The 71,590-nt window shown below is 50.7% G+C and overlaps 1 protein-coding gene across 1 annotated transcript; it reads right to left on the bottom strand.

Moving 5' to 3' along the window:
• Positions 1-13,646: 13,646 nt before the first annotated feature.
• Positions 13,647-65,821, bottom strand: DYNC2I1 (dynein 2 intermediate chain 1). The gene is made up of 26 exons (XM_068972754.1): positions 65,807-65,821; positions 63,303-63,356; positions 61,847-62,213; positions 61,235-61,267; positions 59,747-59,814; positions 57,835-58,143; positions 54,226-54,281; positions 52,875-52,929; positions 47,642-47,707; positions 46,769-46,846; positions 46,031-46,250; positions 44,874-44,976; positions 43,815-43,944; positions 41,509-41,620; positions 30,416-30,504; positions 29,604-29,733; positions 27,884-28,056; positions 26,709-26,871; positions 23,945-24,058; positions 23,790-23,851; positions 23,377-23,428; positions 21,527-21,587; positions 20,097-20,196; positions 19,803-19,934; positions 16,760-16,983; positions 13,647-14,079 (listed from the first exon to the last, which is right to left on the bottom strand). The coding sequence occupies exons 1-26, from the start codon at positions 65,819-65,821 to the stop codon at positions 13,905-13,907; spliced, it is 3,141 nt and encodes a 1,046-aa protein (XP_068828855.1). The 3' UTR covers positions 13,647-13,904.
• Positions 65,822-71,590: the final 5,769 nt, after the last annotated feature.

Below are 71,590 nucleotides of genomic sequence, written 5' to 3'. Positions count from 1 at the left end.
GCCTCAGGGAGGAGTTGGGGGGCCAGCAGCAGGGGTTCTCTGAGTCTTTACAGAGGACCACGGACCTCACCGTGGGGGCTCCACCCTCCCGACCCCATCACCTCCCGGAGGCCCACCTCTGGACACCATCCCCCGAGGCTTGGTTTCAGCAGGTGAATCTGGGGGCACAGGCCTTCAGCCCTCAGCGTGCAGAGCCGCTGACGTCCAGAGCTGCCCTGTAGGGAGAGGGAAGCGGAGCTCTGCTGTCGTGTGAAGACAGGTCAGTGCACGTGATCATAAAAGGTTGTGGCTGCGAGCCATGAACTGCGCTGGGATTCGTGGCCCCCAGGGGAGAGGAATTCGATCCAGGACCAGAGAGGAGGCTTGATCACTAGGAGGTTTGCATGGCAGAGTTTGATTAAAGTGCAAAAGAGATAGAGAAAGCTTCTGACAGAGACATCAGAAGGAGAGAGAAAGAGTGCCCCCTTGCTAGTTTTTAGCAAGGCGTTTAATACCTGTTGGCAAGCTGCTAGTCAGATAAAAGAAACACCTCAAGACTGAGAGAGTTGCACCAGGCGCCTCTCCCACAACACGCATTTAGGGATAGAATGGCAGAAGGGGAGTCATCTCCGGCCAGAAAACAATTGGCAGGAGTCTTGAAGAAAGGAAGGTTTCCAAGCAAAGACATAGTTTCATTGACATAGCTTAAGAAAATATTTCCATAAGAAAAGCGCACTGGTTAGCTCAAGGTTTGAGATAAAGGTGAGTTCAGGTAGAACCAGGTGTCGTCATGACAACACAGGATTAAAGCTGGCTCCTTTAATTTTGTGCAGGGAAGTAAAAAAGTCTGCCCCTTGGAATTTATTTCCTCCTGCCTCTTGAGGACCTCTGGCCTCCCTGCCGAGCCTGTTAACCTTCTCAGCCGCACAGGGCTGCCGACCTGAGACGGTGAGAGTGGCTTTGCTGGACACAGCCAGACACCCCACCCGGCCGTGAACCCAGTGCCTTCAGGCCCCACCTCCCAAGGCCTTTTCTCCACTCTGCCATCCTAAACCTTCCGTATTTATGAGCCTGAATTACTTTTATAACAGAAAACAGTAAACCATTTTTAAAATAAGTTACAATCGTCAAGAAAAAATCAGCTTCATAAAGTCTAGTTGTATAATCAAATGGTAGGTTTCTTGCCAAAAAAAGCCAGTTTGAGCTTTTGTGCAAGAGATTCCCCTTCCAATGTTAATATTCTGAAATCCCAAAATACTTGATTTCCCATAATCAGAAGACTCCACGATCCTTACAAGACACTACTGTGCAAATTAGGATGATCATTTCTGAGCCATGGAAAAATCAACTGGGGACATCATTTTTTAACATTTGTTGTTAATCTGGGATATAAATGCCTTTAATTTGGGATTTCTCTTCCAGCAGCTAATTTTAGATTAGCTGTTAGAGTGAGTGCTTCCACATGGAGAAAGTTTATGTTTATACCAGCTGACAGGAAGCTTCATCTCAGAGCCAGGAGAGGCCAGAGCTGATGTGAACGTTTGGAGCCATTTTTAACGCAGGGGTGTCTATTATTCTTAACAGAAAGGAGCATACTTCAAATAGTAACACCAAAATCATCAACATGAACACTTTCTCTTCAGGATTCGTGGCATTTGTCTTGGCCTCTAAAGAAGGCCCTGACTTCCTCTTTCAAATTGCATTTCATTTCCCGCCTTTCCCCCGACACCATTAGGTTTTCAGAGTAAACTCTCTAACGTTTCTGGCCACGCAAGTGAAGAAACCAGTGTGACTGACTGGTCGTCCTTGAGAAACGTGTAGACCCCAGCTTCCTGAACGGAGTCCCCAAATGCTGCGTTTCCGAGATGTCAAAGGTGACATGAGGGGGCAGGGACGGGGGTGGGACTGTTAGGGGAAGCACGCTGAGACCACCCACCCTGGCCAGGCACCACAGCAGCCATTTGCAAGAGTTGTTTCATGACAGGAGATCCTGGTAAGGAACACGGAACTAATAAGCCACCACCAACTGGAAGAGTTTGGGAAAGGTAGAAAGGAGACACCACATGTCTGACCACCTCCCAGAATCCTCCCTGGCATCCATCTCGGCTGAACAGGGCGTGCACCACCAGGAAGGACTCTGAGTCAGAATGATTGGCTAAAGACAACCCGAAAACTAATCCCATCACCATAAAACAGAGCAGCTCTCCTGGGTTCCCTTACCCTCCTGCTCTCCCCCTGGGTGCCCTTTGCCAATAAAGTCTCTGACTTTGTCAGCACATGTGTCTCCTTGGGCAATTCATTTCTGAGTGTCAGACAAGAGCCCAGTTTTGGGCCCTGGAAAAGATCCCCTTCCTGCAACAGGGAGGGGTGGGGCAGGTCCTGCGGTTCAAGGAATTTTCCCTTGTTTCTTATTAACGGACCCTTCACACACGTGTCCCACGTGCTGGTGGACATACAGCGACGCGCCGCTTCATTATTTACCCCTTGACTCCCTGCTGGAGACTCACCCTCCACAGTCCCTCTCGGGAAGTCTGCAGTCAACAAGCCATTTGTTTTTAGCCCAGGTTTTTCAAACGCACTGTAATCCGTTGACTCTAAGTAGCCACTGATTGAAAACACAGCACGTTTGTGCACTAAGGAAGCAGGAGAGCAGTAGGGGCTGTTAAGTAGACGACGCCACCACCGCTGTGCGGTACCGGATGTTGCTGTCGTATTGTTCAGTCACCAAGCTGCGTCTGGTTCTTTCCCACCCTACAGCCTTCAGCAGCCCAGCCCTCCCAGTCCTTCACCATCTCCCAGAGTTTGCTCAGATCCCTTGTGGCTCAGCTGCTAAAGAATCTGCCTGCAATGAGGGAGACCTGGGTTCGATCCCCAGGTTGGGAAGATCCCCTGGAGAAGGGAAAGGCTCCCCACACCAGTATTCTGGCCTAGAGAATTCCAGGGACTATACAGTCCCTGGGGTCACAAAGAGTAGGACACGACTGAGCGACTTTCACTGTCTCATGTCCAGGAGACATTGTGACTCTAAACTGTTACGATGCTCTAACGACCATATTAGGGTCTGGTGACCTCTGCTCCCCCTCCAGGCACATCGGTTACCTGCAGCACCGGGCACACCCCAAAAGTCAGTGGTGTGAATGGGCCTCTGTATTTGCTCAGACTCCAGAGTCTGCACTGTGGGCCCGGGGTGGGGGGTTCCCTTGCCCACTCCAGGGCCCTTCTCTGAGCCACCAGCACGAGCGGCCCGTGAATATGGCTGGTCACAGACCGTGCTTCCTCGTGCGTCTGCTGGGCTGCCTGGGGGAGGTGCGCTCAGGGCCCTTCCCAGTGGTCTCAGGGCTCCGAGCCATCAGACGATGGAGGCCTGGGTGTGCCGTGAGAGCCAGAATGAAAGGCGCCATGCCTGAAGGATGTCCGGGGCCACTAGAGGTCAGGGGCCTGGAGGGAGAGCAGCTTGGGGGGGCCCCAGACCTGAGTCTAGCTCCTCAGCCCCTTGGTGACCCCTGAACTGCACTGAACTCCCCTGGAGGAGCCCAAGGGCAGGAGAGGAGGGATCCTGGAGACTGAAGGGCTGAGTGGATGGCCTCTGCCCTGGACCCTGGAGTGTGGTGCCTGAGTCTCTCCAGGCTCAAGGCAGGGGGCTGACTCTCCACTGAGATGCTGGCAGAAACATGACTCACAGCCAAGAGCCAAGGGGAAACTGAAATAGATCCGTCCTAACCGGCAGTGAAGCCAGCCCCCACGAGCTCAAGACCCTCCAGCACACAGCCCAGAACTTCTGAGGGCGTTGCGGGAAGCCAGCTCCAGGAGGTGTCCGTCACAGGCCAGGGACACAAGCAGAAACAGGAACACTGGCTCACAGCTAAAGGTCAGTCAATAGGAGGAGACCCACCAATGAGTCAGAGCCTAATCAGTAAAGGGGCATTAAAATAGCTATGAAACACGTGCTAGAGAGTCCGCAGGTAACAGACACACACAGAGCAGGAACTTTCGGAAGAGATTAAGACACTTTTCTAGAAAGACATTCTAGACATGAAAAATATAGTGTTTAAAGTAAAAAAAGTCACCGATTGGGATCAACGTTAGATTAAACGCATCAAACTAAAATACTTGTGAATTTGAAAGCAGGTCAATAAAAAAAAAGATTTATTAAAAAGTGAAGAAAACCCAAATGACCTGTGGACAATATCACATGGTTTACACATGTGCAGTTAGAGTCCCAGAAAGAGACAGAGCAAGAGAAGGGTGGTACATAAAAATTACTTAAAACAAGTGGTGAAAAAAAGGACGTTTAATGCAACTTGCTGAAGATGGTGAGGGTCTGCCCAGAGGAGCGAACAAGGACCCTCTCCAACGGACAACTCCCCTGCCCAGGAGGCCAGCAGAGGAGCATTTAAAGGGCACCTTTATCTTAGACTTTCCCCATTTCTGGGCCACTCTTTGCTATTCCGCTGCTGTGACAACACCCAAACTCTGGGTTCCTTTAGTCTACTAAGCAGGTCTCTCATGCACAACCCGAGTCAGGACACACCAGTGGACCCCTCTCCCATTTTCCCGCAGTAAGTCACTGTGCTTGGCCATCACTCACCTGTGTTACTCACCTGCCACTCACCCATGGACGCAGCTGTCCTTCCGGACTGACTCAGAACAAGGCTCACATGGATTCAGCTCTTACCCTGTGCCAGGAACTGTGCTAAACATTCCACATGGAAGGTGAATAAATTCATTAAACCTGCCGGCCCTCCATGCATGGGCATCATCACAGCCTCTGTGCCAAGTGGAAGGAGCCCAACCAGGCCAGGAGGGGCCCCTGGTCTAAACACCGTCTAAATCCATCCTTCCTGCAACATCCAAGGGCTGGAGCAAACAGAAAACAGGCTGAAGCAACCGTGCCCCTAACTCCCCCAGGCCTGCTTCCCTTTAGGAAGGTGACAGGAGCGGGTTATACGTCCAGTGGTGTCAGAAAGACAGAAACATGGGACGGGGGCTGGGACCACGGCGTGAGGTGTTCTGTGGGGAGTCATGTGAGACGCCCCATCACAGAGGCACAACTGTGTGCCCCAGCTAGCAGCTGACCTCAGAGAAGACACTTGAGGAGCCCCTCGGGGCCTTCTAGGAACCTGCTCCCCCGGCTTCCCGTCTCTTTTCCATTCCTTCTGCGTTTCAGGCTGTTTCTGAAACTCAAACAAATAAAGAAAACTTCTAGAGTCTGAGAGTGTGAGGAAGGGCTCACCCCTTCTGTGGTGAGTGGGCCTGGGAGACGCCTCCCCTGGGTGACAAAGAGGGCCCTGTGGAAAGCTGCGAAGGGTCAGTGGCTGAAATCAGGAGGAAAGGTGGCTTCAGAGATCAACACGCCTGAGAGGCCGCGGAGGGACAAGCTCGGGACAAGCTCGTGGCAAGTCGGCTCCAATGACCCCCCAGCCCCCTCCCCTCCCGCAACCGCCACCAAGCTCTTCCTCCCACATCCTGGCTTCTGCAGGCGACTGCTCCACCCACAGCCCGCTGGAGCCTCACGGGAAACTCTCTGAGAGATGGCTGCTTTTCCATCCTTTACATAATAGGAGGGGCTGGATTAAAAGTAAAATGGTCGCCCCTTACAGGGCTAAAGCAGGATTTGACATCCCAAACAAGTGTAAGGAAGTCTGGAATAATATCCGCTCATAAACCCCAGATTATTTGCATATGAATAAATGCACAATTAATTCAGAAGAAAAGAGGTTCTAATATTGATAAAGAAAACTTCAGTCATCCAATTATTTAGAACAGAACAGACAAGGTAGAAGGCCCTTTCAGAAGCCGCGGCCGCCGAGTCTGTGATGAGCCTGTGATGAGAGGAGGCTGTCCCATAACACTGAGAAGGGAGGTGAGGCAGACCGGCTCCTGATGGACGGTCATTAATAAAGCCGAGTGACCTCAGAGACCACTCTCCCAGAAAGCTCTCACTGGCACCCAGACTTTGGGGAATTTCCAGGATGGCCCCCCAAGAGCCCATGGAGCCTCTATAAATCCTGCAAGGGAGAGAATGCACTCCCACACACGTTCCTGCAAAACAGCGGGAGAGGCGGCTGCCTTGGGTCCGACTCCCCCCGTCAGTGGCAAGGGCGGCGTTTTCCCTCCCTGCGCCCTTCCCACCCTCAACAGCGCTGGGCGGGAGGGTGAGGTTGTCACATTCCACGCTAAGGACCCTGCAGTCAGTTTGGGACTGCTTTGCACCTAAATTGAGGCAATCTGGGCACAGAAGTTCCCACCTGGCCTTGAGGCTGGTGAATGGGATCTGGGTAGAGCCTGCTGGTCTGGTTTGGCTCTTTGCTGGAGGCGCCCGCCTTTAACTTTTGCTTTTCCTCTGACGCCCTCTTCAGGGTGTTTGTGAAAAGTGCCCCGAGCCTAAGGCCTCTGGGTGAGCCGTGCTCAATCTCTGGGCCATTGACACGGAGCTGGGGCAGCTGCCAGACCTGGGGTGACGGGGGGACGGGCACTGGCCGCCTCAGCCGGCCCAGAGCGGGGTCTCGGGGAACTGTGGCCACCCCAGAGGACAGACAGGTCCTAGTCGGAGCCTGAGTCCCCTGTGCGGTTTGCCTCCGTGGGGCGGGCACCACTGTGGGTGAGCTTGCTGGAGCCCCTCCTTTAAGTTATGGGAAGGAAAGGGGCACCGAGCGTGTGCAGGTCCAGTGAGAGGCCCCTTGTGAGACCCAGAGCACCGTGCTCATACCAGGAGAGGCCTGGCTCCCCGCCTGGTGGGACTGGTCAGTCACTGAGGGGCCCCTGGCCTCTGCCCAGGGCGGCCTGTGGTCCTGCATGCGGAAGCCTGGCTGGATTTCCCTCAGGGGGAAGGGCTGAGCTCGCCTTTCAGCAAGTCTCCCTCAAATTTCCGAGTGTCACACAGCACTCAGCTTGTCCTGGACCCACAGGTGCTGGTCTTGTGAGGCATCTGAACGGTCACAAACACAGGCTTTCAGAGTCAGAAGGGAGCTCGGCCCCTCTGCACTGCATTCAGTGTCTCAGATTTCATATGGGGACAGTCGCTGAAGGCCCGGCCCACAGGACTCAGCAGGAAAGTCTCCGATGACCAGGACCAGCCCAGAGGACGTGGCAGTAGTCCTCAGTGTGGCAAGAGCTGCCACACTTTACACACTTTATGTGTAAACGTTTGTATGCCTACACATTTTATGGGTAAACGTTTGTATGCGTACACACTTTATGGGTAAACGTTTGTATGCGTACACACTTTATGGGTAAACGTTTGTATGCGTACACATTTAAACATTTGTATGCTTACACATTTTATGGGTGAACGTTTGTATGTTTACACATTTTCTGGGTAAATGTTTTTACAAGAGGCGAGGGGACCTGTGGAGCTGGAAGTGGTCACTGAACAGGTTTGGGGGGCTGGGATTTGGATGTGTGTATGTCACCCAGCCCAGATTACCCCAAGCTTTCTGGGCAGGTTGGCCAAGGAGCTGATGGGAGCAGACAAGCCACATGGCTGTGTCTGAGCAATACGATGCTCGGAGCGGGTGCCCTGGCCTTGCTCTCCGGACACCAGCAGCCACTGAAGGCAGGAGCCAGACTCTGACTGGGGGTCCTGGAGCCCCGGTGAGCAGGAAAGAACGGCTGTGTCTGGGTCTCCAGTTGGCAAGGGGTGAGGTGATGCCATTGATCTCTCAGATGACAGGCACAGACGTGCCCCTGAGCTGCGGCGCTTGCTGTGCGCTGACGTTTCTGCAATCAAGGTGCATCTCAGAACCAACACCAGAGGAAATCAAGCAGACACACGCTCACACTCCTAGCCCAGCCCTGTGGCCTGGCGCGGCTCCCTGCCTCTGTCACCACACACCGCGAAGCCATAACTTCAGCTTCGCCCCTAATTATGACTTCAAATAGTTTCAAAGCCCCTTCAGTCTGGAGCATTGAAATAAAAAGTTAGTGGGCATACCACTGACTGTGAGCTGATGGCCGAATGGCAGGGAAGCCCAGAGCCCAGGCCTTCCCAGCCCACCGTCCCCTTCTCACCCCCTTATCTGCCCTGTGTACAAAGGCTAAGGAAGCAGATGGGATGTGCGCTTCTCTCGATGCCGAGAGCCTGACACTGGCTGGGCCGAGGTCCCAGGCGATGCCGGGAGCCTGACACTGGCTGGGCCGAGGTCCCAGGCGATGCCGGGAGCCTGACACTGGCTGGGCTGAGGTCCCAGGTGATGCCGAGAGCCTGACACTGGCTGGGCTGAGGGTCCCAGGTAGGGCTGTGCCTCCCTGCACAGGGACAGGCCATCCCTGACCTGCACCAGGCACACTTCTGGCTTCCTCATGGGCACAGCGCACTTCTGAATGTAAGTGGATTGTAGGGCGTGCCCACCAGTGCAGATGGCACAGATGCTCCTGTGAGAACCAAGGGACGTTGCCCTGCATCTGGACAGATTAGCCAGTTGTTAGTGGCTCTGTTCCTTGGCTACAGACTGAAATCTTAGCAAAGGGCCAGCTGGCCTGCAAAGCACAGGATGGATCAGGGAAAACAGATTTGTGCAACCCACCAGAGCTTCTAAAAAACAGCTCGAAGGGCAGATAGTGCAGAGAACAGGCCAGGAGTTTCTTTTATACATGATAGGCTTGAGCATTATGGGACGGGTCATATTCTTGATTTTATTTAAGAATAATTATGCTTCACTAAGCCTTAAAGCTACCTCTAGATTATCTGATGCTCTATTTCTAATGAAAATAAGAGAAGTGCAATTTCAATATACCCCTTATGTGACTCACTTAAAAACCCAGACGCTTGGAAACATCTTCAGATTTTACTTTGCATCCTCAAGGTTACCTCCTAAAATCACCCCAAAAAACACACCAAGAACTCAGTGTCCACTAGAATGGAGTCCTTGGAGCAGAATGTCCCACTAGAATGGAGTCCTTGGAGCAGAATGTCCCACTAGAATGGGGTCTTTAAGGTAGAATGTCCCACTAGAATGCAACCCTTGGGTAGAATGTCCCACTAGAATGGAGGCCTTGAAGTAAAATGTCCACTAGAATGGAGCCCTTCAGTAGAATGTCCACTAGAATGCAACCCTTGGGTAGAATGTCCCACTAGAATGGAGTCCTTGTCTAGAATCTCCCACTAAAATGAAGTCTTTGGGTAGAATGTTCAAAGGAATGGAGCCCTTGAGTAGAATGTCCCACAAGATAGAGCCCTTGGGTAGAATGTCCCACTAGAATGAAGGCTATGGGGTAGAATGTCCCACTAGAACGGAGCCCTTGGATCAGAATGTCCCACTGGACTGGAGCCCTCAGTTAGGATGTCCCACTAGAATGGAGCCCTTGGTGTAGACTGTCCCACTAGAATGGAGCCCTTGGGTAGAATGTCCCACTAGAATGGAGCCCTTGGGTAGAATGTCCCACTAGAACGGAGTCCTTGGGTACAATGTCCCACTAGAGTGGAGCCCTTCAGTAGAATGTCCCACTGGAATGAACCCTTGGGTAGAATGCCCTATTAGAATGGAGGCCTTTGTGCAGTAACACAGAGCTAGCAACCTAGTTGTTAGTTCTTGCAGAGCTGGGTGTGGGCCTAAAATGTGGCAGGAAGGCAGGCACCGTCTCGGGGTCTCGCAGGAAATGTTGATCAGGTTCGGTGCTACCGAGGTGCTGACCCTCGCCATGGACAGACCAAACGTGTCTTTAGGACAACAAGGAAGCAAGAGGCAGAGTTTTCATCCTGACTGGATAAAAATATCTCATAAAAAAGACAATGGTATAGTCACATGCAAAAGAATGCTACTGGGTCCCTATCTACTTCACACTATGTACAAAAATTGACCCAGAATGGATCAAAGAGCTAAACTAAAGAGCTAAAACTAGAATATGCTTAAAAAGCATACAGGGAGTCTGCAACTTCTCGTCAGGCAAAGCCTCTCAGACACACCACCAAAAGCAGAAGCAACAAAGGGGAAAAACGGGGTATCATCGAGATCAGGAAATTGTGTTGCACAGTAAACCGTCAAGAAAGTGAAAAGACAGCCAACGAAATTAGAGGAAATATTTGTAAATCATATATTTGATAAGAGACATATCTAAACATATATGAAAAACACTAGTCAACAATTTCAAAGATAAATTGCCCCATTTAAAAATGGTGGAACATTCTGCATAAACTTTTCTGTAAAGGGCCGATATGTGTGAATGGCTAATAAGCACATGAGAAAATGCTCAACATCACTGGTCTCAGTTCAGTTCAGTCGCTCGGTCGTGTCTGACTCTTTGCGACCCCATGAATTGCAGCACGCCAGGCCTCCCTGTCCGTCACCAACTCTCACACTGAGACACCAGTGCACACATGGGTTATAATCAGAACATCAGACGGTGAGTGTTGGCAAGGATTCCACCCCAAGTAAAATGAAAACACACAAAAACCAGCACACAAATACTCCCAGTAGCACAACAGCCCCAAACTGGAAACAATTCGAATGTCCAGATGATGTGGTAGATCCATACAAGTGAATAAAAAGAAATGGAGTACTGATACATGGAAGAATCTTGTGAACATCATCAGGTAAGTGAAAGAATCCGGTCATAAAAGGCCACATATTATCTGTGATTCCACTTGTATGAAATATCCAGAATGCACAAATCTACAGAGACATGAAGTAGTTCAGTGTCCATCCTGGGCTGGTGGGACTGGGGACCATGGGGAGAGACTGCTATTGGACAACCGGGCACGAGGTTTCTTTCTGCAGACGCAGGAATGTTCTAAAGCGGGACTTACAATGCACACTGGGCTTACAGCACGCTCACCCTGAGCTGTGCTGGGCCTGCGGCACAGGGGCTCTGCACTGCAGCGCACGGCTCTCCACTTGTGCAGGGCAGCCTCAGGAGCTCTGTGGCGCGTGGGGTCTCAGTTCTCAGGTGAGGGATGGTGCCCTCCTTCCCTGCACTGGAAGGTGGAGTCTTAGCGCCAGACCACCAGGCAAGTCCCAACTCTGCGGTTTTAACACCAAAGCCATTGAACTGCACACTTAAATGGGCAAACTGTATGTGAACTGTATCTCATAAAGTCGTCTAAAAAGTAAGAAAAAAAAGACACAGGAAAGAAATCCAGCAATGTTGAAGATATTTGCCTCTGGATGGTCCAAATACAATTATCTTTTTATTTACTTATTTAGTTTATTTGTAAATCTTTATTATCTTTTTAACTACAGAACAGTGTGAGATTATTTATTTGTTGAAAAACTGGATATATATCTCCAGCTCTTGGTGAGTCCTTGATGTGTGACAGGTTATATCTTCATTCAAGTAAAACTGTGAGCAAGAACCAGTAATACTGTATTGTGTTGAGTCCAAGCTCACTCTGCTCACTGCACGACAGGCCCATGAATCCGAGAGACGAGGTGTTGAGGCAAGGAAGAGACTTTAGTCGGGGAGCTGGTGGACCAACAGGATGGCAGGCTAGCGCCTCAAAATAACCATCTTATTGGGGTCTGGATGCCAGGTTCTTTCACGGATCAGAGAGAAAAGAGCGATGAGAAGCTAGAGTCAAAAGGCCGAGTAGAGAGGGAGATGCAGCGGGGAGGTCAAGCAAAAGGGCCTTTCCGTTCAGTTCGGTCGCTCTGTCGTGTCCGACTCCTTGTGACCACAGACTGCAGCACGCCAGGCCTCCCTGGCCATCACCAGCTCCCGGAGTTCACTCAAACTCATGTCCATTGAGTCAGTGATGCCATCCAGCCATGTTATCCTCTGTTGTCCCCTTCTCTTCCTGCCCCCAATCCCTCCCAGCATCAGGGTTTTTTCAAACGAGTCAGTTCTTCACATTAGGTAGCCAAAGGGTCTTTAGTCTTGCAAAACGTCTCCAAGGGAATGCCCAGCCTTCGGAAGAGGTCGGTTAGCCTCTTCTGTTCACAGGTGGGCAGGGATGAACTCTCTCTCCTTGAGCTGAACAAGGCACTTTAGTTCACAGTCAAGCAGAGGGGCGGGGTCCTGCAGGCAAGCCATTGAGGAGGACTGTAATAATGAAAACAAGCCAAAGAAAGTTTCCAACATGGAGTCAGAACTGGCTCCCTCCTTGCAACTATAAGGTGATACCACCATATTTAAGAGAATCCTTCTCTTCTAACCACTGTACACAAATTGAAGAATCCTGACAAATTTAGAGCTTCAGCTCGGCCCTGCTCACACAGCCCTGAGGACCGGGCTCTGCGGGGAGGCGGCTGCTGACCCAGCGGGTAGAGCCACTCCAGAGCTTAGGGAGGTGCAAGGGGCGGTTCCGCAAACATTTGCAAATGTTGGGCATAGACGCAGGGCTCGGAGCAGCTCTCCGCTCTGCTTTGCTCTGTCTGTCATTTCAGACCTGTCGCTTCCTGGGTACTGACACCACACCACACAACACGCTGTTTCCCCAGACCGATGACACGGAAGGAGCACACCCTCAGCAGGCGCAGGCGACTGTCCAGAGGACAGAGCCCAAACCCGCAAACCAGACCCTGGACCAGTCTTGTTTACTGTTTCCTGTCTTGTTTACTGTTTCCTGTCTTGACTGCTTTTCCTCAAATCTCTTAAACGTAAAAAAGGAACACAAGATTACAAATAGCTAGATATAGAAGCCAAATTACGTTCAGGTACTTTAGTCCATTCAGGAAAAAAAGATGAATGGAGGGCTGCACACTTTCGAAGTGAAGCTTTCGCACTGAAGCAGTGATGCTGACCAGGCTCTCTCTGCAAGAGATCCCTCCAGCGGCCCCCACTCCCTGGAGCTCACGCACAAGCGGGCAGAGACCCCGAGGCTGACACGGAGCAGCCAGCGGGCAAAGGAGGCTGAAGCTCCAATACTGTGGCCACCTGATGCGAAGAGCCAACTCACTGGAGAAGACCCTGATGCTGGGGAAGACTGAAGGCGGGAGGAGAAGGGGACGACAGAGGATGAGACGGTTGGACGGCATCACCGACGCGATGGACCTGAGTTTGAGCACACTCCAGGAGGTGGTGAAGGACAGGGAAGCCTGGTGTGCTGCCGTCCCTGGGGTCGCAGAGAGCTAGAGATGACTGAGTGACCGAACAGCAGCAGGAGGCTTCCAGAGACAGGACCAGGGGAGGCCCCGGAGAGGAAGTGGCTCTGAGCTGGCCACAGCAAGGGCCACACAAGCAGGCGCAGCAGGGCACAGGGCTCTAGGAGGACCCTGGGCAGCTGAGGGGTTTACGAGAAACTCAGAGAACATCGGCCAGGGGGCCCCGGGAGCCTGTGTTCTCCGCCAGCTCCCAGTTCTGGCTTTAACCCTCCTGTCGCTGGCACAAAGCAGCAGCTGCTTGTGGCCCAGAGAGAAGAACAAACCCCTCCCCGTGCTGACCGCTCGCCTGTCACCATGTCAGTGATACCGGGTGTGGGCAGAGGCCATCAGCCCAGGGTTCTCCCGCCCCTAAACTGCCATGATAACTGTATAGACAAGAGAACTTATATACTCAACAGCATCTTGACACAAAGCTGACTGTTAACACTAACGCATAAAGCAAACATGCCTCAGTAGACATTCCAACACTTCCAGTAGAAGAGGCCCAAGAAAGTCCTAAGAAAACACAGTGGGAGGCCATCTCACCGGAGTCAGGTCTTTAATTTAAACCAGTGAATATATCATTTTATATAAGACTAAGAAAAGTGTTCATTAAAGTACATTTTCATTTGGAGTGTTTAAAAATCTAATAATAAATTTTACAAAGCTGTTTTGAAAACGAGTAGAAATATCGTTCGAAAACAGTGTCCGTATGGCTCTCTGTGGCCTTTGGAGTTTAGTATACACTAAAAGGTTTGCTGTTTCCATTCAAAACTAGTGATTTATTTATGGCGTATTAAGTTTGAAAGATGACTTCTGTACAGACACACGCCTTCTATCGATACAAATGTCCATGCGTCCGCTGTAAGCTCGGAGCCACCGCACAACTTCACCTCGGGGTCCCGCCACCTACAGGGCTTCCCGCAGCAGCAGCCGCAGCCTCTGCAGCTCGTCACTGGCCGGGGCTGCCCACTCCCGCCGCAGGTACTGGACCTCCATGCTGCCAGAGGCTCTGGCCAGCACCAGAGCCAGGAAGCCGCCGCGGGTCTTCTCTGCTTCCCCCACAGCGGTCATGGCCACCAACCTGAAATCAAGAAGCACATGCTGTGTGATCCGGGGTCACCTGGTTACCCACCTCCCCCGGGGGCAGCAGGAGGGACAGGAACGCTGAGAACACAGCGGGCAGCTCCCTGACATCAGTGTGGGGATGGCTTTCTGGATCTGACTCCAAAAGGAAGCAGGTGGGATGACTAAGACGGTAGGAGAAGCCAAAGACAAACAGGAAGGGACACCTAGACATGGAGAAGACACCTGCCAATCCTGTGTCTGTTAAAGGGTTAGTATCCAAACTATATAGAGACTCATACAACGAAATAGCAAAAAAACCACAGGCAATCCAATTACAAAGTGGACAGAAGACCTGAACAGACATTTTTCTAAAAAAGACACAGATGACAAACAGACATGTGAAAAGATGCTGAACATCACTAATCAACAGGGAAATGCAAATAAAAACTACACGGAGATACTGACATCAGAATGGCCATCATCAAAAAGATACGAAATAACAAATGTTGGTGAGGACAGAGAGAGAGGGGAGCCCTCGGTCACTGCAGATTGGTGAAGACACAACGGAAACAATAGGGAGGCTTCTCAAGATGTAAGCACAGAACTAACATAGATCCCTGTATGCAGGTCAGGAAGCAGCAGTTAGAACTGGACATGGAACAGCAGACTGGTTCCAAATAGGAAAAGGAGTACGTCAAGGCTGTATATTGTCACCCCGCTTATTTGACTTCTGTGCAGAGTACATCATGAGAAACGCTGGACTGGAAGAAACACAAGCTGGAATCAAGATTGCCGGGAGAAATATCAATAACCTCAGATATGCAGATGACACCACCCTTGTGGCAGAAAGTGAAGAGGAACTAAAAAGCTTCCTGACGAAAGTGAAAGTGGAGAGTGAAAAAGTTGGCTTAAAACTCGACATTCAGAAAACAAAGATCATGGTATTCGGTCCCATCACTTCATGGGAAATAGATGGGGAAACAGTGGAAATAGTGTCAGACTTTATTTTTTTGGGCTCCAAAATCACTGCAGATGGTGATTGCAGCCATGAAATCAAACGCTTACTCCTTGAAAGAAAAGTTATGACCAACCTAGATAGCACATTCAAAAGCAGAGACATTACTTTGCCAACAAAGGTCCGTCTAGTCAAGGCTATGGTTTTTCCTGTGGTCATGTATGGATGTGAGAGTTGGACTGTGAAGAAGGCTGAGCACCGAAGAATTGATGCTTTTGAGCTGTGGTGTTGGAGAAAACTCTTGAGAGTCCCTTGGACTGCAAGGAGATCCAACCAGTCCATTCTGAAGGAGATCAGCCCTGGGATGTCTTTGGAAGGAATGATGCTAAAGCTGAAGCTCCAGTACTCTGGCCACCTCATGAGAAGAGTGGACTCATTGGAAAAGACTCTGATGCTGGGAGGGATTGGGGGCAGGAGGAGAAGGGGACGACCGAGGATGAGATGGCTGGATGGCATCACGGACTCGGTGGACGTGAGTCTGAGTGAACTCCGGGAGATGGTGATGGACAGGGAGGCCTGGTATGCTGCAATTCATGGGGTCGCAAAGAGCTGGACACGACTGAGCAACTGAACTGAACTGAACATAGATCCAGCAATTCCACTCCTGGGTATTCATCCAAAGAAAATGAAGTCAGTATCTCAAAAAGATATCCACATCCCCACGTCCACTGCAGCACTGCTCACGACAGCAGGACGTGGAAACCACCTGAGTGTTGGGGCAACCCCAGGGGCACAGGAGGACTCATACTGGGAAGAGTCTCCCTCACGTGGGCCACAGCATCCTCAGCACCAACTCTGGCCCCAACACCAACAAGGCTCAGCTGTGAGTCAGCGTGCAGCCATGGGAAGGGGCCTGGCTCCCGCAGCTCCTGTGTCAGCCAATGGTGACAGCATGGATGGGTCCTGAGGGCGCCACTCGAAGTGAGATCGGTCAGGGGACAGACACTGTGTGATCTCACTCACACGTGAGCCTCCCCCATCTAAACAAGCTCAGCTCACAGAGAACTGACTGGCGGCCAAGCGAAGGGGCGGGGCGGGCCAAACGGGTGAGGCACACAAGCTTCTAGTCGTTAAACAGCGAGTCATGGGAAGCAGTGGACATGAAAAATGCACTTAGTGACACTGCTGCAAATCTGAAAGTTGCTGAGAGAGTAAACATTGAAAGCTCTCATCACAAGAAAAGAACTCCGAAACTATGTGGGGTGACCGACGCAGTCCTGTGAAAATATATGCAAATATAAAACCATTATATTGTACACCTGAGACTTGCATATTTTACATCAATTATACCTCAATATAAATGAAAACCAATAGATAATAATTCTTTAATCCTGAGACTATTTTGGGCTATTATGAAATAAACCCATTTAAAAGTGGCTTTTTCAGGACTTAAATATAAAAATAATATTTAAATTTAATATATAAATATAAGGAAATATAAGGTTGGAGAAGGAAACAGCAACCCAGTCCAGGATTCTCGCCTGAAGAATCCCATGGACAGAGAAGCCTGGCGGGCTACAGTCCACGGGGTCACAGAGTCAGACACGACTGAGAGATTAACACCACACAACAGCAACAATCAAGCACGGTGGTCTCATCCATAAATCAAGACAGGAGACAGCCAGTCACGTGTCTGCAGAAAGCCACCTGTGGCGTCTCACCCTGGCTTTCCCAGACTCACCTGTCTGGACGGATGGGCTGCCTGGCCACAGGCCCCAGATCGCTCTCCAGGAGGTCCCACACGTACACGCAGGATGTATCGTCCTGCACCAGGAACACGGCCGGCCTCGTCAGGGACCACTGCAGGCCAGTGACGGCGCGGCCGCAGGTGCTGTGGTCCCACTGCAGGAGCGGGCGTGCTGCCGTCAGCCGGTGCAGCCTGATGCTGCCGTCAGAACAGCCGGCCTGGGGGAGGCAGGGAAAGCGCGTCACAGTTCTCTCTCTCTCAAACCAAGAGGCCAAGGAAAATTCTCAGAACATGAGCTTTCACACTTACCCAGCAAAAACATTTGGTTTATTCTTTTGTTTCCCCAAACATAAAATTGTAACATTCTATCTTGTTCTCACAGATTATAAAGGTGGGGCACTTGGAGATCCTGACACACTCTGTACCTCCTCCCCTCCAAAGGGGGCTAATAATCAGTGAATTCAGTGAGCATATAAACAGGTGTTTACTTTTTAACAAAGCTGAATATCATTGATTCAAACATAGGACATTAAGACTGGAAAGACTGACTTAAAAAAAAAAAACCCACATACATTTGTACCAATAATATGGCTTTATAATCCTTTTCAATTGAATTTCCCATAAAACAAAACTTGGCTGGTCTAGCAAAAGAATAAATTTTAGCCTACTAAAATTAATTCCTTTTTATTCAATCTATTTAACTCTTCACATATTTAATCTTTCCAAGAAAGCAGAGGCAAGAGACAGCAATCACAGAAGGTTCTGTGAATCCCAGAACGGAGGAAACAGACTTAGTACAGCTAACAGGAAGCGGGTGTGCGCTGCTGGGAGGGCGGGGGGCCCGGAGGCCAGCCGGGGACTGGGGCGTGGGGTGAGAGGACACCTTGCCAATGTCCTGTACAGCGAGCACTCTGACTGCCCAGGCCTGGCATCTAGGTGTCTTCCTCCTAACAGGAGCCAAGACTCCGTGGAGGAGCGGCTGACCCCAAGGGTTCCTGTACCAGAAAGCAAGCGGCGCTCACAGACCCAGTGCCCTTGCTCCCGGCAGGCTATCTGAGAGCAGAGTGAACACAGCCAGTGCCTCTGAACCCACTGAGGACGCTGAAATCAAGCCCTGTGTCCACGTTAAGAAAGAAAGAGACACAAGGAGGAAAGGAAGTCTTCCGACCAGGGTGGCTCACAGGGACTAAACAACAGGGTGAGAGAACCTCCCTGGGACAGAATCTCCCTGGGAACACAACCTCCCTGGGGACAGATCCGCCCTGGGGACAGATCCGCCCTTGGGACAGAACTTCCCTGGGGACAGATCCACCCTGGGAACAGATCCTCCCTGGGGACAGATCCGCCCTGGGGACAGAACCTCCCTGGGGATAGATCCGCCCTGGGGACAGATCCTCCCTGGGGACAGAACCTCCCTGGGGACAGATCCCCCTGGGGATAGATCCGCCCTGGGAACAGAACCTCCCTGGGGATAGATCCACCCTGGGGACAGATCCTCCCTGGGGACAGAACCTCCCTGGGGATAGATCCGCCCTGGGGATAGATCCGCCCTGGGGACAGATCCTCCCTGGGGACAGAACCTCCCTGGGGACAGATCCACCCTGGGAACAGATCCACCCTGGGGACAGATCTGCCCTGGGGACAGAACCTCCTTGGGGACAGAACCTCCCTGGGGACAGACCCGCCTTGGGACAGAACCTCCCTGGGGACAGAACCTCCTTGGGGACAGAACCTCCCTGGGGACAGACCCGCCTTGGGACAGAACCTCCCTGGGGACAGATCCACCCTGGGAACAGATCCGCCCTGGGGACAGATCCGCCCTGGGGATAGAACCTCCCTGGGGACAGACCCGCCTTGGGACAGAACCTCCCTGGGGACAGATCCACCCTGGGAACAGATCCACCCTGGGGACAGATCCGCCCTGGGGACAGAACCTTCCTGGGGACAGAACCTCCCTGGGGACAGATCCACCTGGGGACAGAACCTTCCTGGGGACAGATCCGCCCTGGGGACAGAACCTCCCTGGGGACAGAACCTCCCTGGGGACAGATCCACCTGGGGACAGAACCTCCCTGGGGACAGAACCTCCCTGGGGACAGAACCTCCCTGGGGATAGATCTGCCCTGGGGACAGATCCTCCCTGGGGACAGAACCTCCCTGGGGACAGATCCGCCCTGGGGACAGATCCGCCCTGGGGACAGAACCTCCCTGGGGACAGAACCGCCCTTGGGGACAGACCCGCCCTGGGGACAGACCCACCCTGGGGACAGATCCACCCTGGGGACAGAACCTCCCTGGGGACAGATCCACCCTGGGAACAGAACCTCACTGGGGACAGATCCGCCCTGGCAACAGATCCGCCCTGGGGACAGATCCGCCCTGGGGACAGAACCTCCCTGGGAACAGAACCTCCCTGGGGACAGATCCGCCCTAGGAACAGCAGGAGCTCAGTCCAGGCTCCCCCCACCCAGCCCTGGCTGATCAGACGGGGAAAGAAGAGCCCACGGTCAGGACAAGGCCTGCCTCTAACCATGAGGAGACACCCCCAGCCTCGGGGCGTCAGGTGCCCAGGCCCTCTATGAGGTGCTGAGGCTGTTCCCAGGCGAGGGCAGTGAGGATGGGACACAGGAAGCGGACAGGACTCCTGACCAGGGCCACGATCCCGCTCACAAAGGACACTGGTGGGGCAGTCACGGGGCTGCAGCCAGACCTGCAGAGAGCAGGCCCGACAGACTGAGCCGTGAGCCCAGGAGATGGCCATGCAGACCCCGGGGCGCCCTGGCCACACGCAGGCCACCGCACGGGAGTGCTCTGCGCAGGCCCTGTGCCTTCTCTGCAGACTTAGACTGGCCAGAATAGAAGCTGTGAAGAGGACCCACACAACCGCGCAGCGGAATGAACCGTACTGACCACGCAGATGGGCACTGACCACGCACACGGGACTTCAGGAAGCCAGGAGGCGACGCATCCAGACCCAAGGCTGGAGATAACAGCAGACGCTGCCACGGCGCCAGAGCTTACAAACAGGTGTCCTTACCAGGAATACAGGCTCCTCAAAGGGTGAGAAGTCAATCACGGTCACTTTCACGGGCCTCGGGCCCGGCTGCTGGGGCCGGAACAGCCTGGGAGACACTCTGATGTCCCGTCTGCTGCCGTGGCTGACGAGGCCCTGGGTGGGGGGTGAGGCGGGGTGGGAACCAGGCGGGGTAAGGCTCGTATTCTCGGAACTATCTAAACAACATTTTGATTAGAGCAAACAGGAAGCTAAGCTCCAGTGAAGACACTTATGAAGCCACTGTAGTTATAGCAAAAGGCCTAGACGGTTACTCACCACGTCGGTGCCCACAACAAAGCGATCAGGGTCCGAAGGCAGAAATTTAACGTTCAGTGTCTGCACAGAGCCCCAGGCTTCGCAACCTTTATGAGAAAGGCTGGAAAACAAAGGTGAAGGTGAATAGACGGGCAGTCTCGAAACCATCAGGGCAGAGGTGACACCACCACCACCTGCCGTCTGCCACTTGATGCATCTCCACTTCCATTTCTAAGCTCCAGACAGTCCCTTCACCCATGCTGTCACTCACTCATTCGCCCACACTCCACGTGTCCCCTCCAGCACGTCCCATGTGTGCCGTGCCACAGGGACAAGGGGACGGGCCACCAGGACCCCTCAGCAGAGGCCCTGCAGCCCCAGGGTTCCCTCCACCCCAGGGATGCTCACGTTCAAGGACTGACGGAGGGGGCTGAGGCTGGCAACGTGGCTCTGAGCTCCAGGGCCGGGCAGCTCCCTGTCCCCCTCCTGCCAGACGCCAACCCTGTGGGCTGCAGTGGCCACAGGTCACTGGTCTGCACTCAGGGGCCCCTAAGGGGAGAGGCGCCATGGAGCAGCTGACGGGGCACCCTCCATGTGGCCAGCGTGTGGACGAGGTCTGAGGGGATGTCTGCTGCATCTGGACAGGGGGTGTGCATTCTACAGGGGAGATCCAACATCAGCTCCAGGTGACACTTTCTTTAAAGCAGGTGAAGATCAATGCAATGCAAGGCACAAAGTGACAAGGCCCTAACGGAGACAAGAACAGTCTCACGGTAGTTCCACGAGGGGCTGGGATTGGAGTCTGCAGTTTATTAGGTGGGTTTTTGCAAACGTTAACAGATTCCTCGTTATACTGAAAGCAATGGCAGGTAATGTCTAACCACAAAGCATGCATGGACTCATTAACACAACCCAGGGGTGCTCCAACTGACGGCAGCAGGGAGGCTAACATCAGGACTCGCCTGGCCAATCGCAGGCTGGGAGCCAGCCCAGCTGCAGTGAGTGACAGGAAGAGACAGCTTTGGGAAACAAGTTAACATGAGACACATAAACACACACAACATTCATATAGCCAGTAAGGTTTTTGCATCACAGTAAGTTATTTGAGTAAAACCAGAAAACTGATCTCTGAATAAAACTTTCATGTCAATGTTTCCAGTTTCTGAACCTCATCTACTTAATTTCAGGGCTGTATTAAAACTGGATGAAAACAGTCAAATAGTACCAATTCATAAGATAGAAAATATTTTAATCCAAGAAAAAATGTTGGCTGTAACACCTGGCAACTGCATGTTACACTGACTCATTAACAGCAAATGAGTTAGCAAATAAACTACTTAGCAAAACTACAGTGTGGGAAGCCAGGATTCGCCTGTGCCAGTCTGGCCATGATTTATTTCCTAAGGCTGTTTCCTCCTGTGGGAAACAGGGCTTTATGGGCACAGACCCACCTGTCACTCAGCTGGATCGCAGCGCTGTGTACCAGTTTTATCCGTCCTCCAGGTATTAAACCTACAGACAGAGTAAGGCACCTCTTAGTACAAGTCACACCATAACCCAAGCATTCTGGAATTCCTTTTCAGTGTTTAAGGGCAGTGCTGGAGGAACATCAAAGGCAAGGGCGGTGAGGACTACTCCCCCCTCACGCAGGGGAGAGCCCTGCAGGTGCCTCAGATGAATTAGCAGCTGGCAGCTGAGGGCCTGGCGGGAAGAGGGCTGCTGGAATCAAAAAGCCTTTCCATTTTTAGATTTTATTTTAAAAGGGAAATATACTTCTAAAAGCAAAAAGTCAATATGCAACAATCTTCCAGTTCCCCACAGAAACCCTCCTCTGGAAATCTCCTCCCACAGGTCTGGGTTACCTGTGCTGGCGGGGATGTCCCTCAAGCCCCATCCCGCCCCAATGTCCCCTCACGCAGCCCTGCTCACACAGCCCTGCTCACGGCCCAGGGAACAGAGCCGACTGGGAGTGAAGGGTTGCTGCTGAGTCATGAAAGATGCTGGGATACTTGGCCGCCACAGATGAGGCTTGATCGCTCAGAGCTTTTGTGTGATAAAGATTTATTAAAGTATAAAGGAGACAGAGACAGCTTCTGACACAGACATCAGAAGGGGGCAGAAAGAGTGTCTCCCACACCCGCTGGCCTTCAGCAGTATCTTATATTCCTATCAGCAGGCTGCTAAGTAGAGAAAGGCAATGTCTCAAAACTCAGAGTGGTACCAGGCCCCTCACCCACAACACGCATTTTGAGATAACATTGGCACCAGGTGAGTCGTCCCGGACCATAAGACCAGTGACATGAATCTTGAAGAAAGGCAGGTTTCCGAGCAAAGACATAGTCTCCTTAACACATAGCTTAGGAGAACATTCGCGTGAGTAAAACTTACTGGTTTGTCAAGTCAGTTCTGAGTCTCAGGCAGAACTGACTTGAAGAAAGACAGAGTCTAGGGTAAATACATAGTACATTAACATAGCTTAAAACAAACATTTCCATAAGAAAAATGCACTGGTTGGCTCACAGTTTGAGAAAAGTTAAGTTCGGGTGGAACCAGCTGTCATTATGGCAACACAGAATTTTAACAGAAACCTCTTTTAAAATTTGTACAGGAAAGGGGAAAAAATATAACACTAGTCTCCTCCCGCTGCTTAAGAGAGAAGTAAAAACGTCTGCCATTTGCAGCCTGTTTCCACCGTTTGGAGACCCCTGGCCTCCCTGCCTGTTACCCTCTCAGGAGGGACCCCCGCAAGGCCCCGCGGCAGCACCGGGCTCCCAGCAGGGGCCCTGCTTGCAGGAGACACCCCTCCTTCATTTCTAGAAGTCAGAGACAGTCAGAGTGGCTCTGGTCCTATTTTTTGGCCGGATCTGTGGCCGGATCAGGCGCCTGCAGCCTGGTCACTAAACAACCAATTGGGGCTCTGAGAAGTGCAGGCTGGGTCTCCTCGGTGCCTGAGACCTGGGCATCAGGACAGTGAACTGCCAGCCAGTCCCCTCACCACCACCTAGGGGTCGGGCCGCGGCCTCAGACCTCGGGGGTCACACCAAGGGCTCCTCAGACACTGGAGTCACAGGGATGCCCTGGGGGCTGAGAAGCAGAGGCCGCACAGGCACAGAGAGGACACACGTCCTCCTGCGACAAGGGCGTCAGGCCCAGGCAACAGGCGGCAGGCGGTAAAATACACAACTTAATCTCCATTTTCCATGCAGCTAGTTACTGATTCTTCAAAGTGATTCTGGGTATCCCTAATCTTTATTGATTCTAGCAAACGCTGACTGAAATTAGTTTTTTTATTTTTAGTTACCTAAGTCACTTATTGAACCTGCAACATCCGCCTTCTGTAATTCAACCACCACCTGAAACAGACCATCAGAGACGAGGGTCAGCACACAGGACGACCAGGAAGCAGTCCAAGAAAGCACAGCTCTGATCAGGACAGCACTTCACAAAGCACGCTGAGGACACAGTCGCTCCAGAAGGAAGACTGACGTCTGCCTGTTATAAATCCCCGGCTTTGACCTGCTTCTTTCCGCCCGTGACAGGCCCTGAAGCTGCCCCCTTCCATTCCTCGTTCCCTCGCGAGTTCCCTGCCAGCTGCCTTGTCCTGGTTCCCTGGCTGAGAGCTCAGCCACCCCCACATACACGTCGCCCCCTGCCCTTCCCCACCCCCGCACGCATCACCTCCTGTCCCCCCCACCGACCACGCGCCTGACTCACCCACACGTTGAGAAGCCCGCTTTCGTCCAAGGAAGCGACGAGGAAGGACAGGCCTGCCGTCTCTGGTGAGGGCACAAGTGGGGAAGGCCTGGCTCGTAACCAGAAACCACATCTCATCACTGGAGCTCAGATTTACAGAAGCGAAGGCCACGTACCTTCTTGAGTAGAAAAGGGTGAAAGCACACAGCTCTGCCTCTTGCAGACAGACCCCGCAATGGGCTCTATTGCCTGGAGGGGGCTGCGGTGGTTCACGGACGCCAGGACGCCGTCTGCGGGCAGAGCACGGGCAGCGTGTGCACATGGCGAGCCACAGGGCGCAGCCGCCTGCGCGGGCACGCGCGTCACCGTGGAAGGGCGCGCACCACGGCCCTCGGCACGGCCGGGGAGCAGAGACCACAGGCCACATCTGCCTGGGACAAGAAGGGGAGCAGAGTCCCTCGAGCCCTGTGTCTGCACAGCTGCAGGTGCGAGGATAGACACCGGGGGGGGGGGGCGTGAGGGGGTGGGGGGGTGGGGGGGGGTCCACTCTCCACAGCAGGAGGGGGTCCCAGAGCCAGCGGAAAGTGCTTCCCAGGCTGGGGCCCCAGGGGCCCCCAGCTTCAGGAGGAGACGGAGGCTCGCGGCCAGAGCAGAAGCAGCTTCACAGCCCAACAGAACAGAGCTCCTCTGACCTGGCAAACCCACCTACAAAGTGCCCCCTAGCAGAGAAAGACAAACCGCACACAACGCTACCACAGAAACTAGACAGAAAATGCGAAGGAAAGCGTTTCAACCCGTGAAGGTTCTCCCTCCAAAAAGGAGCATGAAACAGAAGGGCAAAGTCCAGCACCCAAACGACATCACATGCCACCAAAAACCACTCAGAAATCCATTTAACAAACAAAGACAGACACTTGGAATCAGAAGCCTAGAACAAAAACGGATTTAAACACATCAGAAAGAAAGTAAGAGTTAGGGTTGGGATGGAAGAAAAGACAAAGTGCTCTTGGGGATGGAGAATGACAGGCTTCAGACTCATCGAACTGGAGGACCCATCGAACTGGAGGACCCTGGGGAGGCGTTGTCCGACTCAAAGTCACTAGAACTCTGAAGGTTTTAGTGACAATGTTTACATAGCAAAAAAAAAAAAAAATGAAGGAAGCATTTTAATGGAATATTAAGTTTCAAATCCTAAGCGTTTTGGTGTTTTGAACATGGTGGTGAATTCAAAGGTTAATCAGTAATAGCAGCAGCAGTTAAAAAATACATGTTCTTAAAAGATACCTTTTCCTATAGCATCAGATCTATAGTGAAGTGAGGTCGCTCAGTCGTGTCCAGCTCTTTGCGACCCCGTGGACTGTAGCCAACCAGGCTTCTCCGTCCATGGGATTCTCCAGGCAAGAATACTGGAGTGGGTTGCCATTTCCTCCTCCAGGGGATCTTCCCAAGCCAGGGATCGAACTCAGGTCTCCTGCATTGCAGGCAGACACTTTACTGTCTGAGCCACCAGGGAAGCCCTTATCTGATCCATAAGGTACCTATAAACACACACATTCTCAACAGTGGCAATTTCACCCCCAAAGGGGCAAAGATCAAGTTGATGGGGCACAAAAGAAACCTTGCCCTTTTATGCATAAAACACAGACAAACTCACAGTACGTAAACAGGCATGCAGTATATGCACGGAGTTCCCCAGAGGGGGGCCAGGAATGGAAAGTTGAGGGCTGGCCTGGTGAAGGGCTGGAGACAGCCCAGACGAGTCTACACAGCACGGCACTGAGAACACAAGGACTCTTAAAGCACAGTAGTCAGAGGCAGCATGTCGATTCACTTGCGTGCGGAAGGCCCGCACAGATACCCCGTTGAAGAGACACTCGGCACCCTGCATCCTCAGGGATGCCTGCTGGACAGAAAGGCTGCCGGCCCGCAGCGAGGACCTGTGGCTGTGGTGCCCGCGGTGCAGACGCCCGTCCTGACTGCCGACAGAGGGAACTAACCAGAAGCAGCTGACCACTGGGCGGGTAAAGCCACGCAGCGCCCACGGGGGCCCTGCCCAGTGGAGAAGTGACGTCCTGACCCCACACACCTGCAGGCACTTTGAGAAAAGGAAAGCAGACTCCCAGGTCTGGACACCACAGTCTCGCCCTCACCATGGGAGAAGACAGAGACAAAACCTCGTGGGGATGGAGAGGGCGAGGGACGCAAAGTCAGCGGGGTAGTGGCAGGCAGTGCCATTCTGGGCAGGAACGTGAAAGTACTGGAGACGATCTGGGTGCTGGCCCCGTGTGGCCAGTGTAACCACAGACAAGCCTCCCATCTCCCTGAGCACCGGGAGGGGCCCAGACGGGCCTGCGTGGGACACGCCCACACAACACAGGGAAAAACCCAGACACAGCGCCTAGCAGGGGCGGGGGCAGGGGGTCATGCTTGTCCTCGTTTGAGGTTGTGGTTTCGGTTGTGATTGCAACCGTGGTTGGGCTTAGGTTGCAATCGGCTGTGGTTGTAACTGGGGTTGTGGTTGTGACTGGCTATTGTTGTAATTGTGGTCGTGGTTGTGGTTGGTTGTGGTTGGCTGTGGCAGCAGCAGCCTGGCATGAAGTATGCATACGAGTCTAACTCGGGGTCCTGATGGGCCCACTGGCTCTGGGTCCTTCCAACCCCAAGGGGCACTACCTCGCCTGTCCTCCAGCCTGGGCCGTGGGAGCACACAGACCAATGACCCCAGGCTGAGCAAGCCCGGGGCCCCTTCGCTGAGGACCTGGAGCCCCCGAGCTGACAGGACAAGCAGCCCACCACTGCCCAGAAAGATGCTGTTCCCCCAGCTGGCGCAAGCTTCCTGTGCCCTCAGGTCAGGGCGTCCTCTGGGGCCACCTGCATGGAGGACGCAAAGCGGCCCCACAGCTGCTCTGGGGACCCGCGCCAGTGGGCAGCGTCACTGACCCGTGGAGAAGGTGGGGGTCCTGAACGTCCAGGAGCACCCGCTCAGCGTCACGCGGAGATGGATCCTGGGGTCCTCCCTCAGGTCCCACACGACCACCGAGCCGTGCAGGGTCCCCGCAAACAGCAGGCAGGCTTTCACGGGGCTGAAGCAGCAGCACGTGACCTAGAGAGCCGCACAGAGAGCAGGGCTGGGGGGACGCGGTGAGGAGCCAGGGCAAGTGGGGGGGGGAGGGGGGGGCGGGCCGGGAGGCGGGGCTGTGAGGGAGGCGGGGCTGTGTGGGAGGAGGGGCTGAGTGGGGGGGCAGGGACCAGGAGGCGGGGCCTGTGGGAGGAGGGGCTGAGTGGGGGGGCAGGGACCAGGAGGCGGGGCCTGTGGGAGGCGGGGCCATGTGGTAGGCGGGGCTGCATGGGAGGAGGGGCTGAGTTGGGGGCAGGGACCGGGAGGTGGGGCTGTGGGGGCGGGGCTTGTGGGAGGCGGGGCTTGTGGGAGGCGGGGCTGAGTGGGGGTCAGGGACCGGGAGCCAGGCCAAGGACGGGAGCTGGGCCCAGTGCCGGGCAGGGCCGGGTAGGGGGCAGAGACGGGGAGCACCAGCCCCGTGGACTCTCCATCCAGACACGGCGGGGGGACCGCAGCAAGCGGCTGGTGCCTCTGAGGGTGCCCTCCTCGGGACACAGGGGTGGTGGCCACAGGGTGTCCAGCACAGCAGAACGGCCGGTCATTCATAGTAAACTATTTTCAAGCCCCCAGCACCAGCAAGCAGTGGAATGGAAATCAAATGGTTCTGAAGTCAAGAACCACAAGACCAGAAACAGCTCTCCCCTGCACCCTGCGGTCACCACGCCACAGCCCCGCTCACCAGGGGCCAAGAAACACACGCGCTAAGGACTCGGAAAATCCCAGGCACAGGAAGAAACCTCTAAAGCACCCATAACCCAAACCAAGCAAGCTGGGAAGCTTGCTTCTGCGACCCCAAGGATGCCAGGCTGGTGCTTCCACTAACCCACAGCCGGGATGATGCCCACCCTCGGGGCCCTGGGGACTGTGGTCCTTCCTGTAAAGAGCTCCTGCGCCTGTCATCCTGCACATGGCGGCCAGGATGGAAAGCCATGACCCTGGACTCCCCTCCCTGGGGCCCACCCTCTCAAGTCACACCCACAGGCCCCCCAAGCTGTACCTTCGACTCGCACACCAGGACCTTCTGTGGCCCCGACGGCTGCCGGACATCCCACACGCAGAGCACGTGTCTGTGGTCCAGCAGGGGCACCAAGGCCTTCCCCGGCAGCCCGTGCACAGACACCACCGTGCGCCTCTGAGCCTGACACGCGTGCAGGCAGGACACTCTCCGGTCTGAGGACAAGACAAGAAAAATGCTGCAGAACGCACATTACATTAACACACAGGACTACTCCAATATGTTTCAGCTTAATGAAAAAGACGTGGTCTTTCAAAGACACCCTTGCCTGAAATCGCAGTTTTGATGAGTGGCCAAGCTCAACTCGAAAACATCCAGGTGGCCTCATTTGTAGCACAGCCTAGGACCCCACCATCCACCATCTACTCCCACGGGCCGGGGGTGTGGAGGGGACCTGGGGGAGCAGGGGGGCATCACGTCTGCCCCATCAGGCGCCCCTTCTCCACCTGCAGCGGGGCCCCAGCCGGCCTCCTCCCCACACCTGCCCTCGGATGCACCGTCCAGTGCCCTTGTTCATCCTGTGACGCGGGGTTTCTGTCTGTCCACTGGGGCTCCAAGGCCCAGGACCTGCCCATGCACCTGAGTGTCTGCAGGGCCCACAGAAGGACAAGCGGGCAGCCGGTGCTGGACAGCCCGCTGACACTGAGAGGGCCCACCGCTCCCTCCAAGCTCAGGTCCAGGACGGGACCCAGGCTCAGGTCATGGGCACCTGCGTCCCAACTTCCCTCTTCACCTCAAAACTCACTTTACTAAAACAGACACAAGAAAAACCTCCGCTCTGCACACAGGTGGAACTAAGGGGCAAGTCCCAGGCAACACACCTGCACCATCCTTCTCTGAGGATGTGTTTCGGGCGAGTGTGGCCTCCCCACCCGCTTTCCCCACCTCCCGCCTCCCCACACCACGCCCCCCCAATCCCTGCCCCAGTCCAGGGCTCTTTGATCCCTCCTCAGCTGAGGAAAGCACTTCTTAAACTCCTGTGTCCTGGGGTGCGGAGGGAGGTAGGTTTGTGGGCTTCTGTGTTTTCAATGCTACAATCTATTGCTTTTCTAACAGGATAACACAACTTTTAAAAACAAAAACATGCTCAAATAACACATGCTTGTTAACTTCATGCCATTGGTGCTAACAGTCAGTGCAGAGGGCTGGACGTGAATCTGAATCTCCATAGAAACTTCTAGAACAAGTGCCAGTCACACACCAGGTCCCACTGGCCCAGAGGCGCCCTGGAAAGCTGACCGCAGGGCCAAGCACGGCCCGCCCTCCTGCACTCAGACCAGGACCCTGGCCCCACCCAGGCCCTCAGCAGCTGGCAAGGCAGAGACTCACTGAAGAACTGAACACACACAGCTTGTTCAGCTTATGATCACAGGCAGCTACACGCCGTATGTGCAGACACAGGCTTAACCGGGGTAGCATTTGTGCCGTGGCCACAGATCAGCTCAGATCTCACCACACGACTCCCACCTGGACTGCCCGCGGCTCCCACCACCCCTCTACCGAGAAACCAAGAGAAATTAAGAGACGCAGGACTGAAAACAAATGTCCCTTTAAATCACTGAGCATCCCTCCCATGAGGACCGTGACACACACGCTCGAGGCTGCAGAAGCCAAACCTCTGCTCTGTTCAACAAACTCCTCCCAGGATGCATCTGTGAGGATCACCGTCTCGGGGTCCACGCCCACCCTGAGGGCCACGTACCCTGCAGGAAGGGCAGGCTGGTGCCCAGCCGCACACAGCTGTCGCTGAAAGGCAGGGTGCAGTCCTGCGCCTGGGACGCCCAGCCCAGCTCCGCGGCCGCCCGGTCCTCTTCAAGCAGAACTGCTATCACCTGCAGCAGACATGCAGGCAGGCCTCCATCAACACTCTCAGATGGGCTCATTTTCAAAGAAAAAGCAAAAACCGCAAAGCACTACCAAACTCACCCATCCCTTCAGTTAACCAAGTCCCAGACTCATGGAAATGAAGAGAAGGAAGCTGTACCGTCCCCTCTGCACAGCAGCAGAGACTAGCAAGTAAAGCCCCCTCTGTAAACCCCAGAGCCACAACGTAACACCAGTGCTGTTTTTCACAGGAGACACATAGGAGGGGGATGGGGCCCCTACCTCCTCTAGAAGAAACGGGGGCACAAACACATTACCCACAGCAACGCAGCCTGCCCGCTGGGCTGCGGTGAGGACCAGCGTGACGCCAAGTCCTGCCGCTGCCCTTGTGGGTGGTGGGTTACACTCAGGAAGACCACAGGGAGGGAAGGCGGTGGTCACTGGGACCCTGAAGTACACGGGACCACGTGTGCCCTCTGACCTTTGTATGGACTTTGAAAATGCCCATAACCAGTCTTCAAAGTCACGAGTTTACTAGTTTTAAAAACCCTAGACCTGTGTTCGCCTTGCCGATTTAGTTACGTCTGTTCTTCTGTCTATATTTATTCTAAAATGCAGGCAATCAGCATTACTGTTCAGAATCCAAACAGCATGTGCAGCACTGGGTTTCCTGTCCCCAGCGGAGCACACCTGGCAGGCCGCCCGCAGGAAGCTGGACAGACGGGGTGTGTCGACCTTCGGGATGATGGCAGCATCTCTGGGGCCACTCCGCTCACTCCCTGAAAAACAGGTCACATCAACCCCTGCTGAGGGGAAACCCACCGGGTGGGCTTCCAGTCAAGGCTGCACACCCAGAAGGGCATGCCTGAGAACCAAGACCCCTAGAAGAAGCCAGGAGGTCATGTCTCATTCTCCAGAGCTCAGCTCCTCCTCATTCCTCACAGGAAACTGCTCACAGAAAGTCTGTAAGCAGAGTCCTATGCAAAGCATCATTTTACTGTGGACGTGTTACGTTTAGGATCTTGGTTCATTCCCAAGACAAACCATTCAACGTCACAGTAATCCAAGTCAATGCCCCATCCACCAATGCCACGTTGACCGGTTCTATGAGACCTACAACACCTTCTAGAACTAACACCAAAAAAAAAAAGATGTCCTTTTCATCATAGGGAACTGGAATGCCAAAGTAGGAAGTCAAAAGATACCCAGAATAACAGGCAACTTTGGCCTTGGAGTACAGAATGAAGCAGGGGAAAAACTAGTTCTGCCAAGAGAACACACTGGTCATAACAAACAGCCTCTTCCAACAACACAAGAGAAGATTCTACACATGGACATCACCAGATGATCAATACCGAAATCAGATTATACTCTTTGCAGCCAAAGATGGAGAAGCTCTATACAGTCAGCAAAAACAAGACCTGGAACTAACTGCAGCTCAGATAATGAACTCCTTATTACAAAATTCAGACTTACATTGAAGAAAATAGGGAAAACCACTAGGCCATTCAGGTCTGACCTAAATCAAACCCCATACGATTATACAGTGGAGGTGACAAATAGATTCAAGGGATTAGATCCAGTAGACAGACTGCCTGAAGAACCATGGACAGAGGTTTTTAACACTGCACAGGAGGCAGTGGCCAAAACCACCCCAAAGAAAAAGAAATGCAAGAGGGAAAAATGGTTGTCTGAGGCGGCCTTACAAATAGTTCAGAAAAGAGAAGAAGCAAAAGGCAAAGGAGAAAAGGAAAGATATACCCATTTGAATGCAGAGTTCCAGAGAACAGCAAAAACAGATAAGGCCTTCTTGAGGGAACAATGCAAAGAAAAAGAGGAAAACAATTCCAGCACCACCAAACCAGCTGTCCAACAAATGGGAAAGGATCTTCTCTGGACAGAAAAAACAGAAAAGGTTTATAAACTTGAACCCAAAACAACAAAGTAAATGCCAATGGGATCATACTTATCAATAATTTCCTTAAATGTAAATGGGTTGAATGCCCCAATCAAAAGACAAAGACTGGCTGAACGAAGACTGGCTGAACGGATATAAAAACAAGACCCCCTACATATGCTGTCAACAAGAGACCCACATCAAAACAAGGGACACATACAGACTGAAAGTGAAGAGCTGGAAAAAGATATTTCACACAAATGGAGACCAAAAGAAAGCAGGAATAGCAATATTCATATCAGATAAAATAAGACTTTAAAATAAAGGCTGTGAAAAGAGACAAAGAAGGACACTACATAATGATCAAAGGATCAATCCAAGAAGAAGATATCAGTTCAGTTCAGTTGCTCAGTCGTGTCCAACTCTTTGTGACCCCATGAATCGCAGCACGCCAGGCCTCCCTGTCCATCACCAACTCCCGGAGTTCACTCAGACTCACGCCCATTGAGTCCGTGATGCCATCCAGCCATCTCATCCTGTCGTCCCCTTCTCCTCCTGCCCCCAATCCCTCCCAGCATCAGAGTCTTTTCCAATGAGTCAACTCTTCACATGAGGTGGCCAAAGTACTGGAGCTTCAGCTTTAGCATCATTCCTTCCAAAGAAATCCCAGGGCTGACCTCCTTCAGAATGGACTGGTTGGAGCTCCTTGCAGTCCAAGGGACTCTCAAGAGTCTTCCCCAATACCACAGTTCAAAAACATCAATTCTTCAGCGCTCAGCCTTCTTCACAGTCCAACTCTCATATCGATACATGACCACAGGAAAAACCATAGCCTTGACTAGACAGACCTTAGTCAGCAAAGTAATGTCTCTGCTTTTGAACATACTATCTAGGTTGGCCATCACTTTTCTTCCCAGGAGTAAGCATCTTTTAATTTCATATAACAATTATAAATATATATGTACCCAACATAGAAGCACCACAATACATAAGGCAAATGCTAAAAAGTATGAAAGGGGAAATTAACAGTAACACAATAATAATGGGAGACTTTAATGCCCCACTCACACCTATGGACAGATCAACTGAACAGAAATTGGCAAGGAAGCACAAGCTCTAAATGATACAACGGGCCAGTTAGACCTAACTGGTATCTACAGGACATTTCACCCCAAAACAATGAATCTCACCTTTTTCTCAAGTGCACACGGAACATTCTCCAGGATACATCACATCTTGGGCCATAAATCTAGCTTTCGTAAATTCAAAAAAATTGAAATCATTTCAAGCATCTTTTCTGATCACAATGCAGCAAGATTAGATGTCAACCAGAGGAAAAAAGCTACTAAAAAAATAAACATAAGGAGGCTAAACAACATGCTTCTGAATAAACAACAAATCTAAGAAGAAATCTAAAAAGAAAACAAAATATGCATAAAAATGAATGAAAATGAAAACATAATAACCCAAAACCTATGGGATTCAGAAAAGGGAGTGCTAAGGAGAAGGTTCAGAGCAATACAAGCTTACCTCAAGAAACAAGAGAAAAATCAAATGAAGAACCCCAGGGTTAGTAGAAGGAAAGAAATCATAAAAATTAGGGCAGAAATAAGTGAAAAAGAAACAACAGAGACCATAGCAAAAATCAACAAAACTAAAAGCAGGTTCTTTGAGAAGAAAAATAAAAGAGACAAACCATTAGCCAGACTCATCAAGAAACAAAGGGAGAAAAATCAAATCAACAAAATTAGAAATGAAAATGGAGAGATCACAACAGACACACAGAAATACAGGGTCGTAAGAAACTACCAGCAGCAACTATATGCCAATAAAATGGACAACGTGGAAGAAACGGACAAATTCTCAGAAAAGTATAACCTTCCAAAACTGGACCAGGAAGAAATAGAAACTCTTAATGGAAATCGAAACTGTAATCAAAAATCTTCCAAAAAACAAAAGCCCAGGACCAGATGGCTTCACAGGTGACTTCTAGCAAAAATTTAGAGAAGAGCCAACACCTGTCCCACTCAGACTCTTCCAGATTGTTGCAGAGGAAGGTAGACTTCCATACTCATTCCATGAGGCCACCATCACCCTAATACCAAAACCAGACAAAGACGCCACAGAAAAAGAACTACAGGCCAATATCACTGATGAACATAGATGCCTCTTGAGAAATCTGCATGCAGGTCAGGAAGCAACAGGTAGAACTGGACATGGAACAATAGACTGGTTCCAAATAGGAAAAGGAATATGTCAAGGCTGTATATTGTCACCCTGCTTCTTTAACTTCTATGCAGAGTACATCATGAGAAACGCTCGGCTGGAAGGAGCACAAGCTGGAATCAAGATTGCTGGGAGAAATATCAATCACCTCAGATATGCAGATGACACCACCCTTATGGCAGAAAGTGAAGGGGAACTAAAAAGCCTCTTGATGAAAGTAAAAGAGGAGAGTGAAAAAGTTGGCTTAAAGCTCAACATTCAGAAAACAAAGATCATGGCATCCGGTCCCATTACTCCATGGGAAATAGACGGAGAAACAGTGGAAACAGTGTCAGACTTTATTTTTTTGGGCTCCAAAATTACTGCAGATGGTGACTGCAGCCATGAAATTAAAAGACGCTTACTCCTTGGAAGAAAAGTTATGACCAACCCAGATAGTATATTCAGAAACAGAGACATTACTTTGCCGACTAAGGTCCATCTAGTCAAGGCTATGGTTTTTCCAGTGGTCATGTATGGATGTGAGAGTTGGACTGTGAAGAAGGCTGAGCGCCGAAGAATGGATGCTTTTGAACTGTGGTGTTGGAGAAGACTCTTGAGAGTCCCTTGGACTGCAAGGAGATCCAACCAATCCATTCTGAAGGAGGTCAGCCCTGGAATTTCTTTGGAAGGAATGATGCTAAAGCTGAAGCTCCAGTACTTTGGACACCTCATGTGAAGAGTTGACTCACTGGAAAAGAGTCTGATGCTGGGAGGGATTGGGGGCAGGAGGAGAAGGGGACGACAGACGATGAGATGGCTGGATGGCATCACGGATTCAATGGATGTGAGTCTGAGTGAACTCTGGGAGTTGGTGATGGACAGGGAGGCCTGGTGTGCTGCAATTCATGGGGTCGCAAAGAGTCGGACACGACTGAGTGACTGAACTGAACTGAACTGAACTGAACATAGATGCAAAAATTCTTAACAAAATTCTAGCAAACAGAATCCTACAACATATTAAAAAGATCATGCATCATGACCAAGTGGGCTTTATCCCAGGGATGCAAGGATTCTTCAATATTCACAAATCAATCAATGTGATACACCACATTAACAAATTGAAAGATAAAAACTATATGATTATCTGAATAGATGCAGAGAAAGCCTTTGACAAAATTCAACCTCTGTTTATGATAAAAAACCCTCCAGAAAGTAGGAATAGAAGGAACATACCTCAACATAATAAAAGCCATATATGATAAACCCAACGGTGAAAAATTGAAAGCATTTCCCCTAAAGTCAGGAACAAGACAAGGGTGCCCATCCTCACCACTACTATTCAACATAGTTTTGGAAGTTTTAGCCACAGCAATCAGTAAAGAAAAAGAAATAAAAGGAATCCGATTGGAAAGGAAAATGTAAAACTCTCACTATTTGCAGATGACATGATCCTCTACACAGAAAAACCTAAAGATACCACAAGAAAATTACTAGAGCTAATCAATGAATATAGTAAAGTGGCAGGATATAAAATTAATATGCAGAAATTCCTTGCATTCCTACACACTAACAATGAGAAAACAGAAAAAGAAATTAAGGAAACAATTCCATTCAACAAAAAGAGTAAAATACTTAGGAATAAATATACCTAAAGAAACAAAAGAACAGAATGGGAAAGACCAGAGATCTCTTCAAGAAAATTAGAGACACCAAGGGAACGTTTCATGCAAAGATGGGCTCGACAAAGGACAGAAATGGTCTGGACCTAACAGAAGCAGAAGATATTAAGAAGAGGTGGCAAGGATACACAGAAGAAGTGTACAAAAACGATCTTCACGACCCAGATAATCACGATGGTGTGATCACTCATCTAGAGCCAGACATCCTGGAATGTGAAGTCAAGTGGGCCTTAGAAAGCATCACTATGAACAAAGCTAGTGGAGGTGATGGAATTCCAGTGGAGCTATTTCAAATCTGAAAGATGATGCTGTGAAAGTCCTGCACTCAATATGCCAGCAAATTTGGAAAACTCAGCAGTGGCCACAGGACTGGAAAAGGTCGGTTTTCATTCCAATCTCAAAGAAAGGCAATGCCAAAGAATGCTCAAACTAGCGCACAATTGCACTCATCTCACATGCTAGTAAAGTAATGCTCAAAATTCTCCAAGCCAGGCTTCAGCAATATGTGAACCGTGAACTTCCAGATGTTCAAGCTGGTTTTAGAAAAGGCAGAGGAACCAGAGATCAAATTGCCAACATCCACTGGATCATGGAAAATGCAAGAGAGTTCCAGAAAAACATCTATTTCTGCTTTATTGACTATGCCAAAGCCTTTGACTGTGTGGATCACAAGAAACTATGGAAAATTCTGAGAGAGATGGGAATACCAGACCACCTGCTCTGCCTCTTGAGAAATCTGTATGCAGGTCAGGAAGCAACAGTTAGAACTGGACATGGAACAACAGACTGGTTCCACATAGGAAAAGGAGTATGTCAAGGCTGTCTATTGTCACCTGCTTATTTAACTTATATGCAGAGTACATCATGAGAAACCCTGGGCTGGAAGAAGCACAAGCTGGAATCAAGATTGCCAGGAGAAATACCAATAACCTCAGATATGCAGATGACACCACCCTTATGGCAGAAAGTGAAGAGGAACTAAAAAGCCTCTTGATGAAAGTGAAACAGGAGAGTGGAAAAAGTTGGCTTAAAGCTCAACATTCAGAAAACGAAGATCATGGCATCTGGTCCCATCACTTCATGGGAAATAGATGAGGAAATAGTGGAATCAGTGTCAAACTTTACTTTTTTGGGCTCCAAAATCACTGCAGATGGTGACTGCAGCCATGAAATTAAAAGATGCTTACTCCTTGGAAGCAAAGTTATAACCAACCCAGATAGCATATTCAAAAGCAGAGACATTACTTTGCCAACTAAGGTCCGTCTAGTCAAGGCTATGGTTTTTCCTGTGGTCATGTATGGATGTGAGAGTTGGACTGTGAAGACAGCTGAGCACTGAAGAATGGATGCTTTTGAACTGTGGTGTTGGAGAAGACTCTTGAGAGTCCCTTGGACTGCAAGGAGATCCAACCAGTCCATTCTGAAGGAGATCAGCCCTGGGATTTCTTTGGAAGGAATGATGCTAAAGCTGAAGCTCCAGTACTTTGGCCACCTCATGTGAAGTGTTGACTCACTGGAAAAGACCATGATGCTGGAAGGGATTGGGGGAAGGGGGAGAAGGGGACGACAGAGGATGAGATGGCTGGATGGCATCACCGACTCAATGGACGTGAGTCTAAGTGAACTCCGGGAGTTGGTGATGGACAGAGAGGCCTGGCGTGCTGCGATTCATGGGGTCGCAAAGAGTCGGACACAACTGAGCGACTGAACTGAACTGAACTGAAAGAAACTAAAGACCTCTGTATAGAAAACTATAAAACACTGATGAAAGAAATCAAAGATGACACTAACAGATGGAGAAATATACCATGTTCATGGATCGGAAGAATCAAAAGAGTGAAAATGAGTATGCTACCCAAAGCAATCTATAGATTCAATGCAATCCCTATCAAGCTACCAACGGTATTTTTCAGAGAACTAGAACAAATAATGTCACAATTTGTATGGAAATACAAAAACCTCAAATAGCTAAAGCAACCTTGAGAAAGAAGAATGGAACTGGAGGAATCAACCTGCCTGACTTCAGGCTCTACTACAAAGCCACAGTCATCAAGACAGTAAAATACTGGCATAAAGACAGACATATAGATCAATGGAACAAAATAGAAAGCCCAGAGATAAATCCACACAGCTATGGACACTATATCTTTGACAAAGGAAGCAAGGATATACAATGGAGAAAAGACAATCTCTTTAACAAGTGGTGCTGGGAAAACTGGTCAACCACTTGTGAAAGAATGAAACAAGAACACTTTCTAACACCATACACAAAAATAAACTCAAAATGGATTAAAGATCTAAACGTAAGACCAGAAACTATAAAACTCCTAGAGGAGAAAATAGGCAAAACACTCTCTGACATAAATGACAGCAGGATCCTCTATGACCCACCTCCCAGAATATTGGAAATAAAAGCAAAAATAAACAAATGGGATCTAATTAAAATTAAAAGCTTTTGCACAATGAAGAAAACTATAAGCAAGGTGAAAAGGCAGCTTTCAGAATGGGAGAAAATAACAGCAAATGAAGCAACTGACAAAGAATTAATCTCAAAAATATACAAGCAGCTCATGTAGCTCAATTCCAGAAAAATGAACGACCCAATCAAAAAATGAGCCAAAGAACTAAACAGACATTTCTCCAAAGAAGACATATAAATGGCTCACAAACACATGAAAAGATGCTCAACATCACTCATTATCAGAGAAATGCAAATCAAAACCACAATGAGGTACCATTTCACACCAGTCAGAATGGCAGCGATCCAAAAGTCTACAAGCAATAAATGCTGGAGAGGGTGTGGAGAAAAGGGAACCCTCTTACATTGTTGGTGGGAATACAAACTAGTACAGCCACTATGGAGAACAGTGTGGAGATTCCTTAAAAAACTGGAAATAGAACTGCCTTATGACCCAGCAATCCCACTGCTGGGCATACACACCAAGGACACCAGAATTGAAAGAGACACGTGTACCCCAATGTTCATCACAGCACTGTTTACAATAGCCAGGACATGGAAGCAGCCTAGATGTCCATCAGCAGACGAATGGATAAGAAAGCTGGGGTACATATACACAATGGAGTATTACTCAGCCATTAAAAAGAATACATTTGAATCAGTTCTAATGAGGTGGATGAAACTGGAGCCTATTATACACAGTGAAGTAAGCCAGAAAGAAAAACACCAATACAGTATACTAACACATATGTACGGAATTTAGAAAGATGGTAACGATGACCCTATATGCGAGACAGCAAAAGAGACACAGATGTAAAGAGCAGACTTTTGGACTCTATGGGAGAAGGCAAGGGTGGGATGATTTGAGAGAATAGCACTGAAACATGTATATTACCATATGTGAAACAGATCGCCAGTCCAGGTTCAATGCATGAGTCAGGGTGCTCAGCGCCAGTGCACTGGGATGACCCTGAGGGATATGGTGGGGAGGGTGGAGGGAGGGGGGTTTCAGGATGGGGAACACATGTACCCCCATGGCTGATTCATATCAATATATGGAAAAAACCACTACAATACTGTAAAGTAATTAGCCTCCAATTAAAAAAATTTTTAATAAAAAAATTATGATAATACTTTTAAAATACTAAAAAAAAAAGAATCTTGGAAACATCTCAAATGAAACAATAAATCTTATGGTGTAAGAATAAAAAAAAAGATAGATTCCTCTCAGCCTTCCATCTATTAACATATATAAACTTTCCTTATTATCTAGCCTGTTTTTAAATTACTAGCATATCTTCCCTATGCAATAATTTTGTCATTTTCTACTTTTTTGACCAATAAACAGTTTTAAATCAAAAAAAAAAAAGAAATAGAGGAAAACAACAGAATGGGAAAGACTAGAGATCGCTTCAAGAAAATTGGAGATACTCAAAGGGAGATTTCATGCAAGGATGGGCACAATAAAAACATAAGCAGGAAGGACCTAACAGAAGCAGAAGCAAGAAGAAGAGGTGGAAAGAATACACAGAAGAGCTATCCAAAAAAGCTATTAATGACCAGAATAACCATGATGGTGTGATCACTCACCTAGAGCCAGACATCTGGGAGTGTGAAGTCAAGCGGGCTTTGGGAAGCATCACTACGCACAAAGCTAGTGGAGGTGACAGAATTGCAGCTGAACTATTTAAAATCGTAAAAGATGCTGCTGCTACAGTGCTACGTTCAATATGCCAGCAAGTTTGGAAAACTCAGCAGTGGCCACAGGACTAGAAAAGGTCAGTTTTCATTCCAATCCCGAAGAAAGGCAATGCAAGGAATGTTCAAATTGCTAGCAAGATTATGCTCAGAATCCTTCAAGCTAGGCTTCAGCAGTATGTGAACCGAGAACTTCCAGATGTACAAGCTGGATTTAGAAAAGGCAGAGGAACCAGAGATCACATTACAAACATTCACTGGAGCAGAGAGAAAGCACGGAAATTCCAGAAAAACATGTTTCACTGAGTACACAAAAGTCTCTGACTGTGTGGATCACAGCAAACTGTGGAAAATTCTTAAAGAGATGGGAATACCAGACCACTTTACCTGTCTCCTGAGAAACCTGTATACAGAACAAAAAGCAACAGTTAGAACTGGACATGGAACAACAGACTGGTTCCAAACTGGAAAATGGGTACGTCAAGGCTGTATTGTCACACTGCTTATTTAACTTACATGCTGAGTACATCATGTGAAATGCCAGGCTGGATGAATCACAAACTGGAATCAAGATTGCTGGAAGAAATAACAATCTCAGATATGCAGATGATACCACTCTAATGGCAGAAAGTGAAGAGGAACAAAACAGCCTCTTGATAAGTGTGAAAGAGGACAGTGAAAAAGCTGGCTTAAAACTCAGTGTTCAAAAAACTAAGATCATGACATCCAAGCAAATCACTTCATGGCAAATAGAAGGGGAAACAGCGACAGACTTTATTTTCTTGGGCTCCAAAATCACTGTGGATGGTGACTTCAGTCATGAAAATAAAAGACACTTGCTCCTTGGTAGGAAAGCTATGACAAACCTAGACAGCATATGAAAAAGCAAAGATATCACTTCGCTGACAAAGGTCTGTATAGTCAAAGCCATGGTTTTTCCAGTAGTCATGTATGGATGTGAAAACTGGACCATAAAGAAGGCTAAACACCAAAGAATTGAGGGCTTTTGACCTGTGGTGTTGGAAAAGACTCTTGAGAGTCCCTTGGACTGCAAGGAGATCAAACCAGTCAATCCTAAAGGAAATCAATCCTGAATATTCATTGGAAGGACTGATGCTGAAGCTGAAACTCCAATACTTTGGCCACCTCATGTGAAGAACTGACTCATTTGAAAAGACCCTGATGCTGAGAAAGAGTGAAAGCAGGAGGAGAAGAGGGCAACAGAGGATGAGATGGTTGGATGGCATCACCGACTCAATGCTCATGGGTTTGAGCACACGCCAGGAGATAATGAAGGACAGGGAGGCCTGGCGTGCTGCAGTCCACAGGGTCACAAAGAGTTGGACATGATTGAGCAACTGAACAACAACGTTTAGGTTTGTTACTTCTTAGGATCAGGCTTCCCTGAGGGACAGGAGTGACAGAGGTCGCTCCTCAGAGCAGACAATCACCCAGTAGCCGAACATTTAGCACAGAAGCAACTGATCAGAACCAGCGGGAGCAGGACTCGGCATCGTCCAGGGCCTTCCACCTGTTTCGGCGTGACACACCCGGAGAATGCACTTAGAGAAGAGAATTCTCCAAGAATGTGAACCACTGAAGAGCACAGGGTCTCTCAACAGCGCCTCTGCAGGTGCTGGTTTGGAGTCAGGCTCTTTCCTCTGTTCAGCAACGAGTGTCACGAGCCCCGATTAGGGCCCAGACCAGGCCTCCAGGCCGGGGTGGCATCTGCAAACTCACTGGCATTTCCACAGTCAGCTCACACGCAAGCACACACGAGAGCAAGGAAAGAACGAGAGAGGGGACGAGCACAGCTGCCAAGGCCGAGAACAGAGGCCATTACCCCCAGACACAGCGGAGCCTTCCCCCGGGTGCTGGGTCCACACTTCCTGAGTCTCCACTTCCTCGGTCTGGATGTCCCGGTCCACGCTGTCTTCATTGCACTGAACATAGGCCTGAGAAGGAAGGCAGGCTGAGTCAGCCGTGGGTCTCCACCTCAGACCCATTTCTCATCACTGAAAAGAAAACAACTAAATTTTTTAAGTTAAGGATGACACTGTTCTTGCTTCCGTCAAAATTAAGTATCATAGCATGAATAACAATCATGCAAAGACTGCTTATGTCTTAAACGTTTGAAAAACGTGGGCCTAAATTTCAAAAGTGTTCTCAAAAGTCACATCAAACAGTTCAGCTCCAGTTTGAAAATACTATGACCCAGAGACTTCCCTCATGGTCCAGAGGTTGGGAATCTGCCTTCCAGTGCAAGGGACGTGGGTTCCATCCCTGGTCAAGGAGCTATGATCCCAGCTGCCTCAAGACAACCAAGCTTGCACATTGCATCTGCTGGGCCCAACTACTGAGCCCAGGCGCTCTGGAGCCCACGAACCACAGCTAGAGAGGAGCCCACACACCACAGCTAGGATCCAGTGCAGCCAAAAGCAAAGAAACAAAACCTTTACAAACTCTTATGACCTAGTCTGCCAATACCCTAGTCTCTTACAACATAGCAGCTCTGCAAAACTGGACACAAATTTGTTTCAAAAAGGTACGTGCTTCAGTTTTGATACTAACTAACAGCTTTGAAAAATTGATGCTTTTGAACTGTGGTGTTGGAGAAGACTCTTGAGAGTCCCTTGGACAGCAAGGAGGTCCTAAAGGAAATCAGTCCTGAATATTCACTGGAAGGACTGATGCTGAAGCTGAATCTCTTTGGCCACCTGATGTGAAGAACTGACTCATTGGAAAAGACCCTGATGCTGGGAAAGATTGAAGGTGGGAGGAGAAACGGACGACAGAGGATGAGATGGTTGGATAGCATCACTGACTCGATGGACATGAGCTTGAGCAAACTTCAGGAGATGCTGAAGGACATGGAAGCCTGGGCGTGCTGCAATCCATGGGGTCACAAAAAGCAGGACACGACTGAGCGACTGAACAATAACAACAAAAAGCTTTGAGATGAGGAAAATAAGCAAAGTTAAAGAGTCTACTCAAGGTCAGAGTGGGTCAGCTGCAAAGCCAGGGTTAATCTGTCAGCTTCTTAAATGTCCGGCTGTGACCCTCTTCCTGTTAAAAGATTATTGACAGACACACCCAAGAGCATGTTGAGGGATGGCTCCATGGGGCAGGAGAGAAACAATGGAGGGACTGCTGACTTCAGGACCTCACCACCCCGGAAGGCCAGCCAGCTCACAGTCAGTGGCCGCAGGTGAGACGGGCAAGGGCAGAGTGGTGTGGGGCGGACTGAGCAACGCTGGGGTCAGAGAGCGTGCAGGGATAGATCACCTAGTTCCCCTGGAGGACAGGCGGTGAACAGAGAGACAGGCAGACAGATAAGGGACGAGGTGCAGACAGCATAGGCCAGGTAACAGAGAAAGCCAGGCAGATGAACAAGGGGCCTGCAAGGGGGTGCAGGGGGAGGTGAGGGGCGTCCAGGGACGGGTGAGGGGAGGCTGGTCAGGTGAGGGGGTCCAGGGGCAGGTGGGGGGAGCCTGGTCAGGTGAGGGGGTCCAGGGGCAGGTGATGGAGGAGCCTGGTAAGGTGAGGGGGGTCCAGGGGCAGGTGGGGGGAGCCTGGTCACAGGAGGGGGCCCAGGGGCAGGTGATGGGGGAGCCTGGTCGGGGGGGGGTCTAGGGGCAGGTGGGGGGAGCCTGGTCAGGTGAGGGGGTCCAGGGGCAGGTGGGGGGAGCCTGGTCAGGTGGGGGGTCCAGGGGCAGGTAGGGGGGACCCGAGGGCATTTACCAGAGGGCCTGGCCAGGGCTGCATTTTCCTGAGTAAGGGCGAGTGGAATGCCACAGGCAGGGGGGACCCTGAGGCAAGTCCAGAAGCTTGGGAGCTCGGGGAGAGGTGGGCAGGGGGCCACTCCAGCCCACATCCTGGAGCCTCTGCACCTAGGGTCACACACACAAGACGCTGCAGCCCCTTGAGGACGGGAGCAGGTGACACTCGGTGACTTTCAATAAAGCCTCCCTTCCCAGGCGGTCCTCAGAGCCTGAGAGGGAGCCACGTCCGTGGCCAGGTGCCTCCAGAGCACAGGCTCCGGGTGCAGAGTGTTCTGGCCACCCCCGCTCGGATGTCGGGGCCGCACGCGCCACACCTCAGGTCCTGCCACCGCACCGGCCGGGCCCCTGGCGGGCGTGCTGCGCTGACCTGCTTGGTGTTCCTCTTCCCGAAGTTCCGGATGTACATGTCGTACTCGTTCACGGGCGGGAGGTCAAGGAGGGAGAAGGTGAAGGAGAAGTCCATGTCGATGAGCCGGAGCAGCTTTGTGCTGCGCGTCCTGGAGGGAAGAGCACGGACGGGAACTGGGGTGGGGGGGGGGGGCAGGACGGAGCCCGGGGCCTGGGGGGCAGGGACGCTCAGTCACCACGCTGGGGCCCCCTGTGGACAGCGAGGCTGCAGGGCCGAACCCCCACCTCTCACTGCTGTCGGTCCCCCTCTCCCTGCTCTGGGGGTGCGTCCAGCGGGGCGAGCCCCCGCCAGCCTCAGCCGGGCTCCCTCTGCTGCAGAGGGCAGGCGCTCGGGGGAGGCGGGGTGGGGAAGGCTGCTTCCTGCCAGCACAGCTCCCTGGCTGACCAGACACTCTCCCTAAGTCCACCGTGTCCAGCCCGACCTGGTGGACTCCGACATCCATCCCCAGGCTGCACTGGGCTTGGCACCGAAGACGGGAGCTGAGAGCCTGTCCTTCACTTTCACGAGCCTCTGGGTTCGCAGCAGTCAAGCCTGGGCTCTGACCCCGCTGGCCCTGGCTCTCCACCCTTATCTCCACCCTTGCTGGGCAGACCCGGCCCGCACAGGCGGCCGGCAGCCCGCGGAGGGCGCTGACGCGGGGGCTCAGTGCCCGAGACATAGGGCGGCTGGCCGACGTGGGGCTCCCTCGCTGAGGCGAGGGGTGCTGGCTACGAGAGTGGGGCCCACACGGCGGGAGGCACGGGGCGCCGGCAGACTTGGCCCGCTGTCTGCTCCAGCTCCTGCCGCCCGCCTCCAGCCTCCAGAGTGCCTGTGACACTGCCCGGCCGTGAAGGCGGCGCTCCCGGGGCCCCCAGAACAGACACAGATGCCGGGCCGAGCTGGCCTACTGCACACCTGCACCAGAGCACACAGCCTGAGAACAGCAGCGACAAGAAAATAATCGCTAATGTTTACAGGTCCGCTGCAGGGAAGTACAGAAACTGCTGACTCCTTCTGCAATTTTCCCAGAACACCTACTTTTGCTTAAGGGCCTGAGTCCGATTCTTTTGACGGTGTGAGGCTGTGGCAAAATCCACGAAAATTCCACACAGTGGGGTTTTGGAAGGGGAGCTGTTTGCATCTGCACATAAAAAAAAGCTACTTTTGTGAAACTGAAATATTTCTTTCAAGCAAAAGAAATCAAGAGTAAACCAATTAGATGCATGTAAACCAATCATGTTCACTCAACTAACGACAAATGTCTTCTAGGTGCACTTAGGAACCACTTCTGCTCATTGCATCTAAAACCTGCAGCAAAGCAGAATTTCCCACTTCTGTGCCACGCTACTTCCAGAAATAGGTGAGAACACATGTAAGCGCGGTCAGCCCTCCACTCCCACCCCCACGCTCCCCTGCCCGCTCCAAAACCCGTCTTCTCAGGTAAGGGAGTTGAGGTGTGAGTACACAGAGCAGCTGGGAAGCAGACAGAGGCTGGTGCGTGCCGGACAAGCCACTCACTGCAGCAGAAGACAGGAGACGGCGGACCCGGGCTGGGGTTCGGCAGCCAACAGGGTGCAGGCTGGTCGGCCTGGTGACGGGCCTTGATCTTCAGAAGCCCCCACAGGACAGACCGCTCCAGCCCCTCCCTCTGCGGGGTCCACCTCCGTGGCCTCGGCCACAGGGAGCCCTGCGCTTCGCGCGCACAGACCCGAGTACTTCTCTATGCACTTATTCTCACTCTGTCTGCTCGTTCCCCTTGGCCGTGTATTCGGACCCAGGCAAAGAGCGCGCCGTCCTGCCCTCCTGCAGCCTCAGAGGCTGTGAGCACCTCCTGTTTCTCCTGCCTCAGAGCACCGTCCCTCGGGGCTGTCAGGGGCATTCATGGAGAGCGCTCTCCTGCCCTGACAAGTAACCTTCATACACCCAGGTGCCAAGAGCTTTGGAGCAAAGCACATCCCCAGTTTCATAGAGAAAGTCGCCAAGGCTGCCCCCCCACGGCCGGCCTCCTGCCGATGCCGTCACTTTGTCAGAAGAAATGCAGCCGGGGCCTCGGACGCCGACTGAGCACAAGGCACGGGGCTGGCCCGCCCCACTGCCGCGCCCCTCCCCAAGGAGGGCCTCACCACGCGCCCCCGGAGCTCCGAGCGCGCCACGGGGGCTGGCAGCGCCCGCAGCGCCGCCGTCCGCTCACGTACCCGGGCCCGGGCCCCCAGCGCGCGCCGGGCAGCCGCGCTTCTCGAGCAGCTCCGAGGACAGCTCGCCGACCCGCTGGTTCTCCGCGAGGATGGCCTTCTGGATCTCCAGGATCTCCCTCCTCCTGGCTGGAGGCGGCTCCTCCGCCGCCGCCCCCTCTTTGGGCTCGTCCGCCCCGCCGTCGTCGGCCCCGTCACAGACCTCGAAGTCGTCCTCATAGTCCTGCGCGCAGAGCAGACATGCTCGCGGGCGGAGCACGCAGCCAGCAGGAGGCACAGACAGGGCCCGGTGTGCTTGGGCGCCCCGCAGCTCACAGGTTTCTGTGCAAACCGCTGCGCTTGCTCCTCCGCGTCCGCACACACCCTACACAACTGTGCACTGAGAGCCCCGGGTGAACGATAAGGTGCAAACGTACCTGTGCCGAGAATGGGAGCAGGAGCACACGGAGACCTGTGTGCCCATGTGACTTCATGTAGACACACACTCATGCACACACATGATGCACATACGTGTGCGCACACACACGTTTGACTGCAGGGCACTATCGACAGGCTAAACTGAAAATTTTAATTACACCATACTGGTCAGCGATGATGAGACATAGGGCAAACTTTTTATAGGTACCAGATCTAAACCAGATAGATACGGAGTACTGAGGGCAGTAAGAGGAGCCGAAAAGAACAGCTGTTTCTGATTCGAGAACAAACTACCCTTAAGATGAGAAAATTTCAAATACCTACTTCAAAATCATCTTCAAAAATGGCTGTGTACTCATCTGTTCCAGCATTTTCTAAATCAAGGTCTTCCTTTTCAATTTCCTACGGGCAGAAATCAAACGTATAATTAAAATATTTAATCTCAGGGTCATTCTTGAAAATAGGCTGGAAAATACATGTTTTCTGAAATTCACTTCAGGTTGTTAATTTAGAAATTCAAATATTTATAAAATTAACATAACCTAATCACAGCTCTTAAGTACCCTGACTTATAAGTATGACCAGAAAAAGGAAACAGTTAACAATCATATTCTTTCTGAGAAAACTCTAAATTCTGAAGGCCAAAGAAAAAAGCGGGTCTCTGGTTACTGAACAAATAAACCAGAGACCCAGCATCGCAGGCTCACCATGTCCCAACAACTCATTGCTCGGCAAACACGCCGCAGGGCCCCTAGCCACCCGGGGTGCCTGCCAGGGACAAACGGGAAGGAGGGGACAGGAGAGAGTCCCTGGCCTGCCGCTCCGCGCTCAGGGCCCCCCGCTCCGCCCCGGTTTGGAAAGAACGCCCCAGCACCGCCAGCGGCTCCTGCAGGAGCTGGCTGCTCCTCCACCGCTGGCTCGGCGTCTATTTCTGCAAACTCTCTGCTCCCTGGACCGCTCCTCACTGACAACACCTGGATCGCATCTTTGCGATGCCTCTGTTCACTTTCTTGCATTCTCCCCAAAGGTACTGACTTTCAAGGCAGAGAAACGGCAAGAATGCTGGGGCCGCGTCCAGCCCAAGCTCCTGGGAGCCTACACAGGGGGCGCAGGGCAAACGCACGGCAGCCCCTGCGGCCCAGCCTCCTCAGGGCCCGAGGCGGACACACAGCGCAGACGGATGCGTCCTCTCCTCACCATGGCCGCTTCGCTCCCCTGCCTCTGCTCCGGCTTCCACATCGAGGGGCCCTCCTCGCGGCCGTGCTGGGGGACAGAGCACAGCGCGTCAGCCGGAGGGCGGAGGCAAGGCCCACCCTCCTCCCGCGCCGGCCCCTGGCACCGGCCTCTCCGGGCCTCAGGGTCCTCCTCCGAGAAACGGGAGGCTGTGAGCCTTCCTCCAGGGGCCGGCGAGGCGGGGGCACCTGGCTGTCCTGCTGGGGCCATGGCCCCAGGAAGGCACGGCTCTCAGATGCCGCCGCCAGCAACCATCCGATGCAAAGGCGTGGGGATAGCATGGCGCCCCTAAGAGGAGGGGAGCACCTTTCCGCCCAGAAACTTAATCTGGCGTAGCGTGGGCTCTCCGCGTAAGTGCTGAGCAACTACGTCAAGGTAACTCAGGGCTGATGCTATAAAACACGTGGCCGGCCAGTCATAAGCCAAGCAGGCTGCCAGCCATCTCAAGATCACTTCTGGGCTCTCTCAGGGGGAAACACACCTCTCCTATTTTGCTCCCTTAGTGAAAAAAGAACGTAAAATGTCTAATTTTGTACATTGGCTACATGTTGAAAGACTATTTCAGAAATGTTGGATGTTATTAAAACTAATTTTATGTTTCTTTTTTAAGGTGACCACCAAAAAATTAAAATTACAAATGTGGCTCACATAATTCTAGTGAACAATGCTAACCCTTACCAAAAAAACTGAGAGACAGAAAGAAAATATTAAAAACTGTATATTTTCATTCAATAATTCTAGTTCCAGAAACTTACTCATGAGAAGTAGGAGGGAGATCTGAATCATTACAGCTAGAGAGGTTTCCACAGAGTCAGGGCAAACAGCACATGCCGCAGGTGTGAGCAAGACAGAAAAAAGGCATCGACCCCCGCCCCCAACACAGATATCAGAAGAGCACAGTGGAAAAGTATACAGAAAAAAGACTACGTGGGGAGAGTCACCTATAAGGCTCACTGTTCACTAAGGTGTGGCTATACCTGGACAGCGAGGAATCCAACCACTGCCCAGACTGAACAAAACATCCTCACATCAACCAACACAGCTGCACGACCTGACTTATCAGAAAATACTGTGCTTCTGTGTGTGTGCATGGAATAAAGACCCATAAAAGCCCGGCACCAGAGGCTAAAGACACGTCTCTCGTAGTCCAGTGTTTCAGATAACTATCAGAGACAGAAAGAGAGTCTTCTTCCCAGGAAACAAAAGAAAGTAGGTTAAACCATTAGGCCATTTAGCTATGACCTAAATCAAATCCTTTATAATTATACAGAGGAGGTGACAAGTAGATTCACGGGACCAGATCTGGTAAACAGAAAGCCTGAATAACAATGGACAGAGGCTCATAACATGGTACAGGAGGAGCTTTCCTCTTGATGAAAGTGAAAGAGGAGAGCGAAAACGTTGGCTTAAAGCTCGACATTCAGAAAACGAAGATCATGGCATCCAGTCCCATCACTCCATGGGAAATAGATGGGGAAACAGTGGAAACAGTGTCAGACTTTATTTTTTTGGGCTCAAAAATCACTGCAGATGGTGACTGCAGCCATGAAATTAAAAGACGCTTACTCCTTGGAAGAAAAGTTATGACCAACCTAGATGGCATATTGAAAAGCAGAGACATTACTTTGCCGACTAAGGTCCGTCTAGTCAAGGCTATGGTTTTTCCTGTGGTCATGGATGGATGTGAGAGTTGGACTGTGAAGAAGGCTGAGCACCGAAGAATTAATGCTTTTGAACTGTGGTGCTGGAGAAGACTCCTGAGAGTCCCTTGGACTGCAAGGAGATCCAACCAGTCCATTCTGAAGGAGATCAGCCCTGGGATTTCTTTGGAAGGAATGATGCTAAAGCTGAAGCTCCAGTACTTTGGCCACCTCATGCGAAGAGTTGACTCACTGGAAAAAAACTCCAATGCTGGGAGGGATTGGGGGCAGGAGGAGAAGGGGACGACAGAGGATGAGATGGCTGGATGGCATCACGGACCCGATGGACGTGAGTCTGAGTGAACTCCGGGAGCTGGTGATGGACAGGGAGGCCTGGCGTGCTGCAGTTCATGGGGTCGCAGAGAGTTGGACACGACTGAGTGAATGAACTGAACTGAACTGAACAGGAGGTGTGACCAAAACCATCCCAAAGGAAAAGAAATGGAAGAAGGCAAAGTGGTTGTCTGAGAAGGCCTTACAAATAGCTGAGAAAAGAAGAGAAGCAAAAGGCAAAGGAGAAAGGGAAAGATATTCCCAACTGAATGCACAGCTCCAGAGAACAGCTAGGAGAGATAAGAAAGCCTTCTTAAGTGAGCAATGCAAAGAAATAGAGGAAAAGAAAAGAACGGGAAAGACTAGAGATTTCTTTAAGAAAACTGGAGACACCCAGGGAACATTTCATGTAAAGATGGGTTCAATAAAGGACAAAAACGGAGTGGACCTAACAGAAGCAAAAGATATTAAGAAGAGGCGGCAAGAATACACAGAAGATTTATACAGAAAAGCTCTTCATGACCCAGATAATCACGATGGTGTGATCACTCACCTAGAGCCAGACATCCTGGAATGCAAGGTCAAGTGGGCCCTAGGAAGTATCACTACAAACAAAGCTAGTGGAGGTGATGGAATTCCAGCTGAGCTATTTCAAATCCTAAAAGATGATGCTGTGAAAGTGCTGCCCAATATGCCAGCAAATTTGGAAAACTCAGCAGTGACCATAGAACTGGAAAAGGTCAGTTTTCATTCCAATCCCAAAGAAAGGCAATGCCAAAGAATGTTCAAATTACTGTACAATTGCACTCATTTCACACGCCAGCAAGATTATGCTCAAAATCCTTCAAGCTAGGCAGGCTTCAGCAGTATATGAACCAAGAACTTCCAGATGTACAAGCTGGATTTAGAAAGGCAGAGGAACCAGAGATAAAACTGCCAACATATGCTGGATCATACAAAAAGTAAGGCAATTCCAAAAAAGTCTACTTTTGCTTCATTGACTACACTAAAGCCTTTGTGTGGATCACAACAAACTGTGGAAAATTCTTAATGAGATGGCAATACCAGATCACATTACCTGCCTCCCGAGAAACCTGTACACAGGACAAAAGGCAACAGTTAGAACTGGACATGAACTGGTTCCAAATTGAGAAAGGAGTACGTCAAGGCTGTGTATTGTCACCCAACTTATTTAACTTACATGCAGAGTACATCAGGTGAAATTTAGCACAAGCTGCATGAAGCACAAGCTGGAATCAAGATTGCCAGGAGAAATATCAACAACCTCAGATATGTAGATGATACCACTTTAATGGCAGAAAGTGAAGAGGAACTAAAGCACATCTTGATAAATATGAAAGAGGAGAGTGAAAAAGCTGGCTTAAAATTCAACATTCAAAAAACGGAGATCATGGCATCCAGTTCCATCACTTCATGGCAAATGGAAGGGGGAAAAGTGGGAACTGTGAGATTTCATTTTCTTGGGCTCTGAAATCACTGCAGACAATGACTGCAGCCACGAGATTAAAAGACGCTTGCTCCTTGGAAGAACAGCCGTGACAGACCTAGACAGTGTATTAAAAAGCAGATATCACTTTGTTGACAAAGGTCCATCTAGTCAAAGCTATGGTTTTTCAGTGGTCATGTATGGATGTGAGAGTTGGACTGTAAAGAAAGCTGAGCACCAAAGAATTGATGCTTTTGAACTGTGGTGTTGGAGAAGACTCTTGAGAGTCCCTTGGATAGCAAACCAGTCCATCCCAAAGGAAATCAACCCTGATTATTCATTGGAAGGACTGGTGCTGAAACTGAAGCTCCAATACTTTGGCCACCTGATACAAAGAGCCAACTCACTGGAAAAGACCGTGATGCTGGGAAAATTTGAAGGGAGGAGGAGAAGGGGGCGACAGAGCATGAGATGGCTGGATGGCATCACTGACTCAACTGACATGAGTTTAAGCAAGCTCTGGGAGTTGGTGATGGGACAGGGAGGCCTGGGGTGCTGCAGTGCATGGGGTCTCGCAGAGTCAGACGCAACTTAGCGACTGAACCATCACCACAGAGGCCAAATCTGCTTGCCACAGTACCGACAACAGAGCAAAACCCAGGAAACGGTGTGATGATAATTTAGACACCGCAGTACACAATTCTAAAGACATTAAATATTCATTATGAAGATTCTTCTGGTGATAATTATGAAGATGGCATAAAAAATGAAGACCAGGATTGCGGTGTGTGAATGATACCATGTCACTGGCATGCGCTTCTCCTGTGTACACATGCATGTGTACCCAGAATGTGAAGGAGCCATTACACCTGATGACTTGCACATGCTTCTCATGCACACGTACACACACATGCGCACACACTTGGTCCAGGACATGAAGCAACTGTGAAAGGAGAGGAGCCATGAGGGCATCAGCGTTAATAACAAGCGCCTGATAGAACCTGCCAGCCACCCAAGCCTGCGCTGCTTTGTGGAAACATTTCCAACACTAACGCAACTTTTTTTACTAAGTTGGTCACTCAGTCAGTAAAGAATCTGCCTGCAATGCAAGAGATCTGAGTTCGATCCCTGGGTTGGGAAGATCTCCTGGAGAAGGAAATGACTACTCACTCCAGGATTCTTGCCTGGAGAATTCTGTGAACAGGGGAGCCTCGCAGGCTATAGTCCATGGGGTTGCAAAGAGTAGGACACAACTGAGGGGCAGTATATATATATACACCCTCAGACTTTTTATTTCTTCTCGAGGCAACGTCACTAGCGTCGATCTCCCAGGAATCTCCCTTTTATCTGAGTCGTCTAATCTGTTAGCATGAAATGCTGCCATTGTTTGCGGAAATGGGAGCTGAAGTCCCAGTCGCTACTGGCGTCTCCATTTCTCCCTCTAATTCTGTCTGCCTCTACTTCTTGTATTCCGGGGCTCTCTTCTGAGCAGCACGCTCATTTACGCTTGTCATGTCTTCCTTGCAAGCGACCTGTCTCATTCTTGTGATGTGTTTCTGGGCCTCTGGTCCAGCCACCCAAGCTGCAGTATAACTGTTGTTTGGTGGCCACCTTGTCCATCTTTTCACTTTAATCCATTTGAGTCTCTTAATATAAAAGGTATCTCTTATGTGCCTCGTGGAATCACCACTCAAGTAAAGCACATGAAAACAGGCCTGCCAGGCTCTGCTCTCCGAGTCTCAGGACCACACCACAGGAGCCCCGGGAAGGGCCTCACCTTCCGTTTTGAGTCTCTGTCCTTCCCGCTAGTCCTCACTGAGTTCTCCGCACGCCTAGAAAGCAAATATGATCAAAGTCAAATTAGTTTTCACAAAGACTTGAAAATTAAAGCATTTCCATCTCAGTGAAGGCTGCTGTCAGCATTTGATACAAGTAGGTTGGCATGTTTGCAAAGCACGCTTTATTAGAACTATTATTAGAACTTTATTAGAAGTAAGGCCTTTTTAAAACTATTTTTTTAACTACAGTTTAAACTTTTTTAAACTATTTTTACTGTCTTAGCAGTAGTACAGGGTAGGAAATATCTTCAGTAGAGAGAAAAAACTGTGTGTTTTAACAAACTTGTGTTTATAAAATCCATATCCTTTAAGAGTTCTAGAAAATTCCTACAATTTTACTAGCGAATCCATCCCAAATGTTTTAGGTTTAATATAATATTTATATTTCCAAAAGATTTATCTTGAACTATGTTCTATTTTTATAGAACATATTTTGTATGTTTACTTTGGACCTAAAATTAAGGTTTTCAAAATTACAACCTGATTCTCAATATTTGGAACTTAACATTCATACTAATCCAACACAGTGTATGTTTAAAATCATATAGAACCAAGCAAAAGCTTCACTGCATTTCTAGCAGATCTGCAATACAAAATCTAGGAATCTGCACCCCAGGCTTAAGTATAACTTTGTGCAAACTTGTAAGATTTAGGGCAAGGTGTTTAACCTGAATCTCCCTAATCTGTGAAAAAGAATCATCAAATATCGCTGCTGTAAAGAATAAATTATAATCTGGAGCTCACATACAAAATGAGGATTTACAGGCAAACTCTGACCTTAATCTTCATAAAACCCACAAAATTTGCCTCATCCAAGCTTCACCAGTAAAGACAGGCTCTGAAAGGCCAGCCACCTCCAGAAAGGGCGGACGCAGCAGTGGGCAGTGCCCACGCCGTGCCTGACCTGCAGTGGGGCAGCGGGTCTGCTGGGCACGTCTGTGCTCAGCGTCCAGGGGTTACGAACCGGAAGCCCGGAGCCGCTGCAGGTGCCCTCCCCCGCAGAGCGGAGACTCCCGGAGACCGGTGCCCGGGGAGGGCTGGTATCCTGAGGCCACACCAGCCAGTGTGTGAAAGGCCGCGCAGGACTCATAACCCACAGCAAGCTCCCAGCTCCTGGAGGACCCTGAAGACGCAACTTGGAGGGTTCGCGTCTGGAGAGCCTGAAGTCTAGCTGTAGCGTACTCTCATCTCCTGGCCATAATCAGGCCCAAGAGGAAAGGTCCATTTTGATGCTTTCTGGGAGAACGGAGCTATAAACACAGCAATCGGCCAAGGGACACATTCACTCACCGGCTGCCCGTGCCGTCTCTCCTCAGACTTGTTCCTCGATGCCTGTGCTCCCCATCCTGTCGGGAAATCCCACACCCGTTAATGAGCACAGCACAACGAATTCACAATGACTAGGCTCCGAAAAAGAAGCCACGGGCTCAGAACCTAACAACCGCTCCATGCTACAGGCGCCTCTTAAAACGACTGTTTCTACCACTTGTCTTAGTAAATAAGGTGCTTGACATAAGGGAGATGACTAAGGCACACTAAAGGTAGTTATCCGTCGTCTCAGCGATATTACCCAAGGGAAAGAAACTGACACTGACCAATTCTTCATAATTTTCAGAAAATCTGACTAGATCCTTACACTATTTAAAATGATAAAACTGTCAAACACACGGAATATGGTTGTTTCACAAATCTGCACACCTATGGAAAAAATTTAAAGGCTCTTCTGTTAAATTAAGTGAATTTCTAAAAACAGAATGTAAACCAACACACGAGGGCAGGCTGTTTAAAGGAGAGCCATCTGTTGCGTGGACAGTGCCCAGAAGCACGCAGGAAACGAGGGGCATTAGGCTGTTCCCTGAGGAGGGCCTGGGCCAGAGAGGCCGCGCCTCCAGACAGAGGGGCTCCAGACCTGGGGGGCCGGAGGTGAGGGGGAGGCGTGGGGAGAGAGCCAGAGAAAGCACTGACGGAAGGAGGCTTGGCGTGCAGGGCAATACACGGCCAGCAGCAAACGCCTAACAGGAGTTCGCACTATTCAGACACTGTCTCTGACCAGTAGATTCTACTGACCCGCATGTCCAGCATCAGGTCACTCGTAAACAAAGGAGCTTATGGCCATGGCAGAATGCCAGGCAGCTAGTTAACGTCGCACCGGTAAAAAAGCAATTCCCAGAACAGCAGCAAAGCATGACTCCAGCTCTGCATTTTTAGGAAGCTCATTCAGGCTCATTATGTACAAACAGGACTGCAAGGGACTACATCCTGGCGCTGCTGTTGAGTCGCGCAGCCGTGTCTGACTCTTTGCGGCTCCAGGTACCATAGCCCACCCCGCTCCTCGGTCCATGGGATTTTCCAGACACGAATGCTGGAGTGGGTTGCCATTTCCTTCTCCGAATATATATTACAAAATGGATTAGCTCCAAGTCTAGGATTCCAGGTAACTGTTGTTTTATTCTTATCTTCTTCCTAAGTTAAAAATCTTTCCAAAATCAATTAGAAAAAGCATAATTAACATGTTTAACAGGAAGAACAGTCTGGCATCAGTCTATAAAATAGACTGGAACAGAAGAAACAGAACGAAATCAGTAGTGCCAGGCAGGAAAGCATTATGATTCAATGGCTACCTAGGTATAAAGAATTCTCAAGGAAATCAGTCCTGAATATTCATTGGAAGAGCTGATGCTAAAGCTGAAACTCCTATACTTTGGCCACCTGATGCAAAGAGCTAACTCATTGGAAAAGACCCTGATATGGGAAAGATTGAAGGCAGGAGGAGAAGGGGATGACCGAGGATGAGATGGTTGGATGGCATCACTGACTTGATGGACATGAGTTTGGATAAGCTTTGGGAGTTGGTGATGGAGAGGCCTAGCGTGCTGCAGTCCATGGGGTCGCGAAGAGTCACACATGACTGAGTGACTGAACTAAACTGAACGGACAGAAACACAAAAAACCTTGAACAGCCAAAGCAATCTTGAGAAAAAAGATGGAGCTGGAGGAGTCAGCCTGTCTGGCTTCAGACTCTACTACAAAGCTAGTATAGTCATCAAGACAGTATGGTACCGGCACAAAGACAGACACATAGATCAGTGGAACAAAAGGGAAAGCCCAGAGATAAATCCATGCACCTATGGACACCTCATCTCTGACAAAGCAGGGAGCAATGTACAACGGAGAAAAAACAATCTCTTTAACAAGCAGTGCTGAGAAAACTGGTCAACCACTTGTTAAAGAATGAAACTAGAATACTTTCTAACACCATACACAAAAATAAACTCAAAATGGATTAAATATCTAATGTAAGACCAGAAACTATAAAACTCTTACAAGAAAACATAGGCAGAACACTCTCTGACATAAATCACAGAAAAATCCTCTATGACCCACTTCCCAGAGTAATGGAAATAAAAACAAAAATAAACAAATGGGACCTAATTAAACTTAAACACTGTTGCACACCAAAGGAAACTATAAGCAAGGTGAAAAGGCAGCCTTCCAAATGGGAGAAAATAACAGCAAATGAAGCAACTGACAAAGAATTAACCTCAAAAATATACAAACAGTTCATGTAGCTCAATACCAGAAAAATGAACGACCCAATCAAAAAGTGGGCCAAAGAACTAAGGAGATATTTCTCCAAAGAAGACATATAAATGGCTCACAAACACATGAAAAGATGCTCAACATCACTCATTATCAGAGAAATGCAAATCAAAACCACAATGAGGTACCATCTCACGCTGGTCAGAATGGCTGCTACCCAAAAGTCTACAAGCAATAAATGCTGGAGAGGGTGTGGAGAAAAGGGAACCCTCTTACACTGTTGGTGGGAATGCAAACTAGTACAGTCACTATGGAGAACAGTGGGGAGATTCCTCAAAAAACGGGAAATAGAACTGCCATATGACCCAGCAATCCCACTGCTGGGCATACATACTGAGGAAACCAGAATTCAAAGAGACATGTGTACCCCAATGTTCATTGCAGCACTGTTTACAATAGCCAGGACATGGAAGCAGCCTAGATGTCCATCAGCAGACGAATGGATAAGAAAGCTGTGGTACATATACACAATGGAGTATTACTCAGCCATTAAAAAGAAGCATTTGAATCAGTTCTAATGAGGTGGATGAAACTGGAGCCTATTATACAGATTGAAGTAAGTCAAAAATAAAAACACCAATACAGTATACTAACGCATATGTATGGAATTTAGAAAGATGGTAACGATGACCCTATATGCGAGACAGCAAAAGAGACACAGATGTAAAGAACAGACTTCTGGACTCTGTGAGAGAAGGTGAGGGTGGGATGATTTGAGAGAATAGCATTGAAACGTGTATTACCATACATGAAATAGACCGCCAGTCCAGGTTCAATGCATGAGACAGGGCGCTCAGGGCCGGTGCACTGGGAGGGCCCTGAGGGATGGGGTGGGGAGGGAGCTGGGAGGGGGGTTCAGGATGGGGGACACATGTACACCCATGGCTGATTCATGTCAATGTATGGCAAAAACCACTACAATATTGTAATTAGCCTCCAGTTAAAATAAATTAAAATACATTTTTTAAAAAACCAGCTTCCTTTTAAATGTTAAATTTCAAAATGTTATGATAAATTTATGAATATATGGTAAAAGTTCATTCCACTTCACGTCCGCTGGGAGATCAGCCACGTGCGTACAGTGGTCACGTGATGCTGCCCTGACTCCCGTCTACACCGGGTCACCTTTGGGAAGCAGCCTCTCCCTGTGGGAGCTGGTCCCAGCAGCCGGGAGGCGCGCGGGGGGGCGGGGCGGGGGCGGGGGCGGGGCGGGGGCGGGGCGGGGGCGGGGCGGGGCGGGGCGGGGCGGGGCGGGGGCGGGGGCGGGGGCGGGGGCGGGGGCGGGGGCGGGGGCGGTACCTTCGGCTCCCTCCTCCGGTGCTCCTCCTTGCGAGCCCGCTCTTTCCTCTCCGCGTGGCCCTGTGGCCTCTCCTCGCCCGCGGGGAAGCCCTCTTTATGGCGCCTGTCCTTATGTCGCGCTTCGCCTTCCTTGTCGGAGAAAGAGCTGCCTTTTTCTTTTGAGGCGTTCTCCCTCCTCTCCCCCGTGCTGCTCTTTTCCCGGTGCTTCTTCTCCCGGTCTGGCTCCTTCTGCTTCCTGTGCCGCCTTTCGCCCTCTTCTTTGTACAGCCAGTACTTGAGGGGGTTGTCCTTGCTGTCACCATACTGCAGCTGTGAAGGCGCCGGGGCCAGACACGGAAGCGTGTGTAAGCAGCACGCGCCGTCGCGTGTTCACGCCCCGCAGAGGCGGAGGCGCCAGGCCTCCGGCGCGGCCACCCTCCCAGACGCACGTGACAGCGAAGGCAGGAGGCGGCAGGGACGGCCCCGCCAGCACGCACCCTCACCACGGCCTGGCCCTCGGGGGGCCATCGCCCCCGCTTCTCCGCAGGGCGAACCTTCCTGACCCAGCTGCTGTCCCCTCCCCGGCTGCCCGCCACCCGAGCACCCGGCCCACCAGCGCCGTCCATGTGAGGCGTCTGGGGGCAGCACACGGCTCCTCTCCTCCCGGCACGGGTCTGCCCCAACCCGCAGGGAGACCGCTCCTCGGACCCAGGGGGGCGCCTGGTGACCCCGGGGGCAGGCACCACAAGGCAGTGAGCGGCTGCAAACTAACACGGCATGACGGATCGTGAGCGTTACCACGACGTCTTAACAGAACACAAACCGCACCATCCTTTCCCTTCACTCAGGGCCTCCTCCATCTCTGCACCCTGTGGGCCCACCTGCCACGCCTCTGGCGACAATCCCACCGCCCCCACCCACTCTGCTCACAGCACTGACATATGTGACTCTCAGACAGTTCATCTTCAAAGCACCCTTACTCCCCGCACCAGCAGCAGGCAGACATGCACGGGTGGTAACAAGTAGAAGGGCAACAGACCCTTTCCCAGAATGCCTCTTGTGTCTGAGTCGAATGAGCAAACATTACAAACTAGGGTAACGCCCAGGCACTGCTTAGGACGGGGGGAGTCACACTTGGCCAACGGGAACGACCACGCTCAGTGTGAAGTGACAGGTGAGCCAACACAACGCGATCAAGCAAGTCCGCTTTCAGAAACTGATCATTAGGAAATAATTATGCATAAACGCAAACAGTCTACACCTCGGACGTCCTCCTAATAAAACCTTTAGAATCAAAGTAAATGTTCACGGAAGCAGATGTGACGTGTCGACATCACTGAACAATGTATTATGCAGCCATTAAAATACTACAGACAGGTGTGATAGCTTAGAAAAAATGCTCAAAATGTATTCAGTTTAAGCGGCTATAAAACAGCAAAGATCCAACTTAAAACGAAGTTTCTGTGTACATATCCAAACACATACATATATATGAATATATGGACACAAACCTACAGGACATACATACTTAAACATTATCAGTGATTATCTCTAGGTAGACTGCTGCTGCTGCTGCTGCTAAGTCGCTTCAGTCGTGTCCGACTCTGTGCGACCCCACAGATGGCAGCCCACCAGGCTCCCCCGTCCCTGGGATTCTCTAGGCAAGAACACTGGAGTGGGTTGCCATTTTCTTCTAGGCAGGCACCTACCTTTAATTTTCTTCTTCTTATTTATTTGTATTTTGTAAATTTTCCAGAATAGCCAATGTTGACTCTTGGAATTGGAGAAACACACTTGCCTAAAAGATCTCAGTGGCTGAGAAGAGTCTCAGGTCTTGGACTCTGTTTTACACTCTTCACCAGAAAAGCTCCCACAGTGCCCACCTGGGTGTCCTGGGCCCTGCAGCTGAGCCCCGGGGCCGCTCCCTGCATACCTTTCTCTCTCGGTACCTTCTCTCCCGATCCTCATCTCGTTCAGAGTCTTCATCTCTCTGCTCCCTCTCTTCAATTCTTGCTTTACTTCCTACAAAAATAAAACATATTTTTAACATGCCCAAACTTTAACGTCCTGCAGCAGTCTCTACAGCACATGTCACACAGTATCACATATGTAAACATGTTCTTTAATTAAGAAACATTCTCCAATCTCAAGAATGGAAAGTTCTAGAATCTAAACTTAAAATGGAATGAAAAAGGAGGAAACCTGGAAAGTGTGTCAGAGGAGCCCCGGAAGGGCACCAGCCCAAACACAGGCCTTCAGAGCCCCGGTCGCTGACAGAGACTCAGGGAAGCAAAGTCCAGGCCAGCTGGGCAGGCGTTCCCTCCCCATGCTCAGCCACGGGGAAAAGCCGCCTCGGACAAACTGGGGGACTGCCCCCTCCTGCCCCCAGGTCCCCTGGAGGACACATGAGTGCAGGAGGCCCTGCGATGCAGGGGGCAAGGATGGCCCACTCCAGTGGCCCCAGGTGGAGGCTCCACCCTGTGATCTCTCCCTGCCATGGGGACCCAATACAACCACCTCAATCACCAGTGATGCCCGCAGCCCCATCCAGGAGTGAAAACCAGACTTTCACTTTTGAATCTGCACAATACTTATTAGGCTTAGAACTACCAAAACCCACATTTTTAAAGGTGAGGACAAAACTCAACATACAGAGATCACTGAAAACAAATTTCATTCACCACAAAAGTATTCACCAAGCCTGACCACTTTCTAAAAGTCTTGGACAAACAAGAACAGGGGCTTCCCTGGTGGCTCAGATGGGAAAGAATCTGCCTGCAGCGTGGGAGACCTGGGCTTGATTCCTGGGCTGGGAAGAACCCCTAGAGTAGGACATGGCAACCCACTGGAGCATTCTTGCCTGGAGAACTCTATGGACAGAGGAGCCTGGCAGGCCCCGGTCCATGGGTCACAAAGAGTCAGACATGACTGAGCGACCAAGCGCACCCATAAGAGATCAAAACACGCAGTGGGCCCCCTGGTGGGGGCGACAGGAGTGCAGAGACGGGCTAGGCTCCGAGAGAGAGTGGCGCTCAGGGCGGTTCCCAGGGCTTGTGACAGAAGGAAGGGAGGGAGGGTCTGGGGACCCAAGGGAGACACGGAGGAGACAGGCAAAGGGTGAGAAGATGGCCAGGGGGAGGAGGAAGGCCCATCAGAGGCAGGGCGCACAGACTCCTGAACAACCAGAGCAATGCTGCACTGAGGAAACAAGACCAGGCAGCGACCAGAACGACCGGAAAACAAAAAGGACTTCATTACCAAGAACATACCAAGAACATGAAAATGATAATCCTGAAAAGAGGCGATGGATGGCAAGGGAGTCACTGCTTGAGTAGAAAGAGCCTACTTAACCTCACCCTGCCCGAACCTCGGGTCCCGGGGCCCAAGGCCCTACACACAGCAACACCTGCCACCAGACCACGAACTGAGCTCCTGCTTCCCTTTCGGTCACAGCCTGAGGATGCTGGAGCCACGACATGCTCTTCTAACACGGTCCTTTTTAGCTTATGTTGGCTAGTTTGAATTTTTATAGGAAAAAGATATCATTTGTATAATAAAAAACAATGAAGATACTTAATTCCATTTGGGAAGAAAAAAGTACTTACCTCTACCTTTAGAATCTCTAGGAATTTGAACAAATATTTAAAGATGGCTAAAATAAATCTGATACTTTTGAGAAATTCTTTTTATCAAAGAGCATTATTTTTTAATTTAAAACAGGGGCTGTGAATTATGGAGGAAATAAACCTAAAGTATATTTCAATAGTAAAACTCCAGCCAATAATTAAGTGGCTACTCTTTCTGTTCACTGAAAACAGTGCAAAGTGCGCACACAGGCGCATCGCAGGGGCTCTGACCTCACAGTCAGCCTTTAGAAAAACCACAGACGACCAGGGGGCGGGGTCGCCTCCACGGAGACACAGACCTGCCCGCCGGCGCGCCGGCCTGTCCTGGTCCCGGTCGCGCTCCCGGGCCAGCAGGTTGTGGTCGCGGTCCCGGTTGCGGTCGCAGTCCCGATCGCGGTCTCGATCGCGGTCCCGATCGCGGTCCCGGTCCCATTCGCGGTCCCGGGCCAGCAGGTTGTGGTGCCCGGCCGCCTGCCTCAGCTCCTCGCGGCGCGCCCGGTGCTCCTGGTCCCTCTCGCGCTCCTTCCCCCGGCCATGCGGCCTCCCCGCGTCCAGCTCCCGGTGCCTCTCCTTCCGCCGGTCCCGCTCCCTGTCCCCGCGGGGGTGCTCCCGGGCGGCGTGGCCGTCCCGCTCGGCGGCCCGCTCTCTGTGCTTGGCCTCGCGGTCGGGGTCCCTGGGTCGGTGCTCTTTGCCGTCTGCCAGGTCCGCTTCCGACTCCCGCAGCGGTTTCCGGTCTCTGTGCTTCTCCTCCTTGGGACCAGAGGCCTGAGCCGCCTACACGAGGGAAGAAGAGCGAGGTCTGCACCCTGGGGCCGCGCCCACCGAAGGGCCCTGGGCAGCACTGGCTGGAACGGCCGTCGCTCCCTGCAGGCCAGGCCTGCAGCCAGCTCTGCAGCCCCGGGACCAGCCAGGTGCTCACCTCCAGGGACATCCGGGGCTGCTGGCCAGTCAAACCTAAAGGGCCCCATGAATCCGAAAGAAAGGAAGGGAGCTTGAGGCTGTGCCCGAAAGCCTCAGGACACTGGCCGCTGGGGTCCCCCTCAGAGAACAAGGACCATCGCCATAAACTCTCAGGAGGTGTTTTGTGTGTGTGTGACCTCGGAGATCCAACCAGTCCATCCTAAAGGAGATCAGCCCTGGGTGTTCATTGGAAGGACTGATGCTGAAGCTGAAACTCCAATACTTTGGACACCTCATGCGAAGAGGTGACTCATTGGAAAAGACCCTGATGCTGGGAGGGATTGGGGGCAGGAGGAGAAGGGGACGACAGAGGATGAGATGGCTGGATGGCATCACCGACTCAATGGACGTGAGTTTGGGGGAACTCCGGGAGTTGGTGATGGACAGGGAGGCCTGGCGTGCTGCAATTCAGGGGGTCGCAAAGAGTCGGACATGACTGAGAGACTGAACGACTGACTGACTGACCTCGCAGCATGGCATGCGGGATCTTAGTTCCTGACAGTGATGGAACACATGCCCCCTGCAGCGGAAGCGTGGAGTCTTAACCGCTGGACCACCAGGGAAGTCCCTTCTCAGGAGGTCTTGATTGTAACCCTTCAGTTCCCCACATATACACACACAGACCACATACACACACACACACAAGGCTCCAGTTATGAACCCCAACAGGAACCCCACTGGTGGGATGCTGGGCTGAAATGGGCCAGAAAACCGCAGCCAGGACGGTTCCTGAGCAACGAACCATGTGGCTTTATCTCTGCGTCAAAACGCCTCTGAAATGAGCCACATGTAAGCAAAGCTGTGCAGAGCTGAGAACCAGGTAACACTATCCAAGATTACCATCCAGGGTCCACACAGACCCAAACTCAAAATTTTTTCCCCAAAATCTTTAAAATATACTACCCAAAGGTGTTTTCGGAGGTCATCTGCTTTCCAAGTATCATCTTTGGTTCTTCTCTAAAAAGAAAAGTATAGAGTTAGAATTTAATTTTAGAGTTTAAAACATCTAATTTTTATGCTCCAGTGAGCTGCTTTTTCATTAGACCATTTTAGTCAATGGCAATCCTTGTAATGCCAGAAATTACTGTCTGTCTATAAGAATAAAAGGTATCATAAACAGATTTTTTTTAAGTTACCCATAAATGATCACAGGCTACCCTGTATTCCTGCTGCTCTGAGGCTCACGCCCAGTGCAGACACCCAGCCCCACCTCCCCAGGCAGACCCACAGCAGAACCCTCGGTGGGAAGTTTGCCAGGCAGATGCCTCTTCAGGTGCTGACAGCAACAAGTCCACAACACAGGGCCCCAGCTGTGAGCCTTGGGTGATGATAGAAACTAGTCAAGGGTGGTTTCCTATAGAGAACAAGATAAACCTATCCCAACTACGTCATTTGCCTTCGAGAAACTGCCTTAAGAGCATAAATACAGGAGGACCTGGTGTGTTTCAAATTTAAAGCAAATGGAGTGCAAATAAAAAAGAAAAACACATTCATGGACCAGCCACCGAAAACCATCCTGGTGATGTGTGAATGAAGAAAGCAGGGGGAAAACTCACAACAGCTCATAACACTAAGGAGAAGTAAGTAAAAAGCAACAAGGCCAAGAATCTGCCAAAGTGCAAGCAGAAAGGGCATCATTCTCTGCTCTCAGTGGAACGTGTACTCTTTTCTGATAAACTGGTCGATTTAACAAAAGGAGTGCACAGTAAGACATGGTGAGGATGGTGAGCAACAGTTAGCATCACTACAACCTGCAGCTGCTGAACTTTAAAACATTTTCTCTCAAGTTAACTGCTCTTTAGAGAGGTTTAATACATGATCTTTTCCAAACAAATGGCCCAAAGCCAACAGAGTGTACTGCTGGTGGAGCAGGCAGTGGAGTCCAAGACTTCTACCCACGGGAGGCATCTGCAGGAATCTGATCCAGTGTGGAAAACCCACTGGATCAGGGCCCTTACTGGTTGTAAATTATATTACTTACGCCAATAAAATTTAAAAAAAAAAAAAAAGAACAAGGCAACAAATCAACAGGGACCCCAGGATTTTCTAGCTGCCTCTTACATTTTCACCAACAAAAACCTGGCTTCGGGCCTTACTTCATCCTGAAGCTTTTCTTCCTTTCCTTTTTAAATTTCTCGTTTAAATTCTCTAAACTGTAAAATGACACAGAGCTCCTCATGCCCATCAAAACCCCAGGCGTCACCCTACATATGCTTAGCCACTGTGATTCAGACCAGGAGCCCCTGCCTCCTGCCCTCTGCTCCGCCAGGGTCCCATCCTGTTAGGCAGATAAAGGAAAATAAATTAAAACTGAGGCTCCAAGTAGGGAGGCAGTGTTTCCCCCCTTGAGAGGAATAAACCGCAGCCTGAAGACAAAGGAAAACTCCAGAAGAGATGCCTGAACAGCAGAGCCTCCAACCTCCTTATGCAAGTGTACCTTACACAACCAACCCTCCTGCTTACATATATTTAGGCAGACGCATGCCCACATCGCTCTTTGAGCAGCAAGACTGCGCTCTCTCCCTTGGTCCAAGCACACAACTTAGCTCTGCAGTGAACTCTGTGTGAACTCTGCTTATATAATCACGATATGACAATTGATGACAAGCGGACATTACAATGACGCGACCCCAGTTCAGGCAAACAAAAGGGGTGGCCACTCAGTGGCCTCAGACACCACCCCACAGCACCAAGCAATGAACTGTCTCTGAGCAGCACCACGCCCAAGATCGCCACCAGCGACCAGAACAGCACTTAGCAGCGGCAAGGACCCCAAGCAAGCCCTGATCTCCTCCCAGCTCCAGTGATAATTCTTGACAAACAACTCAAGCAGCTAAATGCAACATTGTAAATTCTTGCCTTTATAAGCCTCCCCCACTTTGCAATCGGGGAACACAGTTCAAGAGCTTGAATCTGTGTCTCCCAAGCTGCAGTCGTAACATACGCCACATAAACACCTTTTAACCTCAATCAAGTCTCCTTTTCTACAATTTTGGTTAACACAACTTTTAAAACTTCCTATAAACAAATCACAGAAAACAAGTTACAGAATAACTTATGAAAATGTAAAGAACCGGTGCAGAAGACGATAGAAGTCGGGAAGTTGATGCTCTAACTCCTAATCGATATTACTACGATAAAAGTGAACGACAGAAGACAAAAAAAGGGGGGGAAATGCATGCAAAGTAACTCCTCATCTTTTACGGGACAGCTCAGTTACTGAGTTAGTTACTGAGCACTTTAACGTTTAGAACCTCATCCAGCCCTACTCGTACTGCCCCGATGTATCCGTTGGGAAGTAAGACACGTCGCTAAGGTCCCACAGCGCAGGCCCGGGGCGCCTCCCGCCCCCGAGGAGGAAGCGGCCCCGGCGAGCACGGGCTTGCCCGCGTGGCGTCTGCACCCACCTTCCCCGACTCCATCGCTGCGCGCTGGCCCCAGAGGCCGCGTTGCCCTCCGGCCGGTCAGGCCCGGAAACAGACGCTCGGGCTCCCGCGCCCCCAGCCGGCGTCCCGCCTCCTAGCAACCTGCAGGCGCGGTAGCCGAGCACCGAGCAACCGCCGGCCCGGCGTGCCCCTCGGCCGCCCCCAGCGCGCCTGCGCTTCTCCTCTTCCTAGCAACTGGTAGACGGCGCCGCGGAGCGGCCTCTCCTAACGCGCTTGCGCCGCCCTTCCTCCTAGCAACCGACAGCCTGGGCAGTAGAGCACCGAGCGACCGCCGGCCCGGCGTGCGCCGCGGCCTCCCCAGCGCGCCTGCGCCCTCCTGTCTCCTAGCAACCGACAGGCCGGCCCGCGAAGCCTTGAGCGACTGCTGGGCCGGGATTCCCGTGGGGCCGAGGGGAAAGGGGTGCCCAGCGGGGCTGAGCGCGGCCGGAGCTCGGCCCAGCGGCTCTCTGGGCGGGGACGCAGCCGGGCAGAACGGGAGCTGCTGCAGGGAAACGGGCAAACCGCCTTTGAAGCGGAGCGGAACCCAGCCTCGGTCCGGGCGGGCGGCGGAGGGCCCTCTGCTTCCGCGGAGGCGCACACTGCTCGAGTCCGTGTGCCCGTGGTTGCCGTTTGATTCCGCGTGGGATTGGTAGGAATCACACAGTGTCTGAAAAAGTAATTGTTGAAAGATTCAACTTTTACACAAAACGAGAGACAAGGGGACTGAGATATTAAGGCACTAGTCTGCAGCTCACGTTTATAATATTTTATCACAGCTATTTTAAGGTTAACATAAAAGCCAACCTTAAACACGCAAGACTAGAGAGGGATGGGTCCTACTCCCGTGATGCACATCGTAACTGACCTTTAGCTCTGATTCTGCGAAGTGTTTCGCGTCAGTTTAGCCTGCAAGTGTTACTTAGAAAAGATTTAACTTACCGGTAGAGAGAGAGAGGACTCAAATCTTGTGCTAAGGAGCGCATCCTTGAGCGTGTTATTAGGGGGTCTTGTACTTTTGATGTCTTTTTCCATTTTCATACTGTTCATGGGGTTCTCAGGACAAGAATACTGGAGTGGTTTGCCATTCCCTCCTCCGATGGACCGTGTTTTGTGTTGTCAGAACCTTTTACTGTGACCCATCCATCTTGGGTGGCCTTGCACAGCATGGCTTATAATTTCGTTGAGTTGTCTAAGCCCCTTCCCCAGAACAAGGCTGTGATCCATGAAGGGACCATAAAAACGGCTGAACACCAAATTGATGTTTTTGAACTGTGGTGTTGGAGAAGACTCTTGAGTCCCTTGGACTTCAAGGAGATCACACCAGTCAATCTTAAAGAAATTAACCCTGACTACATTGAAAGGACTAATGCTGAAGCTCCAGTACTTTGGCCACCTGATGGGAAGAGCCAGCTCATTGGAAAAGACCCTGATGCTGGGAAAGATTGAAGGCAAAAGAAGAGTGTGGCAGAGGATGAGATGGTAGGATGGCATCACTGACTCCATGGACTTGAATTTGAGAGATAGTGAAGGACAGGGAGGCCTGGTGTGCTGGTCATGGGATCACAAAGAGTTGGATGTGACTTAGCAACTGAACAACTTTTGATGTCATGGTTTTGCTGTAGATACGCAATTTTGCAGACGTTGTGTTTTGAGTCACATACTGTTATGGTTTATGGATCTACTTCTCTCCGGATATAAAAGCCATTTTCTTGGCTGCTTGCCTCAGAGGAGTTAGTATCATCAGATCCAGTCGGCCTTTTATATTGAATTGTTCTCTGGTTTTGAACTTTGCAGTACTACCTTTTTCATTTTCATACAGCATTTAGGAAGAACCAAACAGGAAACAAGAATAGGAAAGGTGATTTCAGTGATAGCCTTGATTTACTTAGGGACTGCTCCAAAGGAGGCAGCAAACTGGAAATGTCCGCTTGGTAATTCATTTAATTCTCCTAGTGTTCCTGTGAGACAGGCATGTTACTGTTTTTCAGAGGATGAGCCTGAGGGCCAGAAAGATTAATATAGTTGCCTGAGCTCAAAGCTAGGCTGATGGATGATCTGACAGCAGTTAATTCTCTTAACCACTGGGTCAGTCTTTGTCAGCTGAGAAAACAGCTGATACTGGAAAGGCTTCAGCCTTGAGGATAAGGCGGTCAGCTACAGTGTTAGATGAAGTCAAGGACACACCCACTGTATGAATGACCTGGGCCTGGCCCAGGAACTCCTCTCTCCCCTCCCTAGAGTAGGCATACACTCCTGTCAGGATCATTGTGTCTTAACTCTCTTCCTCATCTTTTCCCTCTCCAGCCCTGACCAATCCATCGTCCATTGCAGCCAGCAATCTAACAGGTGACGCACTTCAACTCCCTGCTTCTGACTCCATCTGGCTCTCACCCAGTTGCACTCTTTGTCACCAAGCAGACTGACTTAGGGTTCCCCAGATGCACCATATTCACAGGTCTTTGCAAGTGCTATCTCCCCTCTCTCACCATTCCCACCATGTGTGCCAAATAAATGTCCATAGAGGAAGTTAGAACAGTTTTTCTCTCCTTGGACCTCTTAGAAGAATTCTTTTCTAAACAATTCATTTGCCAGTCACATTTTATCTTGTGCCAATCACATTTATCTCCTATCACTTTATTCACTAGATGACGCTCTCGTTCATTTGATGACGTGGGAACTCAATGCTGAAGGCAGATAAATAAAACACTGCCTGGGAGACGTCCCTGGTGGTCCAGAGGCTAAGACTCTGCACTCGCAATGCAGGGGCCTGGGTTCCATCAGGGAACTAGATCCTACATGTAACAACAAGATCAAAGATCCTGCACACAATTAAGACCTGGCAAACCAAGTAAATAAGTGTTTCTTAAAAAATGCTGCCTGGACCTCCAGTTCCTCATAACAGCAAAGAACAATTAAACACCATGAAACTGTCAGAGCTACTCATGAAAATGCAGTGACTGAGGAGGTGACAAAGTCTGCCTGGAGGAAAGGAATGAGTTTGGGAAGGGCCTCCTTGCAGGTGGACCCTGAAGCACAAACAACCTACAGGCAGAGACGCACAGAGAACATCTTAGGCAAAAAGAAACGTGGGTGCAAGTGCAAAGGAAGGGAGGGAACGGTTTGGAGGGTTTAGGAAATGTAATAACTTATCTATAGCAGAGTCATTATAAATTATCTAGTAGCCACATTTTACAAAGTGAAAAACAGATGAAATTAAATATAGTATTTAACCAAGTCTATACCAAATGTTATCATTTTGTCATAGAAAATGTATTTAAAATATTGGGTTGTTTTGTACTTTTTTTATACTGTCTTTGAAATCCAGTGTGTTTTTTATACTGACAGCACATCTCGGTTCAGACTGGCCCCGTTTCCTGGGCTCACAGCCCAGGTGGCCAGTGGCTTTCACTCCGGGCAGTGCTGGTCTGGAGAACAGGGTGTGTGAGTGGGGGCAGGGGACATGCCATGGGTCGACGGCAGGAGATGAGACTGGGGGCGGGGGCGCATTTGTCCAGGGCCTTGGAAGGGTTGATGTAAAGATTGAAAGCATTAGGTTAGGCAGTGATCAGTCCTTAAGATGGGGAGAGAAAGCTGCAGCTGAAGTCTGGGCCCGTGGAGAACTGGCGCCCGGAGACCAGGAGGCAGCTCGGCGGCCTTCATGCCGGCCGCTTCTCTGCCTGGGTCTGCAGCTTCACCTCTGATTCCCCCAGCGCCTCCTCTGCTCCATCTCTCTCTGATTCTTCCGCCTTAGTCCCCCATATCCTTGTCCCTGTAATTTGAAAACGTATGTTCTGGACTCCTCTGGGACCCCAGTGGTTAAGGCTCAGAGCTTCAACTGTAGTGGGGGTGGGAGCTAAGATCCTTCCTGCCACTCAGCACAGCCAAAACATGCATAAAAATAGGGATGCGTGTTCACTCTGGCAGGTTGTGGTGAAAGTAAAAAAATTCCCCACAGTGTTGACTTTGTTACAGAAGTCACAACGCAGCAGTGTCGCTGAGGTGTGTGGGTGTGAAGCTTGCCTGCGGTGCCGAGGGCTGGTCGGAAGTCCGAGCTCAGGTCACTAGCAGGGCGTTTTACCACCTGCGTCGACGCGGGACCACAGGGCACGCACTCTGCAGGGATTACGAGGGCTGAACGGGTAATTCTATAAAGTGCTGAGCATCTGTACCTGCGAAGCTGAGCAGTCAATACATGTGAGTTATTGACGTTTTTATTATCGTTGCTCTTCTTTTGTTCTATCTAGTTTATTTGACTGGAAATTTTAATTTCTTTTTTTTTCCAACCTGGAAATTAATGAGAGAGGCAGCCTCACTGCAGGAAGCAGAGTTGTTGTTCAGTCACTAAGCCAAGTCCAACCCTTTGCAACCCCGTGCACTGCAGCACGCCAGGAACTAGAGTGGCTAGTGGCAAAAGTCAAACCCCACAGGCTGAGGATCAGGGCTGAGGCTACGCAAGGATTATCGGAGCAGTGTGTACACCCCTGACTGCTGTCTCCCAATTCACGTTTTGCACTCTGGGCTCTGCAAGCCGCACCCTTCCACCTACTAGTTCTTACCTACCTCCCTGAGCCCCGGAGACTTAGTGAGGCCAGCACTTGTGTCTTGGACGAGAAAGAAGCCTTGTAGCCACCCATCTTTGTCACTATGATGGACTTTCGTAATTGCAAGGTCAGATACCCTGGAGAATAAGCACCACGAGGCTCTGTTGTCATCATCGACTCGATGGACACGAGTTTGAGCAGGCTCCGGGAGTTGGTGATGGACAGGGAAGCCTGGCGTGCTGCAGTCCATGGGATCACAAAGAGTCGGACACGACTGAGCGACTGAACTGAACTGAGGCTCTGTTATTGTTGTTTAGTTGCTAAGTCCTGTAACTCTCCTGCCACCCAATGGACTGTAGCCCGGCAGGCTCCTCTGTCCATGGGATTTTCCAGGCAAAAATATTGGAGTGGGCTGCCATTTCCTTTTGCAGGGTATTATGGCTCTTACAGACTAGTGCCTAAACTATAAGCATTTAGAAATAAAAATGGGTGCAGTACCAAAATTATAGCCTTCCTTTGTGAATTCATAAATCATCTGCTACCATGGGAAACCAGGCTTCTATGCTGGCTCAGTGGTCAAGGATCTGCCTGCCAATCCAGAAGACCCAGGTTCAATGCATGGTCTGGGAAGATCCCCAGAGAAGGAAATGGCAACCCACTCCAGCATTCTTGCCTGGAGAAGCCCATGGACAGAGGAGCCTGGCAGGCTGCAATCTGTGGGGTCACAGAGAGCTGGCACGACTGAAAAGCAGCAACGATTTGAGACCATAATCGGAGCCCCTTTTGCGATTTCAGATGGCCCATCCGCACCCCTTTCTTCTCTCAGTCCACAAAGAGACCATAGTGGCGGAGCCCTAAATGTCGCCCAATGCCACAGTCCCTTCTCCTTGAGTGTGATGGGATTTCACACCCAAGACTAGCTTACTGATCAGCCAAGTCAGAAAGAAGATTGCTCTGAGTGGACCTGACAGCAAGGAGGTGACTCTTGAGAGAGACACTCCTGCCGTCCTGAGAAGATGAAGCGAGCTGCCACATGGGGAGGGGCAGCATGGAGGCAGCCCAGGGACAGCCCTGACTGTCAGCCCCACAAATCAGGACCTGTGTCCTAGAGCCGCAGTGAACTGGGAGAGGATCTCAGGTGAGGCCCTCCGAGAGGACTCAGCTAACACTTCACTTGCCTTCCTAGAGCTGAGCAGAGGGCCCAGAGAGGTCATGCAAACCCATC

This window comes from Capricornis sumatraensis, chromosome 5 (assembly GCF_032405125.1).
Source record: "Capricornis sumatraensis isolate serow.1 chromosome 5, serow.2, whole genome shotgun sequence".
Lineage (NCBI taxonomy): Eukaryota > Metazoa > Chordata > Mammalia > Artiodactyla > Bovidae > Capricornis > Capricornis sumatraensis.
Note: the sequence above shows the minus strand (reverse complement) of the source record. Positions and strands in the feature narration are given on the sequence as shown.

Bases quoted from the DNA above. Each gene is read 5' to 3' on its own strand.
- DYNC2I1 (XM_068972754.1), bottom strand. The intron at 20,197-21,526 runs GTGGGTCTGTGC...TTTGTTTTCCAG, and splicing joins GCGATCCAGCTGAGTGACAG to CCTTTCTCATAAAGGTTGCG. The intron at 14,080-16,759 runs GTGAGTCTGGGA...TCTTGATTTCAG, and splicing joins CAGCCCATCCGTCCAGACAG to GTTGGTGGCCATGACCGCTG.